We start from the raw sequence: 72089 nt of genomic DNA, 5'->3' as shown, positions 1-72089 counted from the left end.
GATGCTGTCACCATACTTTTACCAAAGGTATCTCCTGGTTGAGCAAGAACTTCATCTTTCTTTCCAAGATGACTATCAGCCTCTCAACATAGTTCAGGTGCTCATCGAGCTGAATATCGTCAAAATAAATCATTGTATCGTCATCCAATATGCACTTTCGTAGATACGAAACATGAAAAGTGTTGTGAATATGATTGAGATCCTCGGGTAGATCTAACATGTAAGCAATCTTGCCAAACTTGGCAACCACTCAAAAAGGTCCAATATATTAGGGATCGAATTTCCACCTCTTCCTGAAGCATACCACATATTTCCAAGGTGATACCTTCAGTAATACCATATCAACGACCTGAAACTCCAACTCGGATTGGCGCCAATCAGCATAACTTTTCTCCTGACTCTAAGCGGTCTATAGTGTCTGCCTGTTCTGTTGAATAAGCTCCATGGTCTGAAGGACTACTTCATTCCTTCCCACAACCATGTGACCAACCTCCCCCCAACAAACCAGGGTATGACATCTCTGACCATACAAGTGTTCAAAAGGGGGAGCACCAATGATGGAGATGATAAATGTTGTTGTAGGAGAACTCTGCAAGAGGTAGGTAGGAATCCCAACTCCCACCAAAATAACACAGGACCGCAACATATCCTCAAGGGTCTGTATCGTCTTCTCACTCTAGTTGTTGGTTTGCGGATGATAAGCAGTCCTGAAATGCAACCTCGTGCCCAGTTTATCATGGAACTTTTTCCAGAAACATAAATTAAATCGAACATCCTGGTCCAAAACAATGGAGACCGAAACTCCATGACAAGCAACAATTTCTCAGACATAAACATTGACCAAATTTTCAACTAATGAACTCTCCCAAATGGCTAAAACGTGAGCATTCTTGGTCAATCGATCCACGATGACCCATACAGCATCATAACCCTTTACCTTCTTTGGCAACTTGGTGATAAAATCCATTGTGATTTTCTCCCATTTTCCACATGGGAACATCCTGAGGCTGCATCTTGCCATGCGGCCTCTGATGCTCATCCTTGACCATCGTGTAGGTCAAGCATCTCTCAATATACCAGGCTATCTCCCTCTTCATACACGACCACCAATATCTCAATATCAAATCCCAATACATCTTGTTGGCTCCTAGGTGTATAGAAAAGTGAGACTTATGAGCCTCCTCAAACACAATCTTCCTGACCCCACCAGAAATTGGAACCCAGACCCGACCACAACGGGTCAATAATCCTCGACTATTCATGACAAATTTGTCAATCTCACCTCTGCTACTCTCTTGTTTCTAATTCTCTTTTCGAACTCCCTCAACATGGGCCTCCCCGATCAAACCCAAAAGTGGATAATCAACTGGTATCCTCATACACATCTTTTCGACCGAAGACCCAACTGACTTGTTGCTCAATGCATCCGCCACCACACTTTCTTTACTCGAATAGTAAAGGATCTCGCAGTCATAATCCTTGACCAAGTCCATCAACCTGCGTTGCCTCATGTTCAAGTTCGGTTGATCCATCAGATATCTCAAATTCTTGTGATCTGTGTAGACCTTATAATAGACCCAATATAGATAGTGCCTTCAAATCTTGAGGGTGAATACTACTGCTCCCAACTCCAAATCATGTGTGGGATATCGCGACTCATGCGGCTTTTGCTGTTGCGAAGCATAAGCAATCACTCGTCCTCTCTGCATGAGGACCACCACTAAACCAGTGATGGATGCATCACGAAATACCATAAAAATCCTCATCTCCCTCCGGGAGGGTCAATACCTAGGCCTCACATAACCTCTTCCGAAGAGTCTCAAATGTCGAATGATGCTCAGGGCCCCACCGAAAATCCACCCTCTTCTTTATCATATGAGTAAGGGGTACCCTAATCATGGAGAAGTCTTGAATGAATCTCCGATAGTACCCTGCTAAATCTAAGAAACTCCTGATCTCTAAGGGAGATTTTGGAACCTCCCACTGCCTCATAGCCTCGACTTTGGCTGGATCGACCAAAACACCATCTTGATTAACGAGATGCCTAAGGAATTGGACCTCTCATAACCAAAACTCGCACTTCAAGAACTTGGTATAAATTTGTTCTCGCCTCAAAACCCCTAAAAGCTATCGAAGATACTCCTCATGATGCTCTCTGGTCTTGGAATACACCAAGATATCATCAATAAGCACAATAATCGATCGGTTGAGCATCAACCTACATACCCGGTTCATCAGATCCATAAACAGAGCAGGCATATTGGTGAGCCCAAATGGCATCACCACGAACTTGTAATGCCCATAACGATTCCGGAACACAGTCCTATCCACGTCCTCCTCTCTCACTCTAACCTGATGGTACCCAGACCTCATATGTATCTTGGAGAACCAAGATGTTCCATGCAACTGATCAAATAGGTCATTAATCTGCAAAAGGGGATAACGGGTCCCGGTAATCAATGCACATCCGTTGTGAACCATCCTTCTTCTTGACGAATAGTATCGGTGCTCCCGATAGAGATATGCTCAGTCTAATGAACTACTTGATGGGTTTTAGTCCTAAGAACATCCTATGTGCTCATACAAACCCTAATGCTTGGATCTAGGTTTCTCTATTGTACATGCAACTTATCCAAGATTATAAACCCTAATTCTAGCATACAAGTAATCATATTAATATGAGAATAGGTTTAAGATCATACCTTGATTGTTATGTAGCAATAACAATCCCAAATCTCCTTGTATTGACTTTAGAAAGCTTAGAGTCACAAATGTCACTCCTCTAATGGTTCACAAACACCATAAGCAAGAGGATGAAGAGGAGAGAGGATGGAGGCTACCTAAAACCATCTACCAACCCTAGAGAAGTCTTAACCAATAACATTTCTCAACCTAAGCCTTTAGATTTGAAATGAAGCATAATATTCTCTCCCTTAATTATAGCAAAACAACTTTACAACCCTTACCACTTTGCAAGGTATAACTCTTGTTTTCTACAATTAATATTGCCAACTTGCAATACGTGCCTTAATAATCATACAATCATAACATTTATGCTCCCACTATCATGATGATTATTATAAAACATAACACATATGCTCCCACTAGCTTCGACATGTATTCATAAACATCTTAACTTTCAGAAAAACAATACCTATTGAATTTCTTAAGTCCATGTTTCTAATACTTAATGCTTTGATAATCTTTTATCAAGGCCTCTTAAACTTATACACCTTTTCCTTAGATATCTCATATGTGTGTCTAAACAATTAAGACTAGTTGCCAAACCTCACAATTCAAATCATGGAAAGGGATACCGTAACCATAATCGAATTCAAGAATGCAATTTTACAATCACTATCTTCTTAAAATCTTTCTCAGTGAAAGCATTTCCTCACAATCATTTTCATGAAGGAGGAAATATTATGACACTTAGATTTAAACGGTGCATGTGTTCCTACCCATGTGAATTTGTTAAAACCAAACTTTACGACAAATTCAAACTCATATGGACCGAACTTTCTTAATCTTGATTTCTTGACTTATGGTAGCACAGCTGCCCACCACGTCTTCCAAGTAGCACAGCAGTTCACCTTTTCCTATCAATGTACCTTTCATTGATCAAGGTGCCTTGCCTTTTATGCATTCAAAATGAGAACTCATAGAACTCACATGCATAATGAACTCAATTGGAATAGCACAGAAACAAAATAACGTCAACACGATAGGTTGTAAACCTTAACTCGTGTGCTAGTGATGATCGATAAGGTTTATTTGATTTGTTTTTGAAACCTTTCAAGAACATTAAGACTCCCACTGACTCCTTGACATGTGAGATTCTCTTGTCAATAACCATTTCTTGACAAAACAAATATTCAAGAGTTAGTGTAGCTTTTATCAAAACACTTCATAAATTGGTCCTAGTTGGCCTTTGTCTTATCCAAGACATCACAACTTTCCACATTTGATGAATGTTATAAACCTTCTTAATACTTTTCACTCATTGTCACAATCTTAACTTTAAGACTTGTTATTGGAACGAAGTATGATTGACCTTTTGATTTAACCATTTCTTCAATTCTTGATTCCTCTTATTAAACATACAATTATGCTAAGACTCACTTAGAGGATCAATTGAGATATGGTTCTTAATCATTAAGACCTATCATAAAGCATAAACGGTACTCTCCCTTCTTCTTAGAATGGAAAACCTTTTATCTTTCTGCCTACTTGATTCTTCTTATTCGTTTTGCTATTGATTTATACCTTTTTAATCAATTCCGAATTACACTTAATCTTATAAGTATAATCATATTTACTAAACCTTTAGTAAATCATGATGAATATCTTTGTTACTCTTATGGTGGACTTGATCAACACGCAACTTTGTGTACTCGATCTCCTAGTCCTTCACTTGACACTTTGTCAATGAATTAGTCTAATTTCCAAATATGAAATTTCTCATTCATCATGCAACCAAGTTGTGTGATTCCAAATTTCTGTCCAATTGAAATTTGGGCGATGAGAAACTCTCCCTATTTGGTAAATGCTCGACATTTCCATAAATAAGAATCATATCCATTCGTTGTAGAAATATGAAAACATCAATTTTCATAACGATTTCATTGCATGGAAGTAAAAAATAAATAAATAAGTCAAACCAAAATTTATTTTATTTATAAAAGCAGCGGAAAACATTTGTCCTTACAATGCAAAATCCATTGAAAACTATGTATTTCAAAAAGGAATTTTCTAACAACTCTATCATAACTTATCTAAGCTCAAAATCTAATCTTCAAGTTCATGCGATCGAGATCCATTTCTTTGTGATTAGAGTCATCTTGCTCTTTCATCAAGCTTCCTTTCTTTTCACTGATCCTGCAAAACATTCAAATGCAATCTTATCACATCATGTATTAAGAATCAATGAATAGGAACTTAACGGAGTTAGATAGTGGATTTTACTTGAAGTGCAGCCATACTCTATGGCTCTCCCATCTTCTGGACTCTTCAGGTTCTTTGGGCAGACTTGTATCCAACGCCCTTTCTTTTGGCAGCAAACGCAGGTCGGTTCTCCTAGAACGTCCTCGGAAGCATGGTCGGTTGACTTTCCCAACAAATACGCTCCATTGCTTCGCCAAATCGTTTCTGATTCAGTAGCAATGAGCGTGTAAGTTAGGTTAATGAGGTTGTCATCATGATCCATCATATAATACTTTCTTTTGAACTCATTATATGATTCATGAAGTGTCACACCCCAAAACCGGAACGGCGGAAACGTTCTGGGGTGGATGACGACATGTCAAGTATCACAACACATGCATTATAGTAATCAAAGTACAACAAAACATTGCATTAATAGTAATAGTTTTACAAGGTTACATTACAACAATTTAAAGTAATACAAGTAATAGAATAAATACAGCGTGGTACTAAGCTATCTTCATCAACAGCTTCGGGGATGTACCTGTCTAATGCTAACCTGAGAATACAAGTTATTTGAAAAGCGAGTATCAGCATTTTTACAATGCTGGTGAGTTCATAAGTATTTAGTGTCATTTAGTCAAATAATTTTATAAAGCAGTAGTTTAAGTGATTTCAGTGTATTAGTGTTCTTTCCAGAAAATCCTATATTTTCTTTAATAAAAGCAGCCTTCTACCAAGACTGGTCAGTGTAATGTGGTAAGAAGAAGTTTTCCTTGATTGCTAATAATATCAAAATACTGAATTTGATTATTAAAGAATGCAGAGGCATCAGGGAATAACATATGCCTCAGCAGTGAGGACTGCTGACTAAGGCAAAAGAGTCATAGACTCCAGGAAAGTATCAAACTAACGACACGCCTGGTTCAGTCTAACAAATGGAGAAACAGACCCCCGAAGGTACCAAATGAAAGGTACAACTGGTAAGGTCTAAAACAGTGAACGCAGACCGAAGACAATACCAAATGGAAGGTACATCTTGCAAGGTCATAACAATGAAGACAGACCGCAGACGATACCAAATGAAAGGTACATCTCGCAAGGTCAAAACAGTGAAGACAGACCACAGATGATACCAAATGAAAGGTACATCTTGAAAGGTCAAACAGAGATAACAGACCCCAGACGGTATCAAACGAAAGATACATCTTGTAAGGTCAAACAGAGATAACAGACCCCAGACGGTATCAAATGAAAGATACATCTGGCAAGGTCAAAACAGTGTGACTCTGAAAAAGGTGACATCAGCATACAGTGTAAATCGCTGACGAAATACTGTTACCTTAAAGCCATGAATTATGAGGCAACCCAGGATACTCATAACCATACTTACTAGAGCACTAGACGCCCTACAAGCATCTATATAATGTGACATTTGTCACCCCTTGGCTTGGTAGGCTGTGGACTGTAGCTAGCAGTCAGGGTGCGGGGTTGTCAATCCCATATAGGCCTATACACACAATGTCCGCTCTCCCTACAGGAGACTCTGGTTACCAACTAGACGACGGAGAAGGCCGCATCCCGAAGATGCATCCCAAATAAAGGATAGTGTGTTACTAAGAGGGAGTGGGTTTCTAATGTAAGTGTAGACTAGAGGTAGAGACTCTTAACAGACTGACTGGAGAATTTCCTGTATGTCTATACTCATATACACAGTAAATAAGTAATGAACCAAACGACTTTCGGATGGCCACCCGATCCCACCAGACCACATCTCAACGAAGAAAAGGAAATAGGGCGGATGAGCCTTCCTAAGTCTTTCAATCGTTACTTATATGTATCTATATAAGCACAGACGTACATCTAACTACGACTAAGTGTGTAATAGTTGAAGACATATCATCATGGTGTGAATTCATACAGTGTGGAATAACAAAATCGTAAAGTATAAGTGTATCAAGTATAAGGGATTCTTGTGAAGTAGGAGTGTCTGACGAGTGAAGTAGGAGCGGTCGCAAGTGATGTAGAAGTGTCGAACAAGTATAAGCGTATCACGAAGTGGAGGCGACAATAAGTGAAGCGAGAGCGTATTAAGTATAAGTGAAGTAGAGTAGATATCCAGTATAAGTGAAGTAGAGTCAATATCAAGTATAAGTGAAGTAGAATCGATATCACTAAGTAAGAGCATGAATAAGTATAAGCGTCATCATGTATAATCGACTATAGGTATAAGTGAAAGTGTTACCGAGTCAGAGTATAAAAATAAGTATAAGCGATACAGCAGTGTTTAACAAGTAAAAGTATACGTCAAAAAGGGAAATCTTTAATGAAAAGCCTTTATGTACAGAGAAAATCACAAATTGTGTTCCTTTGTATAATACTTTCTTTTGAACTCATTATATGATTCATGAAGTGACTGCAAAACCCAATTTACAGCCAACTCATTTGGGAATGACACACCCAACATTATCAACCTATCAATGTGTGATTTCATTCCTAGAACGTGGGAACACACGGGTTTACCATCTTCATGTTTCATTTCCAATAGGGCTTTAGTGATGTTGAACCTTTCAGTTCTTCGATCTTGTGGGTTAGGGAGAACAATTGGAGGAGGTGGAGGAAATGAAGCATGATATCTTGTTCCTCGATCGAATCGTGGAATACCATCTTCATGTGGAATGCTTGTTCCACGGGATTTGGGAAGGCCACAGTTGTCGAACTTTGACATCTACAAAACGGGAGAAACAAATTCAAGTTAGTTGATTGATTGAGTCCTTGGTAAATCCCCAAATGAAATTCCAAGGCTAGGACCCAACACAATACGCTACAACCTAGAAAATGGATGACGTAATCTAGTTGCAGAATACTTGAAGGTAAGTGAATGATGATTTACTAATTTCCACCATGAAAAATGAAAAAGAAATTTAGGTTTTAAATCTATGAAAACTCCTAGATCCTTTGAGATTCATTGAACATTTCAATGGCATGTTTATATCTCGATATGCCCCTCTTGTTTGTGACTGGGATACCGAGGATCACAAAGCGGGTGTGAATAACTATGCAAAGTTACATGGTGCCCTCACTTTTAAAATACTAGGTGATCAAATTTAACAATTATACTTTTAATTCAATAAAATTGTAAACCTAAACTTTTATGGATTTATTAAACTTCTTTTAATTATACACCTTAATTAATTAATAAAACCATAAGGGTGTGATTTGAACATTTTCAAAACATTACTAGGGTTTTAGAATTTAACTTTCCAAATTAAACTTTTAATCAACTTTTAAATTCCAAAACTTGAGGGCAAGTTTTGAAACCTTTTTCAAAACATTAGGGTTTTAACTATTTAAATTTCAAAACTACAAAACTTTTGGGTTCGAATTTAAACTATAAAACCTAAAGGGGAAAATATGAAACTTTTCATAACAACAAGGATCAAATAACAAATATTATAAATTAACAATTAATCACATAATTATCCATCTTTGATTTATTTAATGATTTCTTGCAAAACAATTTATCAATTTAGTCAAAATAATTAATCAATTATCACATAAGGAAACAATTATCTTATTAATTGATAAATATCTTCAATTAGATAAAGAATATAGTCAAATATATCATTAAATCGGATTTATATTGATCTAATATGATAAGGTAACTATCCCAAAGCAAAAACAGCAAGAATTCCCGAGATATGCTCCATCTGACGAGTCGACTCATCGAGTCAAGCTTGGACTTGGCGAGTTCAGCTATGGACTCGGCGAGTCTAGCCTCCAGAACATCAAAAATCGAATTTTTGAACATGTAATGCACCAATACAATTGAAACCAATCTAGGCTCTGATACCACTGATGGGTTTTAGTCCTAAGAACATCCTATGTGGTCATACAAACCCTAATGCTTGGATCTAGGTTTCTCTATTGTACATGCAAGTTATCCAAGACTATAAACCCTAATTCTAGAATACAAGTAATCATATTAATATGAGAATAGGTTTAAGATCATACCTTGATTGTTATGTAGCAATAACAATCCCAAATCTCCTTGTATTGACTTTAGAAAGCTTAGAGTCACAAATGTCACTCCTCTAATGGTTCACAAACACCATAAGCAAGAGGATGAAGAGGAGAGAGGATGGAGGCTGCCCAAAACCGTCTACCAACCCTAGAGAAGTCTTAGCCACGTTTTTGAGCCTTAAGGGATCTATATATAGTTAGGCTATTAGGGTTATCTAACAAGGAAACCCTAATTTGGATGCTTAAGCCCTAAGAAACCCATGGAGCCCTTTTCTCAAGGCCTTGGACGATTTCATATGGGCTTCCCCCATAGAATTCGTCCACCTTATAATATAAGGCAATCCATGGCCTAAATTGCAATTAACTTTTAATTACAATTTCAGTCCATTAAGTTTAATTAATCTCTTTTAGTCACAAAACTAATTACCAATTAATTATTGACTAATATTAATTAAACAATATGATTTCTCCTTTAATATATTATTCTCAGAATACATTAATAAATCATATTTAATCCTTTCTCTCCATAATTCATCCTATCAAGTTGCTTTGGTAAAGGCAACCCAAAAGGACCATGCACCATCAGGTCAAGTACATACAAAAATAGTTATGGACTTAGACACTAATCCAACACTACTTGCCTAGCAGCTCCTGCAGCTGAGAAGACAACTCCTGCATCTCAGGCAGTACCAAGAGGTACGATACCTTGGTAATCAGGGCAGCACCTGACATAAGGTCAATCCTGAACTTGACATACCTCTCTAAAGGCACACCGAGTAACTCCTCCGAGAATACACCAACAAACTCCGTGACCACTAGGAATAGGGATACCCACTATCACCCATACATCATCGATGGGAATAGGGATCAGATCAATCGGATAAGGCACCCTGAGGATGTCTAGCACCTAACCCTGATATACCACAGATGCAGAAACCCCATGTTCGTCGGTGATAGAAACCCGCACGGACACTCTAACTCCCCAATAGGCATATCTAACTTCCTACTAAATGATCTAGATACAAATGACCAACTCGCACCCGAGTCAAACAACACAATAGCAGGAAAAACGTTCACTAGGAATGTACCTATCAGGGGCATACATATAAGCATAACATAAAATATAATCAACATAATTATAAATAGAAACATACCCATCACAACACCTGGAACTACTCTGGCCTCCTCGGAAGTGAGCTGGAAAGCATGCCCCCGAGCCCTCAGGGGCTCCTCCCTCCCCTTGCGCCCATCGGTAATCCTCAATGTAGCTGGTGTCGGGGCATGCACCGACTTGGTGGCAAGCAATGAACAGTTGACCTTCACATGGATAACATGATCATAATGATAGCAAATCTTGGAACTTGAAGATGGGGTCGGCTAGCGGAAATCCCTCATACACTACCCCTCCCTGCCACATTCGTGGCACACACCTCCTAATCGATAGGCCCCCTTATGAACCTTACTGCACTTCCCACAAGTGCGACCCTTATTCCCTCCAAATCTAGTATTAGCGGCCCTAAACCTGTTTAGGCACAGGTTGCCACTACGCCGAGGCCGATCTTTGATCCCTCGACTGGAGCTCCATCTCAATCTCACGCCGCCTGGCGGTCTCCTGCAACTCTAATAATGAATCATAACCATATGTGGTTAAAAATTTCCTTATATCCGTCTTGAACATGCTCAGGTAACGAGTCATCTGAGCTTGCTCAGAAGCAGCAAACTCAGGACAAAACATGGCCTTCATGTGAATATCTTGGTGATCACCGTCACTGACTCAGTCCCTTGTCTTAGATCCAAATACTCCTGGGCCAACCTCTCATGCTCCACCAGCGGCACATACCTAGAACAAAACATCTCCAATAATTGCTCCCAAGATACAACAACTCTCTACTCAGAAGAATACGAGATAGTAACAAGTCCCCACCAATTCTTCACTTTAGACCTTAGAAGGTTCAGAGTTCACCTAGCCTTCTGGTTAGCTAGGCAAGAGAAAGTGAAGAAACACCCCGCAATGTCAGAAAGCCACCTCATGGGTATGATTGGGTCCTGAACTCCATCAAATTTTGGGGGATTAGTATTGTCGAAGTCCCGATACTGGAAAACTCTTCTATCACCAACCTCAACGGCGGCAACGGCTACGGTGGCTGTAGCAGTAGCAGGCTCAGACAACGCATAATAACAATCATCAAAATACTCCACCATGGAAGTCTTAATAGACCCGAACATCTCTAGAAACTATGCTTGAAAGTGAGCAACGACCTCGTCCTGGAGGATGTCCTTAATCCTGTCCTCGGACACAGTTGGCCCATCTGTGGCTACCAACTCCCAATCCCGATCCGGATCCTGCCTCAACTCATCTCGTCATCACCATACTGAAAATAAACCAGGGAGATATCAGATAACACACATATCATATCAGGGGAACCAAATCCTAACAAAGCCCTAGGGGTTGTGACTTCCCTGTTACACGTACGTGTCTTGTGCTTTCAGTAGTACATGCCCATACTACCTTCCACACCTACCCATATCTATCTTAGATGATCATCATAGAAACCCTAACAATACACACTAGCATACGCATACATTCAATCCTCACTTCCTAGAGGAAGGCTAAACATCATGAAACTGGTCGGTTGACCCCACACAACTCATCCATGAAACTTCCACCAACCCTGAAGCACTCGTGTATGCTAATCATACATAACACTGGACCCTATAGACAATCGAATATATGATCCTACCCTAAGCCATTCATCAAAAAAGAACAAGAAATAAGGTCAAACCAGATATTCTCAGGCTATAGAATCTTAGTTATGTATAACCATGATGCATACATTAAGCAACTACAGTAATGATGTCAATTTCATATAAGGAAGAGCCATAGGCTATCAGGCATCATATAATCAGGCAATTCCTAAAGATCCCTAGTCTATCACTAGTATGCTTTTATAACATATTACAAAATCAAATAACAATGGTAATTTAGGGTCTACTTACTGGCTCGAGCTGATCGTACACATCACATCCTCTTTGATTATTTTGAAAATAATTTTTAAAATCTTTTCCTTAGTTTGAGACTAGATTCACATGAGTATTCCTCCCATTCACTCAAACCCAGGCTTTGATACAAACTTGCAACACTCATAAAAATCATGACAAATTCAAACTTTTTAAAACCAACCAATTTTGCCAATTGTTTACACACATAGTTTTCAAAACATATATAACATTAGAGTCTCCTAAAATCATAGGTCAAAACATGAGGATGTGTACAGTCACGCCTTCGCCTTCCTGAGATCATCTGAAGTACCTGAAACATAACTCAAAACAATAAGCCAAAGCTTAGTGAGATCCCCAAAATACCAACACATAACATAAGCATAATATATGCAACATGCATACAAAGCCTTCATCCTGACTGGAATGCTCCACCGACCTTCAATCTATATGGTTTGTTCACAGAACCTTAAGCATGATTGGTATGCCTCACCGGGCCTTCAGCCTATCAGGAACGTTCTCTAGGCCTTCGGCTTGACTGGTACGCCTTACCGGCTTGCAGTCTATTTGAGACGTTGTAGGTCTCTTGGCCTTCAGTCTACACTCGTCCGCCTTAACCCAACCAGACATAAACTAAGTCAATATATACATAAAAAATAAGCATACATATAACCAATCAACATACAATTAAACAGATCTTACAGATCACTAAGCATAGCATCATCCTATCTACCAGGATACAGATCTAACAGATAAGTACAACATACCAACATGCGATAAACTAGGATATCAATCCAGTGGGCCGGCCTTTGTGCCGTTGACCTAAACATATAGTGAGGAAAACTCACATCGCAAACTGAACAAAAGCTGATGAGGTCCCAACTCTGAATATCAGCTCTCTAACCAGAACCTAATCTCACCAATGACCAATTCCATTAAAATCCCAAAATATCGAAAGTTCAAACTTGGTCAAAGTTAAAGTCAAAGTCAACCGGTCAACCCATTAAGTCAACTGAGTCAACCCAACCGAGTCAAATCATCTGGGTTGACCTAGCACACTTACGTGAAGCGTACTTCAAAGTTATGTTGAGCGTACTCCAAACCCTCGGAGTTGACCACCATCGGGGTGGTTGACCTCATACGCAGGGCGTACACTAAGTACACGGGGTGTACTCTCGCATCCTTCAGAACTTAATAAGTGCTAAATGGCTTAAGCACTTACGTCTATATTTCAGATCCAAGGCTCAAATACACTCTCAAGTCATAATGTTTCCGACTTTATGACTTTAGATGCCCATTAAGTGCTTAAATCAAGGTCTTAATCCATTAAGACATTCTACAAGATGCATGGAGCAAAACTAACCATTGGGACTTCATTTTTATGACTCAGGACCCCTTCCATGGTGTGACATCCCCAAAAATCACGGCCAGAAAAGACCGATTTTGTTTATGCTTTATAAAAATCAGAGTACTTCATTTTATAAAAATGTTGCGGAATTTGTTCCCAGAAAAACATGGTAAATACGTTATTAAAACATTTTCGATGAAACGTATTTATTTCATTTTAAAACGTTTGGGATGTCATCGTTAATACAGAAACATAAGCATAAACAGAACTTACAATTATTTACACTAGTGATCTACATCTCTTTAAATCTCTCAGTGTATTGTGACTTCATATCAACACCTGTGATAAAAATAAACTGAGTGGGTCAGGTTGGGAAACCTGGTGAGCACATAGGGTTTTCAACCCACAATAATATAATTATTTTTTTTAAACATCAAACAATCAACCCAATTACCCATTCCCGTTATCCTCACATTACGTCCCTAAAACATCTAACACAAGGGACCTAGTCAAAGGACTATCATTGGGATGGAGTATATCTGGTGAGCACACAGTTCACACAGTTCGAATAAACACACAGTTCGAATAAACACACAGTTCGGTTAAACACAAAGTTCAAATAAACACCTACAGGTTGCGAGCCTATTAGTGTTCCACTGGACTGTCTAGAATAGTCCGTGGTCGTCATCTATACTCCGCTAGATGACTAGATCATCAAGAACATCTATAACGAGGCATCTCATTATTTCATTTTATCACACAACAACTAATACATCTACCCATGTCTTACCCAACACATTCTGTAGATATAAAATACATATACAGTTTAAATCATTGAAAACATGTATAAAACGTTCATCCAACATAGATAGCAAGTATACAGATAATATACACACACAGCACGTAATTTATATAAAATACTTCATATCTATGTGTAAGCTGAAAGTAACTATGCACTCACTTGAAAAGGTGGTGATTCCGAACTCAGACAGCGCTTCGCTTCTTAAATAGAATTTTCTTCGACGAAACCTAGTATTATTACCACTAGAGTTTAGTTTATTATTCGCCGAGACTAATTAATAGTCTAGCTATTATTATTATTATATAAGCGTAAAAAAAAAATACTTATATAACCCATAATAATAGCCCAAGTATTTATTATAAGTTCATAATAACAATACTAATTTTAAATATAAGCTATATTAAAATAAGGTAAGCATAACTTACTTACAAGGGGGTTTTAGCTAGGAGTCGGGCTCTGCAGGGGCAGAACTTCGTCGCTGAATCTTTCTAAGAAAGATTCGTGCAGCGCTTCAGCGCTCACCTTACTATACTAAACTACAGAAAGAGAAGTCGAATCACGAGGGACCGAAATGCTCGGGGGATAAGGAGAGAAAGACTCTTGAATCAAGAGAATGGTGCAAGAAATATGAGAGCCCAAGCCTCTTATTTATAGTAATTGAATTTACAAAAACTACCCTCCATAATTACTTAATGACCTTATAGTTATATAAACAACTAAACACCCCTCTATAATACTATTTTAAATGGATTTAATGATATTTGTACTAAACTAATGTCGAAAGAACTCAACATTAGTCTTATAATGACCGCATTGTCGATACCTTTCTAATGATATATACATATGTATATATATGTGTACGTATACATGTTTTATACTTTATTTTAATACGTAAATATGCTATTATAATTTGTAACTCGTTCATACGAACTCCATTTTTGACGTTCTTTATATCCGCGCGTAGGTGGAGACGTACTCTACAACTTTCGTTTAGACTCCGTCGGCTAATTTTGACTTTATTTTTAAAGTTATATTTTTAACAGGCCGGGACAGGATTGGTCCGTTAAAATCTCATAACTTCTTTATCCGACGTCCATTTTCGTCTGTCTTTTTATCGTTACGCTACTAATAAAGAGATCTTCAATTCTTGTTTAGGTTGTGTCGGCTAAAAATCAATCGATCTAAAATTCGAATTTCGGGCTGTACACCGCTAATCCGAAACTTCGAAAAATCATAACTTCTTCATACGAAGTCAGATTTGGGCGTTCTTTTTATCGATGTTCTTAGTTTAACATATTCTACGACTTTCGTTTAGAGCGCTAAGGCTAAATCTCTCTCTATCATAAATTTACTATTTACGTCTTCCGGTGCCGTGCCGGTTTTGCCGTAAAACTTCGGCGGGCCATAACTTCTTCGTTATAACTCGGATTTCGGCGTTCTTTATATGTATGGAAACCTTGTGACATATTCTAAAACTTGGTTAAGACTATTCATTCTAAATAATCTTTTGTCGAAAAGTCATTTTTGACCCCTATTGCCTTTAAATTGACTAGCCCGGATCTGCGGGCGTTACAATTATCTCCCCCTTAGGATGATTACGTCCCGGAATCATCAACGAAACAAGGATCGTATAATGACTCCATACGTCATCTCTTCATCCTAGGTAATAATTATAACTTCTTTATTCCTTCAAGTCTATCTCTTAGACTTATTGACTGTAAGTAGTACTTGATCGTGCACCTGCTCTCTACCTCACACTAGACTTCAAATTATGACCTATCATTATGTGATGCACGTTTAGACTTAGGTCTCTTAGAGTTAAATTCTAAAATAGACTATGCCTTCCTTCATGTTCTAATGTGATATAATCACACTTTAACATGTAGCGTTTCTGGCTACCAACTTCTTTAACAACAAACGCGATACTTCTATTGATCGCTTTGATTTCAATTGTTTGGTTTAAGTCGGATGCTACATCGAACTTGGTTCCCTGAACCACGCAACATACTCATCGTAGTCGGACTCAATTCGGTACGACCACTAGGGTCGGAAATTAACAATCTTTTTAGTCATTATCGAAACGATGGTAATGATATACTTGAAAAAAAACAGAATCAGTTACTAGCTTCTTGGTAACCTTGTGACTTTCCCTGATCCAAGTGTGAGTCATGTGCTTCCGGTAGTATAGGCCTCTACTACCATTCACACCTACTCATACTCGTCCCAAGTATTGTCCCGCAGTCTCTCCAAGTCACCATACAAGAAAAAAACAACTTAACACATCAGATAACAAAACAAAGGTTTCATATTATTTCTTGAAACGATTACATAGGTGTTCAAGTTCACCCTAGACTATGCCTCTAACAGGCTACATCATATGATTCTATGGCTACATTATAACTCGATCCTTGGATGTCAAGCCGTCATTCCTGAATCCTCGCATTGTCATCTGCTTCGTCTAGGATCATATGAAATGCTCTTGCCTTCGGTTTTGGCGGAATGTTTGGTTTTTCCGCCTCTTTCTTTTTCGGGCAATCCTTAGCAACATGCCCTTCTTCACGGCATTCATAACACACCCTTTTGCACTCGTTGGCGTAATGTCCGGTCTTCCCACACTTGTAGCAAGTCACTTCTTCGCTACATTTCCCAAAGTGATTCTTTTTGCACTTCTCGCACCATTTCACTTTGTTTCCTCCTCCGCTAGACTCCTTTGAACCAGACTTGATCTTCTTATTGGGCCTCGTAGATTCCTCAAACTTCCTCTTTTCGCCAACCTCAATCTTGTTGGCAGCTCTTCCCTTAATCATATCTTCCACAGACTTGGCAGCCCAGATAGCTGCCTCCAGAGTAGGTGCCTGACGCACTGGCACCGCGTACTCCCATGGAAGTCCCTTTGCGTACTTGTCGATTTTCGTCAGCTCATCCGGAACAAGACGCAAGGAAAACTCCATCTTTTCTGTAAAGTTGTTCGTGTATTCATCGATTGACATGCTTCCCTTCTTCAGGGTTAGAAACTGGTTCTCTAGCTCAAGCAGGTTTTGAGCTGAGCAGTACTTTCGTTTGAATTGCACCAGAAATTCTGCCCATGTCAGTTGCAGGGGCTCATTAGGGCTCAGAGTCTTCCCCAAGGTATTCCACCAACGTACAACACTTCCTCGAAACTGACGCACTGCAAATGTGGTCTGTAGCTTCCCTCTGCAACCGCATGTCATGAAGGCTAACTCCATCTCTGAGATCCAATCCATGACCCCGATCGGATCCTCCTTTCCAGTGAAAGTCGATGGCTTGCAAGTCAGAAAATCCTTGTACTTGCATCCATTCCTCTCGACTTCGTCATCTTGGTTGTTTTGTCGAACTATTGGTGGGTTGACTTGACCAACAGTCCCACTGTAGTTTCCTTCCTCAGTCCGCCCTTCGTTCAACTCGGGCTGTTCGATCTGAATAGTGGCTTCCTCACGATTTTGCTGGAGCAAACATCTAGTTTCCTCCATTTGACGATCCAACATCGCTTGGATCATCGCTTGCACTCCGGCCATTGTGACTGGCTCAGCAGCGGCTTCTATCACCGGTATTTGCTCAATCACTGGGGGTTGGTTTCTGTTCCCATTTGCATTCATGTTTCCACTACGGGTTCTTGCCATCTTGATCTATACACCGAATAAGGTGAATCTAGATCTTTACTTAGGATTGATGGTTAAACCATCCTTATCACTCCGAAACGTTTATATGCTAGTTCTAATATCGTAGTCGTACGTTTAGAATCCTAAACACATAAGGTTTCCAGATCCGGTCGGCAACAGACCATAGATCCGAACAACTAACAGCATATCAGGCACAAGTATTTAGCACATAAAAGCATTTTAGGCACAATTCCTAAAATAATCTAGTGCTCACACCTCACAATCATCGCTTAGCATTCTAAGTTTAAGTCTAGAAATAAATCCATATTCCTAGTTCGCTTAAACTAATGCTCTGATACCAACTGTGACATCCCCAAAAATCACGGCCAGAAAAGACCGATTTTGTTTATGCTTTATAAAAATCAGAGTACTTCATTTTATAAAAATGTTGCGGAATTTGTTCCCAGAAAAACATGGTAAATACGTTATTAAAACATTTTCGATGAAACGTATTTATTTCATTTTAAAACGTTTGGGATGTCATCGTTAATACAGAAACATAAGCATAAACAGAACTTACAATTATTTACACTAGTGATCTACATCTCTTTAAATCTCTCAGTGTATTGTGACTTCATATCAACACCTGTGATAAAAATAAACTGAGTGGGTCAGGTTGGGAAACCTGGTGAGCACATAGGGTTTTCAACCCACAATAATATAATTATTTTTTTTAAACATCAAACAATCAACCCAATTACCCATTCCCGTTATCCTCACATTACGTCCCTAAAACATCTAACACAAGGGACCTAGTCAAAGGACTATCATTGGGATGGAGTATATCTGGTGAGCACACAGTTCACACAGTTCGAATAAACACACAGTTCGAATAAACACACAGTTCGGTTAAACACAAAGTTCAAATAAACACCTACAGGTTGCGAGCCTATTAGTGTTCCACTGGACTGTCTAGAATAGTCCGTGGTCGTCATCTATACTCCGCTAGATGACTAGATCATCAAGAACATCTATAACGAGGCATCTCATTATTTCATTTTATCACACAACAACTAATACATCTACCCATGTCTTACCCAACACATTCTGTAGATATAAAATACATATACAGTTTAAATCATTGAAAACATGTATAAAACGTTCATCCAACATAGATAGCAAGTATACAGATAATATACACACACAGCACGTAATTTATATAAAATACTTCATATCTATGTGTAAGCTGAAAGTAACTATGCACTCACTTGAAAAGGTGGTGATTCCGAACTCAGACAGCGCTTCGCTTCTTAAATAGAATTTTCTTCGACGAAACCTAGTATTATTACCACTAGAGTTTAGTTTATTATTCGCCGAGACTAATTAATAGTCTAGCTATTATTATTATTATATAAGCGTAAAAAAAAAATACTTATATAACCCATAATAATAGCCCAAGTATTTATTATAAGTTCATAATAACAATACTAATTTTAAATATAAGCTATATTAAAATAAGGTAAGCATAACTTACTTACAAGGGGGTTTTAGCTAGGAGTCGGGCTCTGCAGGGGCAGAACTTCGTCGCTGAATCTTTCTAAGAAAGATTCGTGCAGCGCTTCAGCGCTCACCTTACTATACTAAACTACAGAAAGAGAAGTTGAATCACGAGGGACCGAAATGCTCGGGGGATAAGGAGAGAAAGACTCTTGAATCAAGAGAATGGTGCAAGAAATATGAGAGCCCAAGCCTCTTATTTATAGTAATTGAATTTACAAAAACTACCCTCCATAATTACTTAATGACCTTATAGTTATATAAACAACTAAACACCCCTCTATAATACTATTTTAAATGGATTTAATGATATTTGTACTAAACTAATGTCGAAAGAACTCAACATTAGTCTTATAATGACCGCATTGTCGATACCTTTCTAATGATATATACATATGTATATATATGTGTACGTATACATGTTTTATACTTTATTTTAATACGTAAATATGCTATTATAATTTGTAACTCGTTCATACGAACTCCATTTTTGACGTTCTTTATATCCGCGCGTAGGTGGAGACGTACTCTACAACTTTCGTTTAGACTCCGTCGGCTAATTTTGACTTTATTTTTAAAGTTATATTTTTAACAGGCCGGGACAGGATTGGTCCGTTAAAATCTCATAACTTCTTTATCCGACGTCCATTTTCGTCTGTCTTTTTATCGTTACGCTACTAATAAAGAGATCTTCAATTCTTGTTTAGGTTGTGTCGGCTAAAAATCAATCGATCTAAAATTCGAATTTCGGGCTGTACACCGCTAATCCGAAACTTCGAAAAATCATAACTTCTTCATACGAAGTCAGATTTGGGCGTTCTTTTTATCGATGTTCTTAGTTTAACATATTCTACGACTTTCGTTTAGAGCGCTAAGGCTAAATCTCTCTCTATCATAAATTTACTATTTACGTCTTCCGGTGCCGTGCCGGTTTTGCCGTAAAACTTCGGCGGGCCATAACTTCTTCGTTATAACTCGGATTTCGGCGTTCTTTATATGTATGGAAACCTTGTGACATATTCTAAAACTTGGTTAAGACTATTCATTCTAAATAATCTTTTGTCGAAAAGTCATTTTTGACCCCTATTGCCTTTAAATTGACTAGCCCGGATCTGCGGGCGTTACAATTATATCCCCCTTAGGATGATTACGTCCCGGAATCATCAACGAAACAAGGATCGTATAATGACTCCATACGTCATCTCTTCATCCTAGGTAATAATTATAACTTCTTTATTCCTTCAAGTCTATCTCTTAGACTTATTGACTGTAAGTAGTACTTGATCGTGCACCTGCTCTCTACCTCACACTAGACTTCAAATTATGACCTATCATTATGTGATGCACGTTTAGACTTAGGTCTCTTAGAGTTAAATTCTAAAATAGACTATGCCTTCCTTCATGTTCTAATGTGATATAATCACACTTTAACATGTAGCGTTTCTGGCTACCAACTTCTTTAACAACAAACGCGATACTTCTATTGATCGCTTTGATTTCAATTGTTTGGTTTAAGTCGGATGCTACATCGAACTTGGTTCCCTGAACCACGCAACATACTCATCGTAGTCGGACTCAATTCGGTACGACCACTAGGGTCGGAAATTAACAATCTTTTTAGTCATTATCGAAACGATGGTAATGATATACTTGAAAAAAAACAGAATCAGTTACTAGCTTCTTGGTAACCTTGTGACTTTCCCTGATCCAAGTGTGAGTCATGTGCTTCCGGTAGTATAGGCCTCTACTACCATTCACACCTACTCATACTCGTCCCAAGTATTGTCCCGCAGTCTCTCCAAGTCACCATACAAGAAAAAAACAACTTAACACATCAGATAACAAAACAAAGGTTTCATATTATTTCTTGAAACGATTACATAGGTGTTCAAGTTCACCCTAGACTATGCCTCTAACAGGCTACATCATATGATTCTATGGCTACATTATAACTCGATCCTTGGATGTCAAGCCGTCATTCCTGAATCCTCGCATTGTCATCTGCTTCGTCTAGGATCATATGAAATGCTCTTGCCTTCGGTTTTGGCGGAATGTTTGGTTTTTCCGCCTCTTTCTTTTTCGGGCAATCCTTAGCAACATGCCCTTCTTCACGGCATTCATAACACACCCTTTTGCACTCGTTGGCGTAATGTCCGGTCTTCCCACACTTGTAGCAAGTCACTTCTTCGCTACATTTCCCAAAGTGATTCTTTTTGCACTTCTCGCACCATTTCACTTTGTTTCCTCCTCCGCTAGACTCCTTTGAACCAGACTTGATCTTCTTATTGGGCCTCGTAGATTCCTCAAACTTCCTCTTTTCGCCAACCTCAATCTTGTTGGCAGCTCTTCCCTTAATCATATCTTCCACAGACTTGGCAGCCCAGATAGCTGCCTCCAGAGTAGGTGCCTGACGCACTGGCACCGCGTACTCCCATGGAAGTCCCTTTGCGTACTTGTCGATTTTCGTCAGCTCATCCGGAACAAGACGCAAGGAAAACTCCATCTTTTCTGTAAAGTTGTTCGTGTATTCATCGATTGACATGCTTCCCTTCTTCAGGGTTAGAAACTGGTTCTCTAGCTCAAGCAGGTTTTGAGCTGAGCAGTACTTTCGTTTGAATTGCACCAGAAATTCTGCCCATGTCAGTTGCAGGGGCTCATTAGGGCTCAGAGTCTTCCCCAAGGTATTCCACCAACGTACAACACTTCCTCGAAACTGACGCACTGCAAATGTGGTCTGTAGCTTCCCTCTGCAACCGCATGTCATGAAGGCTAACTCCATCTCTGAGATCCAATCCATGACCCCGATCGGATCCTCCTTTCCAGTGAAAGTCGATGGCTTGCAAGTCAGAAAATCCTTGTACTTGCATCCATTCCTCTCGACTTCGTCATCTTGGTTGTTTTGTCGAACTATTGGTGGGTTGACTTGACCAACAGTCCCACTGTAGTTTCCTTCCTCAGTCCGCCCTTCGTTCAACTCGGGCTGTTCGATCTGAATAGTGGCTTCCTCACGATTTTGCTGGAGCAAACATCTAGTTTCCTCCATTTGACGATCCAACATCGCTTGGATCATCGCTTGCACTCCGGCCATTGTGACTGGCTCAGCAGCGGCTTCTATCACCGGTATTTGCTCAATCACTGGGGGTTGGTTTCTGTTCCCATTTGCATTCATGTTTCCACTACGGGTTCTTGCCATCTTGATCTATACACCGAATAAGGTGAATCTAGATCTTTACTTAGGATTGATGGTTAAACCATCCTTATCACTCCGAAACGTTTATATGCTAGTTCTAATATCGTAGTCGTACGTTTAGAATCCTAAACACATAAGGTTTCCAGATCCGGTCGGCAACAGACCATAGATCCGAACAACTAACAGCATATCAGGCACAAGTATTTAGCACATAAAAGCATTTTAGGCACAATTCCTAAAATAATCTAGTGCTCACACCTCACAATCATCGCTTAGCATTCTAAGTTTAAGTCTAGAAATAAATCCATATTCCTAGTTCGCTTAAACTAATGCTCTGATACCAACTGTGACATCCCCAAAAATCACGGCCAGAAAAGACCGATTTTGTTTATGCTTTATAAAAATCAGAGTACTTCATTTTATAAAAATGTTGCGGAATTTGTTCCCAGAAAAACATGGTAAATACGTTATTAAAACATTTTCGATGAAACGTATTTATTTCATTTTAAAACGTTTGGGATGTCATCGTTAATACAGAAACATAAGCATAAACAGAACTTACAATTATTTACACTAGTGATCTACATCTCTTTAAATCTCTCAGTGTATTGTGACTTCATATCAACACCTGTGATAAAAATAAACTGAGTGGGTCAGGTTGGGAAACCTGGTGAGCACATAGGGTTTTCAACCCACAATAATATAATTATTTTTTTTAAACATCAAACAATCAACCCAATTACCCATTCCCGTTATCCTCACATTACGTCCCTAAAACATCTAACACAAGGGACCTAGTCAAAGGACTATCATTGGGATGGAGTATATCTGGTGAGCACACAGTTCACACAGTTCGAATAAACACACAGTTCGAATAAACACACAGTTCGGTTAAACACAAAGTTCAAATAAACACCTACAGGTTGCGAGCCTATTAGTGTTCCACTGGACTGTCTAGAATAGTCCGTGGTCGTCATCTATACTCCGCTAGATGACTAGATCATCAAGAACATCTATAACGAGGCATCTCATTATTTCATTTTATCACACAACAACTAATACATCTACCCATGTCTTACCCAACACATTCTGTAGATATAAAATACATATACAGTTTAAATCATTGAAAACATGTATAAAACGTTCATCCAGCATAGATAGCAAGTATACAGATAATATACACACACAGCACGTAATTTATATAAAATACTTCATATCTATGTGTAAGCTGAAAGTAACTATGCACTCACTTGAAAAGGTGGTGATTCCGAACTCAGACAGCGCTTCGCTTCTTAAATAGAATTTTCTTCGACGAAACCTAGTATTATTACCACTAGAGTTTAGTTTATTATTCGCCGAGACTAATTAATAGTCTAGCTATTATTATTATTATATAAGCGTAAAAAAAAATACTTATATAACCCATAATAATAGCCCAAGTATTTATTATAAGTTCATAATAACAATACTAATTTTAAATATAAGCTATATTAAAATAAGGTAAGCATAACTTACTTACAAGGGGGTTTTAGCTAGGAGTCGGGCTCTGCAGGGGCAGAACTTCGTCGCTGAATCTTTCTAAGAAAGATTCGTGCAGCGCTTCAGCGCTCACCTTACTATACTAAACTACAGAAAGAGAAGTCGAATCACGAGGGACCGAAATGCTCGGGGGATAAGGAGAGAAAGACTCTTGAATCAAGAGAATGGTGCAAGAAATATGAGAGCCCAAGCCTCTTATTTATAGTAATTGAATTTACAAAAACTACCCTCCATAATTACTTAATGACCTTATAGTTATATAAACAACTAAACACCCCTCTATAATACTATTTTAAATGGATTTAATGATATTTGTACTAAACTAATGTCGAAAGAACTCAACATTAGTCTTATAATGACCGCATTGTCGATACCTTTCTAATGATATATACATATGTATATATATGTGTACGTATACATGTTTTATACTTTATTTTAATACGTAAATATGCTATTATAATTTGTAACTCGTTCATACGAACTCCATTTTTGACGTTCTTTATATCCGCGCGTAGGTGGAGACGTACTCTACAACTTTCGTTTAGACTCCGTCGGCTAATTTTGACTTTATTTTTAAAGTTATATTTTTAACAGGCCGGGACAGGATTGGTCCGTTAAAATCTCATAACTTCTTTATCCGACGTCCATTTTCGTCTGTCTTTTTATCGTTACGCTACTAATAAAGAGATCTTCAATTCTTGTTTAGGTTGTGTCGGCTAAAAATCAATCGATCTAAAATTCGAATTTCGAGCTGTACACCGCTAATCCGAAACTTCGAAAAATCATAACTTCTTCATACGAAGTCAGATTTGGGCGTTCTTTTTATCGATGTTCTTAGTTTAACATATTCTACGACTTTCGTTTAGAGCGCTAAGGCTAAATCTCTCTCTATCATAAATTTACTATTTACGTCTTCCGGTGCCGTGCCGGTTTTGCCGTAAAACTTCGGCGGGCCATAACTTCTTCGTTATAACTCGGATTTCGGCGTTCTTTATATGTATGGAAACCTTGTGACATATTCTAAAACTTGGTTAAGACTATTCATTCTAAATAATCTTTTGTCGAAAAGTCATTTTTGACCCCTATTGCCTTTAAATTGACTAGCCCGGATCTGCGGGCGTTACACATGGTCTAAAAGAACAACTCAAATCGTCAAGAACATGTCATGCTCAATATAAGACATTTGGGACCAAAAGTATCACTAAAACACCTATTTCTAGATCTACATGATTGAAAGATCAAGTTGTAAGCTTTATACCTTTAAAGGGTTGCAAATAAAGAGTAAATCCCAGATCCAAAAGCGTTTCACTCTCCAAAGATGATCTTAGCTTCCTTCCTTCTTGTTCTAAGCACACAAACACACACTTTTAGGCTAGAAATAGCTTCTCAAAGAGAACTAGGGCTTCAAAAATGAATGAGAGGGTCGAGGCTGACAAGGTGAAGGGAAATGAGGCCATAAGGATGCTTAAATACCAGTAAAACCCTAAAATTTACGTTTCCTCATTTAGTGAGTACGCCCAACGTACACTGATGTTCGCCTAGTGTACTATGGCGCGCCCTAGTATGCTCAACGTACACCACGTACACATGGCGTACTCTGAAGGCTCCTTACAACAATGCCCTTCTACCCCTTTAACATTCATTCTTGAACTTTGGGACCAAATGCATATAAATGAATTAAAGAGGGTTTAATCTAGAAGTACCTCAGATCGGGATGTTACACATAATTACGTAAAAATGCATATAATACGTAATACATAAAATTATGCAAAATACTTAAACATACATATAAATATGTAAAAAAATACGTCTATACATTTAAAATACATAAAAATACTTAAACCTCTATATAAATAACGTAAAAAAATACATTAATACATAAAAATATATATAAATATGTAGAATATTTATATATATATATATATATATATATATATATATATATATATATATATATATATATATGTTTAGGTTATATGGAACATAAAAAACCCTAAAAATCATAAAAAAATACTTAGAGATCACAAAACTTTTTTTGAAATTTTTTATAAAAAAAAATTGATTTTTTATTTTGTTTTCAGCGAAATTAAAAAAAAAGTTGCGATTTTTTGATGTGTATAGTAAAAAAAAAGTTTTATAATGTCTTGGTATTTTTTATGTATTTTTATAATTTTAGGGTTTTTTTTGTTTTCATATAATCCTTCACCATATATATATATATATATATATATATATATATATATATATATATATATATATATATATATATATATATATATATATATATATATATATATATATATATATATATATATATATATATATATATATGCAAAAAATGTGTTTATACATATAAAATACATAAAAATAGATATAAATACATAAAAAATATGTTTATACATTGTATATACATTTTGACGAAATCTGCACAAAAGTCTAATTATTCTGGAAAAATTAACGATTTGGTCCCATGACCTGATAGACAGGTCAAAAAGGACTAAATTGAACAAGTTAGACGGTTTCTTAGGCTTTTCTATTCAAAAGTTAAATAATTATGACGTTTCCGCTAAAAAAAATTACGATTTTATTAAAAAAATTTCCAAAATATGGGGATTCTTTTCGAGATTTCACATCTAAATAACTAAACTATATATATATATATATATATATATATATATATATATATATATATATATATATATATATATATATATATATTGGTTCAGGTTTATTTGAGACCATGCTAATTTTGTGTGACCGTAATACCTAATCTAAAAATAATTTTAAAATGCAAAATAAAAAGAAAAGTTCAAAATTCTTTTTTTAATTATTATTTTCGGAACATTAATAACCTAAAAAAATTACTGTTTTTTTTTTTTTTTAAATATGTGAAATATTCTAATAGAATATTACACTATAAATATTCTAATGTGATTTTTAGAATGTTAGAATATTCTACTAAATTTGTCAGATATGTAAAATATTCTAATATTCTACTAAAATATGTAAAATATATATATATATAATTTTAATTTTTTTTTGTACTTTTTTTTTTTTTTTTGGAAAATATAAATTCCAAAAATAATATTTGAAATTTTTTTTTCGAAAAATTTTCAATTATTTTGCATTTTAGAAATGTTTTTTTATCTAGTAAATGAGTTGCTAAAATTGCGTCTCACGGTCTCACAAAATTAAACCGTCTCACATGAACCTAACCATATATATATTGAGATTATAAAAAAAAAAGATCTTGAGAATCAAAATTAACGACATATTTTTCAATTGCCGTTTTAACCCTCCGGCCTACTAACATGACCGGAGAGTTTATAATCTTGAATATCCAACGCTGGCGTTCCCTTTTCCTCCACCGCCTTCCCCACCACAACAACTACCACCGCCACCACCACCCCGCCACCAACCAACACCACCTCCGTCAAGTATACACCACTATATATATATATATATATATATATATATATATATATATATATATATATATATATATATATATATATATATATATATATATATAATTTTTGGTAATCAGATAAATAGTTTATATTATAAAATTTTAAAAAAGAGAAATATGTTATATTTCAAAAAAAAAACAAAAAACAAAAAAAAAAAAAAACAGATGATAAAAATTATATATTTTGAACTAAGAAATACGATAATAATTTTATTGAGTTCATCATACCATCTATAAAATAATGATATAATATGTTCATCCTTGCTAAGCACGCACAGTATCTATTTAATAATTAGTCCGATAAACTTCAAAAGAATCATGCAATACGTCATCCCTTCCGCCGTTCTATATATATACATAAACTCATTGCCGGATTAATATAGAAATAATTACATTCTTTCTACTCTATCTTCAGTTGAGAGTTGAGATTTAGATACACAAAGCTATGGCTAGCTTCTTCTCTACTGTTTTTTGCTGCATTTCCTCACCACGAGTTTTCGAGGAAGAAGCTCCGAAGAAAGCTACAAAACAAGTAGTTTCAAAAGCTCGTGGAGCTCCGATCCCAGTCTCTTACTTTCCTGTTGGCTCAAATGTCTCCCGCTTATGACGGTAGATTCTTCACATTCACTTGTCTACTCACTTAATATGATTTTTCTCGACCAAGTTTGGCTAAAAACGGTGGTCGCGTTAGATTATGTATTTATATGTTGTGATGCTTGGAATACAAGAGTGACGTGGTTTAGAAGTCAAAGAAAAAGCAGATGTGAGCTTAATGTTTTAGAGCTTGTATAACATTTCATATATTGTATTTCTTATTCATAATCATACAACATCGTCAGCTTGTATAACATTTCATATATTGTATTTCTCATTCATAGTCATACAACTCTCTCTCTCTCTCTCTCTCTCTCTCTCTCTCTCTCTCTCTCTCTCTCTCTCTCTCTCTCTCTCTCTCTCACACACACACACACTCTCACACACACACACAAATTTCTCTTTACTGGGTGCAAAAATTTTACAGCATTAACAACACTAAATTTTTTTTTCACTCTAACATATACTACTATTTGCATATTTTAGTGGTTGCACCTTAATACAAAATTTTTTATTTTTTTTACACTTGTAAATTGAAATTGAGTAGTCGCTCGAGACCTCAGGAACCTCCCGATCCAGCACTAGTTATGCTACTGCCAAAATCAAAGAGTAGATCATTAGTGTAACATTATAGTTGAGCATAATATACTAATAGTTCATTCATGTGTACTTGTAAATCATAGAAGCTAAAGCAAACACACCAAACAATAACATAAAATATTAAGTGATGTGATTTTTATAAGTGGTTTTGCTGTATACCAATTTGAAAATGCATTTATAGTAAATTTGATGTTTATAGTCCAAATATGATTATAGATATCAAATATCATTTAACTTTTGTTCTCATCCATCTTCATATTCATTAAATCACCTCTGTTGTCAAAATCAAACGATAATATTAAGAGTAGAATTAATAGATTTCATGTGTCATTATTTTATTTGCATGTATTTAGCTGACATGTTGATTATTGGTACAGACCAAAACCAAAATCAAGTAAATAAAACTTAAAAGTTGTTGTAATAAACATTTCCACATAAGACATGGTGAGAGAGATGTAATCCTTGGTACACCTATTAAATGGGTAAATAAAGGAACTATTATTACACAATCAAAATGTATTAATAAAATTATCACCAAATTCAATTATAGTGATTACACTCTCATGAGCAATCCAATTATTCATTGTATGAAATAGAAACCCAATACATATAAGGTCAAATCAAAACTAGAATGCTTTCGATTTATTAGTTGATTCATGTGTGTCATGACAAGGTACATGACATCTATTGCTTATGTCAAGGAGAGGTTGAGTAGGTAAATAAGCTATCATAATACTTTATAGTGGTAAGTAATTTAAAAAGTATTTAAGTATATAAAAGGACCATGAAATATAGTTGGAGTTATCTTAGGTTTCATTTTGTGTTTCAGAAGGTTATATTTATATGAAAGTTGCATATCCACTATAGAATATCATTCTTCTATAAATGGTTGGAGTTTCTTTCTAGCATTCAAGAAGCAAACTTGCATCATAAACTAAAAACTAGAATCTGATTTTTTACACAACCTCCATGAAAAATTGGTGAAATGCTTAAGAAAAATAATATATAAGATCTTCTTATAGCCAAACCAATTGTATCGATCTCTATTTCTTGTTGGTGATCTTAGTGTAACCATGTCATTTTAAGTAACTGGAACTAACATATGAGCTAGGGGGCTTCATAATTTGTACTCGAATATATGTATGGGGTTGTGCGGAGTGCACACATGTATAAGATCGAATAAGAAACCGGTTCGATGACTAGTCGAAGGTCGAGGGGCAGCGCCCCTAGCGGGGTCCAAGGGGCAGAGCCCCTGGCTGAGGTCCCCAAAACCTCACCAAATTTTACATATGGTAACATAGTGGAAAATTTAATTTCTTGAGGGTGATTATGGTAAAATTAACAAAACTCGTTAGCTTTGGTAACCCTAAATCATCATTAAATCTGGATTAACATTACTTGCTTCCAAAGCAACTAATGACGGCCCAACCCTAATGAAACCCTAATCTCGTTTAATATATAAACAGTTCTTCCTCTTCAGAAGAGGGTTGCAATCTTAAGCTCTCGTTTTCATCATACTTCCATAGAATCCTCTAGCATATTAGCTTACGATTTATGTGCCTAGAATAGTAAGTGTCCACTTGGATTATGCTAGGCGGAATTTCTTGTAACCCAAGCATAGGGTAGAAATATCAGTTTGGAAAGTGATATCACGATCCAAGTTGGTATCCAGATCTCCACCACAAACCTTAAATTCCCTACATTCAAACTGATATTTTCTATTTCTGGAGATGGGTGACTGAATCCGCAAGATGACCACTAAGTTTGCCAAGCTGGAGAAGTTTGAAGGCGTCGACTTCAGGCGTTGGAAGAAAAAGATGCACATCATGCTAACCACTCTGAAAGCAACATACGTACTGACTATTCTAAAACCAGCAGAGCTTGCGGAAAGTGTTGCTGAAACGGCTGAAGAGACAAGAAAGAGACAGAAGTGGGACAATGATGACTACATCTGCAAAGGTCACATTATGAACGATATGTCTGATGCTTTATTTGATATCCATAGTGAAGCCTTGTGTGCCAAGGAGTTGTGGGACACCCTTGAACTGAAATACATTACTGATAATGCTTCTAACAAGAAGTTTTTGGTCAATGACTTTAATAATTATAAGATGGAAGATTCAATGTCTCTCACTGAACAATACAATGAACTCCTTGGCATATACGATTAGTTTAAATTGCACCGTATGAATATAGATGAATCCATTTCTGTGTCCAACATCATTGACAAACTGCCTCCATCCTGGAAAGACTTCAAACACAACTTGAAACATCAAAAGGAGGAACTCTCATTGGTTCAACTTGCTTGTCACATTCATATTGAAGAATCTCTTCGTGCGAAGGAAAGTGGCAAATCTAAAAACCCCAAAGGAAAAGTTGAACCTGGACATCTCTCGGTTCATATGGTTGAAAACAAACCAAGGAACCAGAACCACAAAGGACATGGCAAACGTAAGCAGGAACATGTCCCAAACAACTCCAACAAAAAGAAAAAGGATCTGGTTTGTTGGAGGTGTAATCAAGTTGAGCATTACAAGTGTGATTGTCGTGTGAATTTGGGCAATAATGGTGTTGGAAATAGTGGAGCCAATGGGAAAGTGATTGGGTCTTCATCCCAAGTTAAAGGAGGTCAGTTTTTGACTAACTTTGATAATTCTAACCGGAATTATGTTTATTATTTCATTTATCCCTGAATCATTCTATGTGCATGATGATGATGTTGCTTGGTGGATCGACTCCGGAGGAACGAACCATGTATGCAAGGATAAAACGGACATTTGAAACATTAACTCTGCTTGAAGATGGGTCGGTGCTAAAAATAGGAGATGATTCTTTTATTCCTATTTGTGGTTTAAGTGGTGTGTGTCTTGAATTTACTTCTGGAAAGACAATTAGGTTATTTGATGTTTTGTTTGTTCCCAAGATTCGCAAGAATCTTGTTAGCTCTAGTTGTTTGAATTCTGATGGGTTTAAACAAGTTATTGAGTTGCATAAGTTTGTTTTGTCTAAGGGTGGAATGTTTGTTGGCTTTGGATATTTAAATAATAGAATGTTTCGTTTGAATATTGTTGACAAATTATTACATGGTCAGAATTCTGCATTTGTATCTTCTACTTCTAATGTTGATAAATCTATGCTTTGGCATGTATGATTAGGTCATGTCAACTTTAGAAGGATGCATGAAATATCAAAACATGGATTAATTCCAGCCTTTGATATGACATCTGATAAATGTAAAACATGCATGCTTATAAAGGTAACAAAACAACCATTTCCTAATGTCACTAGAAATTCAGCTATTTTTGAACTTGTATACAGTGACATGTGTGATTTTCATTCCACTCCTTTGGGAAATAATAAGTATATGGTCACCTTTTTTGATGATTGCACTCGGTTTTGCTGTGTTTATTTGTTATATTCTAAGGATAAAGCCTTAGATAAATTCAAAATATACAAAACTGAGGTGAAATTTCAATTGGGCATTCCGGTTAAATGTCTCAGGATTAATAGGGGAGGTGAATATATGGATCCCATATATTTTCATTTAGTGGGTATCATTCATGAGACCACGACACCTTACGCACCCCAACAGAATGGTATTACTGAACGCAAAAATCGAGTTTTAAAGGAAATGGTAAACTCGATGTTATCATACTCGGGATTGAGTGAAGGATTCTGGGGAGATGCCACGTTAACGGCCTAGTATTTGTTAAATAGGGTTCCAAATAAAAGGAACAAAATAGTCCCATATGAACTTTGGTTCAAGAAAAAGCTGAATTTAAGTTATTTTCGAGTTTAGGGATGTCGAGTAGTTGTAAAACTTACTGAGCCCAAAAAGAAAATTTTGAGAGAATGTGGAATTGATTGCATATTCATTGGATATGATGAACATTCCAAGGCATATAGGTTTTATGTAATAGAACCTAATGATTCGGTTTCAATTAACATTGTTATCGAATTGCGGGATGCAACTTTTGATGAGATGGGATTTTCATCGATTCAAAGGCCTAAGGATCTGACTTTTGGTGCTAATAAAGAGCAAAATTCAGAAATTCAAGATGGTGGTATCGTGCAAGAACCACAAGATCTTCATAGAAGCAAAAGAGGCCAAATTGCGAAAAATTTCGGATCTGACTTCCAACTGTATTTGGTACAAGGTTCAAGAGATGAAATTAATCTTGAATACTCTTATTGCTATAGTATTGAAGATGATCCCAATACATATCAAGAGGCCATAGAGTCTCATGATAGTGCCTTTTGGAAGGAAGCAATTGATGATGAAATGTCATCAATTTTTGAGAACAACACATGGGTGTTGTCTGATTTGTCTCCAGGTTCTAAACCTTTTGGTTGCAAATGGACTTTCAAAAAGAAGATGAATGTTAATGGTGTTGGAATAGTGTCTAAGGCTGTAACTATATTCGGTTGTGCATGGTCCTTTTGGGTTGCCTTCACCATAGCAACTTGAAGGATGATTTGTTAAGAGAGAGTAAATATTATAAGAAATAATATTTAGCTATTTGATTAATATAAGTCATAAATTAATTGGTATTAATTTGGTGACTTAAAGAGATTAATTAAATAAGAGGGTATAAACTGTCAATTGTTTGATAGTTAAGCTTTAGACTGTAAATCCATTAGGGTTGACCTTGGACGGATTCTAGGAGCTTTAGGATAGCTCAAAATCGTCCATAGGGTTATCTATGGAATGGATTTGGATAGCCTTAAGAGAAGATTATCCAATTAGGGTTTAGAGTGAAACCCTTAAGGAGTCTACAAGTATAAATAGGCCCTTGGGATGTGGAATTCGTGTACAACCTTTCAGAACCTAAAGCAAGGAACCTCTGGCCGAATTCCATCCCCTCTCCTCTCTCCTAAATCATCTTGCTTGCTATTGGTGTTTGTAAACCATTAGAGGAGTGACAATTGTGACTCTAGAAGCTCCAAGACAACAAGATCAACAAGGAACTCAAAGGTATGATTCTAGATCTGTATTAATGTTGTTGTTTAACCTAATTAGCCATTAGAAGTCTTGGATTCAAAAGCATGTTTATTAGAAAGCCTAGATCCAAGCATTAGGGTTTTGCATGCGCACATAGGAAAGTTCTTATGGCTAAAACCCAACAGTGGTATCAGAGCCTAGATTGGTTTTCTTTAAATTGTTGCTTGAATAACTGAAACAAACCTGCAAAATTCGAATTTTTGGGTTTTGAGTCACTGACTCGTCGAGTTCCATGGTGGACTCGTCGAGTAGGCCTGACTCGTCGAGTCCCCTTGTGCACTCGGCGAGTCCAAGCGTCAGAAAGGGCCAGATTCGGGATTTCTTTGAGTTTATCTTATCCAAACATTCCATAAACTAATTAGATCAATATGAATCCGATTTCTTGATAAATATAAGTGTTATCTTGATCTAGTTAAAGGTAATTATCAACTAATTAAATATTTAGTTTCCTTATATGATAATTAATTAATTATTTAATTATTTTTGGTAATTATCCTCAAAGAAATCAAAGATAAATCAAATAAAGATAATTAAGATATTAATTGTTAATTGAAATTATTTGTTATTTGATCCTCCATTTTTTTTAAATGTTTAAAACCTACCCTATAGTTTTGAAATTTATATTTGTGATTAAAAGCATTAATTTAGACAACTTAAATTTCAAACCCTAGATTTTGAAAAAGTTTAAAATACAACCCTATACTTATATGATATTATTAGAATAATATATATATGTATAACTAAATGCTAGTCTTACCGCTAGTAGGCCTCATTCACGAAGCCGATCTATAAGGTGGGTATAAGGTTGCGGCCTATAAAATGGCGCTTAATGGGTGTACACTCACACCCACCGCTTGCTTGATTGGTGGAGGGTCGTTAGCCGAACGGGTAGGATAGGGCAACCTCATCCTCTCATTAAAGGTATAATAAGAAATACGAAGTAACTAAAATTTTTTGTTTTAAATTTCCCAATCTTAGTTACTTTAGGAAAAGTGAATTGATGCAATCCCATGAAATTACACTTTGCACCTTGCTAAGATGTTAGTGGAGCGTGTGTGGTTTACCGGAACACTAATTGGTTCTAAGCGAAGGTGGCAAAGGGTGATTCATTGTTTATCATAGTTCGATGGAGCGTGTGTGGTTTACCGGCACATCGAATAGGTGATCGTAACAATGAAGGCACCATGTAAATTTGCATGGTAATTCACACCCGCTTTGTGATCCTCGGCATCCTAGTCACAAACAAGAGGGGCATATCGAGATTTAAACATGCCATTGAATAGTTCAATGAATCTCATCCGAACCTAGGAATTCTCAAAAACACTTAGGACTAAAAGTTTAAGTTTTGTGATGGAGAATTAGTGAATCGTCATTCACTTACCTTCAATTTATTTGCATGTTGGATTACGGCATCCCTTTTCTAGTATGTAAATGTCATTGTTGGATCCTAGCCCTAATTTTCTTATTGGGTGATAATTAGGGATTCTTGTTCTAATCTATCTTTGTCCTTTCAAAGATGTCAAACGCAAACAATGCTGCTGCTAGTTCTTTCACGTTGATGAGCCTTTGCCAAAAGGTCACCTTCGATGGAACGAACTTTGGCGAATGGATAAGATACATTCGCACCATTGCTCGCTATGAGGATAAAGAGTATGTCCTCGACGAGAAGCTCGAGAAAATCAACCCCGAAATTGCTACTCCCGCTGAAATCACCGCCTTTGAAACTCATGAGCGAGATGCGACGAAAGTACATTGCATCATGATCGCCACCATGAACTCCGAGTTCCAAAAGTCCTACGAGGACATGTATCCATACGAGATGCATCAAGACTTGTTGGAGAGGTACCACCAAAACGCGAGACAAGAGCGTTACGAGATCTTCACTAACATGATTTCCGCTAAGATGGGTCATGGAGAATCTCTTACCGTGCACTTGCAAAAGATGCAAAGGTATGTCGACCGCCTTCGCAAGTTAAATGTTGACTTCGGCGAAGACTTGGCGATCGACATGGTGCTTCACTCTTTGCCTCCGATGTATAATCAATTTAGGATGACCTACCACATGAACAAAGAGGAGGTCACTCTAAGTAAGCTCCAAGGTCTCTTGAGGGTTGCTGAGAGCAATTTCAAGGACAAGTCTGTTGCACCAACTCCCAATCCATCCGCTGCTCCTGTCTTGGCTATTGGTCAAGGGAAGGGAAAGAAGAGGAAAGCTTCTTCAAATAACTATCGAAAGGTAAAAGCCCGAGATGGTTCCTCTTCTAGTGGGACCAAAATTGATCCCTCTAAACCCTGCTCTAACCCGAAGGAGGCAGAGTGCCACCACTGCCACAAGATAGGACATTGGAAGAGAAGCTGCCCGGATTACCTGCAAGCCATCAAGGAAGGAAAGATCAAGCCATCTTTCGCAGGTATATATGCAATAAAATCTAACGATTCTAATCATGCTATTTCTTGGGTTCTTGACACCGGTTGTGGTTATCACATTTGTTCTAATGTGCAGGGACTAAAAGGAAGTAGGGATGTGGAGCAAGGAAGAATCAATCTAATCATGGGGAACAGAAGATCGTCGCCTGTGACCAAGATTGGAGTGTATTCTTTGGTGCTTAAGAATAGTTTAGTTTTAGATTTAAACAATTGTTGCTACTCGCCAGAAATGGCTAGAAACATCATTTCATTTCATGGTTTGTATAGACAAGGTTTTAGATTTTCTTTTAATAATGAGAATGGTTCTATTTTGGCTTATCTAAATGGTGTCTTTTATTTTGAAGCTATACCATGTAATGGAATATATGAAACTGTTATGATTGTTGATAACTTAGGAAATGATGTTTTGAATATTGATTCTTCCACTAGTATGGATAAAGCATCCTTGTGGCATTGTCGTCTTGGACATGTCAACAAGAAACGCATAGCCCAACTCCAAAAGGATGGAGTGTTGGAGTCATTCGACCTTAGGGAAGATGACACATGCGAGTCTTGTTTGCTTGGAAAGATGACTAAGTCACCCTTCACGAGCACTTGTGAAAGGGGTGAGGGACTATTAGACCTAATACATACCGATGTATGTGGACCTTTTAGATCAACCACGAAGGATGGGAACCGCTTCTATGTGACCTTTACCGATGATTATAGTAGATATGGGTATATCTATTTAATCAAGCAAAAGTCAGAAACCTTTGAAAAGTTCAAAGAGTTCAAGAATGAAGTGGAGAATCAATTGGGCAGGAAAATCAAGATGCTTCGATCCGATCGAGGAGGAGAGTACCTAAGTCTTGAATTCCACGAGTATCTCAAGGAGTGTGGAATAGTTTCGCAATTGACGCCTCCTAGGACACCGCAACTGAATGGTGTGGCAGAAAGGCGTAATCGAACCTTATTGGATATGGTTCGCTCTATGATGAGTCGTGCTTCACTACCTATCTTCTTTTGGGGGTATGCCTTAGAGACTGCCGCCCATATCCTTAACCGAGTCCCTACCAAGAAGTTTGCCAAAACACCTCACGAGATATGGACGGGGAAAGCTCCCTCGTTGGCACATATCAAGGTTTGGGGTTGCGAGGCTTTCGTAAGACGAGATACTCACGACAAGCTTGAACCTCGAAGTGAGCGATGTATTTTCATCGGCTACCCGCAAACTTCCTTTGGATATCTCTTCTATAGACCGAAAGATAATGTTATCTTTGTTGCGAGGAGAGGAGTTTTCCGAGAGCGAGAACTCATAAGCCAAGGAGACAGTGGGAGGCAAATCGAACTTGAAGAGATTCAAGAATCGATAGATGAAGGAACCTCTACCACTGGCGTTCAACCCGAGGAGGAAACTCCGGTTGAACCGATTGACGAATCCTTACCTCTTAGACGTTCCGATAGATTTAGAGTTCAACCCCAGTTTTATGGTTTTCATATTACTACCGAAGGGGACACGTATATTAGTGATGGTACACTAGTAAATCTTGATGAACCTAATAGCTATAAGGAAGCCATGGCAGGCCCGGAGTCTGCGAAATGGAAAGAGGCGATGGATAGCGAGATCCAATCCATGTACGATAACCAAGTTTGGAATTTGGTTGATTACGTGCCCGAACGTAAGACCGTAGGGTGCAAGTGGATCTTCAAGAAGAAGACCGACGTGGATGGGAACGTACACACATACAAAGCGCGATTGGTTGCGAAGGGCTTTACTCAAACTCCCGGAGTTGACTATGATGAGACCTTCTCACCAGTTGCAAAGATTAAATCTATTAGAGTGATGCTAGCGATTGCCGCATTTCATGATTATGAGATTTGGCAAATGGATGTCAAGACCGCTTTCCTTAACGGAAAGTTGGCTGAGGATGTTTACATGGCTCAGCCAGAGGGGTTTGTGGATCCGAAGCATCCGAATAGAGTGTGTAAGCTTGAGAAGTCAATTTATGGACTTAAGCAAGCGTCTCGCAGATGGAATCTTTGCTTCGATGAGAAAGTCAAAGAGTTTGGATTTGTACGAAGCGAAGACGAATCTTGTGTATATGTCAAAGCCAGTGGGAGTGTAGTAAGCTTCCTCGTTCTATATGTCGATGACATATTACTCATAGGAAACGACATCCCGACTCTGCAGGAGGTTAAGTCCTGGCTCGGGAAGTGCTTCGCTATGAAGGACCTCGGAGAGGCTTCTTACATTTTGGGAATAAGGATAGTAAGAGAAAGAAGTAAGAGACTAATTGGACTTAGTCAGAATACTTACTTGGAGAAGGTACTAAAACGTTTTAGTATGGAAAACTCAAAGAAGGGAGAACTACCGATACAAGGAAATGCCAAGTTGAGTAAGAATCAAAGTCCGAGTACCGAAGCCGAGATAGCAGAAATGAGCCGAGTACCATACGCTTCCGCAGTTGGCTCAATCATGTACGCTATGACTTGTACTCGCCCTGATGTAGCCTTCGCTTTAAGCATGGTTAGTAGATATCAAGGGAATCCTGGCAAAGCACATTGGATTGCGGTGAAGAACATCCTTAAGTACCTTCGGAGGACGAAAGAATGGTTCTTAGTCCTTGGAGGGAGTGATGACTTGAAGGTGCAAGGGTATAGTGACGCCAGCTTTCAAACCGACAGGGACAACTATCGTTCGCAGTCGGGCTGGGTCTTTACCCTAAATGGAGGAGCAGTGACATGGAAAAGTTCCAAGCAGGAAACCGTAGCTGATTCAACGTGCGAATCAGAGTACATCGCAGCAAGCGAAGCGTCGAAGGAGGCAATATGGCTGAAGAACTTCATCGGTGATCTTGGAGTTGTACCGGCCATAAAGGAGCCCATGGAGATTTTCTGTGATAACGAAGGTGCGGTTGCCTTGACCAAGGAACCGAGGGATCATGGTAGATCTCGACATATCGACAGAAAATATCACTTCATTAGACATCGTGTAGAAGAAGGACAACTCGTAGTGAAGAGGATATCATCAGAAGATAACCCAGCAGATCCGCTTACGAAGGGACTGAGTAGGGTTAAGCACTTGCAGCATGCTAGGAGTATTGGGCTGAAGGATGATATTAGCATAGATTAGATTATATTAGAAACGTATAATAGATAAATGTATTTAACATTTGATGATTAAATAAAGAAGTTTTATTTATGAGTAAAGTTACTATCACATGTTAGTTGTTTAACTATTGTTTCACTTTGCATGTTTTGACTTCCATAATAATTGAGTTTATTAGGAATAATCGAATTATTCAAATGGTCCACAATCGTTCATATGTTGGGAGTAGATATGAATGAAGATTGTCGTGAATTGGTGTGTAGAGTGTCTAAATGGTGTTAGACATAGCAAGAGTTGCTGCAACGTTCATGAGTGCTTACGAACTGGTTTTGAGCATTGGAATAAACCCGCGCTTGCTGGAATCACCTTATGGAATACGATATAAAAGGTGATCGCAAGACGATAATATCATATGGTCTTAAAACCTAGATATATGGTTTATTATTTGTTAATTGATTGTGCATTGATAATGCGAAAACGCATCAGTAACTTGATGTTATAAAACGCATTGTTGTGTATAGTTGGTTAATGAATAAGTAAATGCATATAAGTCGAAGTTTATCTGTAAATTTTATCCTAAGAGGGTAGAAGAGATATCTTGGCCACTCGATGATTTGATTTGACTTATGTGCCGGGCCCGGTCAGAACTGAATTGATGTGTTCGATTAAGTTCTATGTCAAATAAATCGAAGATCGAGAAATCTAAATGCTAGACTAACCGTTCCATAGGATTGTCAGCATGATATCTAACAGAGGACTGTACGATCCCTTATCTAAAGGACAAGATTGATTAGATCAGAGTTGACAGCGTCTTTGAGAGCTACGATTGCAAACCGTATTGTACTTGTATAGTGTGACATCCCCAAAATCACGGCCAGAAAAGACCGATTTTGTTTATGCTTTATGAAAATCAGAGTACTTCATTTTATAAAAAGGTTGCGGAATTTGTTCCCAGAAAAACACGATAAATACGTTATTAAAACATTTTCGAAGACATGTATTTTTATTCATCTTAAAACGTTTGGGATGTCATCGTTAATACAGAAACATAAGCATAAACAGAACTTACAATTGTTTACACTAGTGATCTACATCTCTTTAAATCTCTCAGTGTAATGTCACTTCATTTCATCACCTGTGATATACATAAACTGAGTGGGTCAGGTTGGGAAACCTGGTGAGTACATAGGGTTTTCAACCCACAATAATATAATTATTATGTTTAAACAATCAAACAATCAACCCAATTACCCATCCCCATTATCTTCTTTAGTCTGAAGGATCTACCCTAAGAACCCGCTATTCCTCGTTTATTTATTCCTAAGGATCATCCTAAGGAATCGACACGAAGTCCATCATTACCAAGGCTTATAGAATATATCTGGTGAACACGTAGTCCGAAACATCTTGTAAACACTTAGTTAAAAAGTAACTAGTGAACACACTTAGTTCAAAATACCTAGTGAACACACTCAGTTCAAAGATACGTAGTGAACACACTCAGTTCAAAAATACCTAATGAGCACCTAGTTCAAAAATACCTACATGTTACGAAACTGCTATCGTTCCACTGGACCGTCTAGTATCGTCCATAGTCGTCATCTATACTCCACTAGATGACTGGATCACTGACAACACTGATGTCTCCCATCGTGTTATCACAAAACAACTATTTCATCTACCCATGTTTTTCCCAACACGTTTTGTAGATATAAAATACGTATACAGTTTAAATCATTTAAAACATGTATAAAAATCTTTTACTCAGCATAGACAGCAAGTATTCAGACAATATGTACACATAGCACGTAATTTATATTAAAATACTTCATATCTAAGTGTAAGATGAAAGAGACTATGCACTCACAACACGTAAATTATATAATAAATACTTCATATCTATGTGTAAGATGAAAGGGACCATGCACTCACCTGAGAAGGTGGTGACTCGGTACTCGGACAGCGCTTCGTTTACTTTAAAATAATTTCCTTCGACGAAACCTAGTATTATCACCAATAGATTTTAGTCTATTATTCGCCGAGACTAATTAATAGTCTAGCTATTATTACTATTATATAAGCGTTAAAAAAAATTATATAACCCATAATAATAGCCCAAGTATTTATTATATGTTCTTAATAACGTTAATATAATTAAATAAAAACTATATTAAAAATAGCGTAGGCGTAGCTCACTTACAGCGGGTTTTATAGAAAACCAGGCTTTGCTTGGAGCAGCGTTTCCGAGCCGGAAATCTCTTCTTCTCGGAGCCGTCGAGCACTCCGGGGCTTCCGCCTCGTGCTAGGGAGGTTCCCTAGACTTTTCGGGGGATTTCGGGGCTAGAGAGAGGTTTTAGAGAGAGAGTAAAGAGAAGAAAGAATGGGAAAGGTGTGAAGAAAATGAGGGGGGGAGAGGTGGTATTTATAGGGTGAAAATGGCTGAAGTTGGTGCCACATGTCACCATCTAGTGGCAAGACTTGGGGAGAAAGCAATGGCCAAGATTGTGCCACATCAACCATTTTGGCACAGCACACTTCCGACTTCTAAAATTTGTAACTTTCACATACGACCTCCGTTTTTGACGTTCTTTATATCCACGCGTAGGTAAAAATAATATCTACAACTTTCATTTTGACTCCGTCGGCTAATTCTTGACCGATCTTAAATTTAACAGTACGAGGCGTTTAGACTGTTAAATGACCGCGAAGAATCTGTAACTCCTTCATACGGACTCTGTTTTTGTCTGTCTTTTTACCGTTGAGTTCCTATTAATGAGATCTTCAACTCTCATTTAGGTCGCATAAGCCAAAAACCGCTCGAACTAAAATTCAAGTTTCGGGCTGTACACTGCTAAGCCGAATCTTAGAAAAATCATAACTTCTTTATACGAAGTCAGATTTGGGCGTTCTTTTTATGGATTTTCTCGGTTTAACATATTCTATGACTTTCGTTTAGATCACTAAGGCTAAATATCGCTCTGTTGTAAATTCACTTTTTACGCTTCCCGGTGCCATGCCGGTTCCGTCGCGAAACTTCGACGGGTCATAACTTCTTTGTTATAACTCGGATTTCGGCGTTCTTTATATGTACGGAAATCTTGTGACATATACTAAAACTTGGTTCAAATTATTTATTCTAAATAATATTTTGTCAAAAAGTCATTTTCGACCCCTATTATCTCTAAATTGACTAGCCCGGATCTACGGGCGTTACATATAGTTACTAGACTTATCCAAGTGGGAGACTGTTGGAATAGTGTCTAAGGCTGTAACTATATTCGGTTGTGCATGGTCCTTTTGGGTTGCCTTCACCATAGCAACTTGAAGGATGATTTGTTAAGAGAGAGTAAATATTATAAGAAATAATATTTAGCTATTTGATTAATATAAGTCATAAATTAATTGGTATTAATTTGGTGACTTAAAGAGATTAATTAAATAAGAGGGTATAAACTGTCAATTGTTTGATAGTTAAGCTTTAGACTGTAAATCCATTAGGGTTGACCTTGGACGGATTCTAGGAGCTTTAGGATAGCTCAAAATCGTCCATAGGGTTATCTATGGAATGGATTTGGATAGCCTTAAGAGAAGATTATCCAATTAGGGTTTAGAGTGAAACCCTTAAGGAGTCTACAAGTATAAATAGGCCCTTGGGATGTGGAATTCGTGTACAACCTTTCAGAACCTAAAGCAAGGAACCTCTGGCCGAATTCCATCCCCTCTCCTCTCTCCTAAATCATCTTGCTTGCTATTGGTGTTTGTAAACCATTAGAGGAGTGACAATTGTGACTCTAGAAGCTCCAAGACAACAAGATCAACAAGGAACTCAAAGGTATGATTCTAGATCTGTATTAATGTTGTTGTTTAACCTAATTAGCCATTAGAAGTCTTGGATTCAAAAGCATGTTTATTAGAAAGCCTAGATCCAAGCATTAGGGTTTTGCATGCGCACATAGGAAAGTTCTTATGGCTAAAACCCAACAAATGGGACTATTTACAAATTCAAAGCTCGGTTAGTCATTCAAGGTTTTAGACAAAAACTCGGTATTGACTATTTTGATATGTATGCTCCTGTTGCACATATGTCTACTATTAGATTGTTGCTTGCACGTAACATACTCATCGTAGTCGGACTCAATTAGATATGATACTAGGGTCAGAATAACAATCATCTTCTTAGTCATTACCGAAACGATGGTAACAACATACTTGAATAAAACGAAATCAATTACTAGTTTCTTGGTAACCTTGTCACTCTCCCTGATCCAAGCATGAGTCCTGTGATTCCGGTAGTATATGCATCTACTACCTTTCACACCTACTTATACTCGTCCCAAGTATTGTCTCACAAATTTCCAATTAACCATAAAAAAATCACATAACAATTTGACACATCAGATAACAAAACGAAGGTTTTATATTATTCCTTGAAACGATTACAAAGGTGTTCAAGTTCAACCTATACTATGCCTGTAATAGGCTACACCTCCTAATACTATCCGCATGGCTTCTTCATAACTTGATCCTCGGATATCCATCCTCACTTCTAATTCCTTGCATTGTCATCTACTTCGTCAAGGATCATTTGGAATGCTCTTGCTTTTGGCTTTAGCGATGCATTTTGCTTTGCAGCTTCGTTCTTCTTTGGACAGTTCTTTGAAATATGCCCATCATTTCCACATTCGTAGCACTTCTTGTTGTCGAATGTACAATCTCTGGAATAGTGACCAGTCCTACCACACTTATAGCACGTCACTTCTCTATCACATCTTCTCGAAGTGCTTCTTCTTGCACTTCTCACACCATCTTGCTTCACCTCCTCCTCGTCCAGACTTCGGGAATTTTCTCTCCTTGTTGGACCTTGAAGATCCTTCATGCTTCCTTTTCTCGTCAACTTTATCTCTCTCCATACCCTTTTCTCTTATCTGGGTCTCCACATTCTTAGCAGCCCAGATGACGGCTTTAAGAGTGGTTGCTTGCTTGACCATTGGACCAAAGTCCGCTAGTAATCTGTGGGCAAACTTGTTGACCTTAGAGAGATCAGTTGGAACTAGATAAGGAACGAGCTTCATCTACTCCGTAAAACTTGCAGCATACTCGGTGACACTCATCCTCCCCCTCTTCAGATTTTGGAGTTCATTGTTGATCTCCAGAAGATCCTGCTCAGAGCAGTACTGTATCTTTAATTTCACTAGGAAATCTTCCCAAGACATCTTGTTTGCTTCTCCCTTGGGCATCGTGTTCACTAGTAGCTTCCACCAGCTCAGTACTCCAGACTTCAATAGAGGTACCGCAAGGGCGATCTTTTGTTTGTTGCTACACTCGCAACTCTCAAACATTGTCTCCATCTCGGAGATCCAATCCATAACTTCCACCGATGATAGGCTTCCAGAAAGACTTGGGGGTTTGGATGCCAGGAAATCCTTGTACTTGCATCCATGTTCATCATTTTTCCATCCTGATTGTTTCGTCTAACTATCGATGGGTTGTCTTGACCAACCGTCCCACTGTAGTTCCCTCATTCTGACTGCGTATCATTCAGCTCGGGTTGTTCAATAGGCATTGTAAGTTCCTCTCGATTTTGTTGAAGTAAATGACTTGTTTCCTCCATTTGACGATCCAACATCATTTGGATCATTGCTTGTACCCCGACCATGGTGATTGGCTCGAGTGTAGTTACTACAACATGTATTTGTTCAATCACTAGGGGTTTTTGATTCCTGTTTCCATTCGCGTTCTCAACTCCACTTCGGGTTCTTGTCATTTCGATCTATACACCAAATCATACGGTCAGTGTGTAATGACGAGAATTAAGATAGGAAAGATTTTATCTATGATTGATGTATAATCCCCTTATCTCTCCAAAAAGTTATATGCCACTTCTAATACCGTAATTAAACGTTTAGAAACCTGAACACATAAAGTTTACAGATCCGGTCGGCAATAGACCATAGATCCAAACAAACAACAGCATATCAGGCACAAAGCATTTAGCACATAAAAGCATTTTTAGGCATAATTCCTAAAATAAGCTAGTGCTCACATCTCACAGTCATTGCTTAGCATTCTAAGTTTAAGTCTAGAAATCCTACAAATTCCTATTTCAATTAAACTAATGCTCTGATACCAACTATGACATCCCCATTTTCACGGTCAGAAAAGACCGATTTTGTTTATGTTTTATAAAAATCAGAGTATCTCTTTCAATAAAAACGTTGCAGAATTTGTTCCCAGAAAAACATGATAATTTCATTATCAAAGCATTTCCGAAGAAATGTATTTTTATTCATTTTAAAACATTTGGGATGTCATTATCAATACATAAACATAAGCATAAACAGAACTTACATTCATTTACACTAGTGATCTATATCTCCTTAATCTCTCAGTGTAATGTAACTTCACATCGTCACCTGTGATACAAGTAAACTAAATGGGTCAGGTTGAGAAATCTGGTGAGTACATAGGGTTTTCAACCCACAATAATATAATTATTATGTTTTATCATCAAACAATTAACCCAATTACCCATCCCCATTATCTTCTTTATTCCTAAGTACCTTCCCTAAGGATTTATCCTAAGGATCGTCTCCTACATCATATTTACCTCTCATCTCCTTACATCACATTTCCTTATATGTTTGTTCCTAAGGATCATCGCCTACATCGCATAGACAGTATTGATTCAGGGATTACTCCCTCAATACGTGCCCAACAAGGGCTAGGGCATCATCGCATGAATACGTAGTTACAACATCGCCCGAACTCGTAATTCATAGTAAGGGGTTAGAGTATCATCGCATGAATACGTAGTTACAACATCGCCTGAACTCGTAATTCATCACCTACAGGTTATGGGTCTGCTGGTGTTTCCACGGGGTTGTCTAGAATAGTTTGTGGTTGCCAATCTATACTCTGGTAGATGACTACATCTCCAAATTGCAAGACAATGTTATAGTATCTTTCATCCTACATCACCGATTCATCATCACCTATCTATCATCACCTAATTATCATCACCTTCCTATCATCACCTATCTCTCATCATTTTATTTCATTACACATCAACTATTTCATCTACCCATGTTTCATCCGCAACATATTTGTAGATATAAAATAAATATACCGTTTAAATCTTTTAAAACATGTATAAAATCGTTCATCCAACATACACAACAAGTATTCAAATAATATGCACACATAGCACGTAACTTATATAAAATACTTCATGTTTATGTGTAAGATGAAAATAACTATGCACTCACTTGAAAAGGTGATGATTTCGAACTTAGACAACGCTTCGGTTCTTAAAAATAATTTCCTTCGACGAAACCTAGTATTATTACCACTAGAGTTTAGTCTATTATTCGCCGAGACTAATTAATAGTCTAGCTATTATTACTATTATATAAGTGTTAAACTATACTTATATAACCCATAATAATAGCCCAAGTACTTATTATAAGTTCCTAATAACATTACTATAATTAAATAAAAGCTATATTAAAAATAGCGTAGGCGTAGCTCACTTATAGCGGGTTTTATAGAAAATCGGGCTTTGCTTGGAGTAGCGTTCCCGAGCTGAAAAGCTCTGTTTCTTGGAGCCGTCAAGCACTCCGGGGCTTCCACCTCGTGCTAGGGAGATTCCTAAGGCTTTTCGGGGGGTTTCGGGGCTAAAGAAAGGTTCTAGAGAGAGAGAGAGAGAGAGTAAAGAGAAGAAAGAATGGGAAAGGTGTGAATAAAATGAGGGTGGGAGAGGTTCTATTTATAGGATGAAATATGGCTGAACTTGGTGCCACATGTCACCATCTGGTGGCAAGACTTGGGGAGAAAGCAATGACCAAGATTATGCCACGTCACCCATTTTTCGCACAACACACTTTCGACTTCTAAAATCCGTAACTTTGACATACGAGCTTTGTTTTTGACGTTCTTTATATCCACGCGTAGGTAAAAATAAGATCTACAACTTTCATCTTGACTCCATCATCTAATTCTCTACCGATCTTAAATTTAACAGTACGAGAAGATTAGACTGTTAAATGATCGCGAAAAATTTGTAATTCCTTCATACAGACTCCGTTTTCATCTCTCTTTTTACTGTTGAGTTCCTATTAATGAGATCTTGAACTCTCATTTAGGTTGCATAAGCCAAAAACCGCTAGAACTAAAATTCGAGTTTTGAGTCGTGCACTGCTAAGCTAAATCTTAGAAAAATCATGACTTCCTCATACGAAGTCAGATTTGAGCGTTCTTTTTGTGGACGCTCTCAGGTTAACATATTATATGACTTTTATTTATATTAATAAGGCTAAAAGTATCTCTATCATAAATTCACTATTTACGTCTCCCCGATGTCGTACCGGTTCTGTTGCGAAACTTCGACGGGTCATAACTTCTTCGTTATAACTCGGATTTTGGCACTGTTTATATGTACGGAACCCTTAAGACATATTCAACAACTTGGTTAAGATTATTTATTCTAAATAATCTTTTGTCAAAAAGTCGTTTTCAACCCCTATTATCTCTAAATTGACTAGTCCGGATCTACGGGCGTATACCTGACCTTCTGGTCAGTAGGACACGAGCACGTGAAGAAAAAACCCTCCACGTCAGATAACCACATCATAGCCCTGATCGCATCCTGTGTACCATCAAACGTCAGGGCTTCTTGTTATTGAAGTCCCAATACTAGAAAACTCATCTGGCTCCTCCTCCACCCCCTGCCGCTGTCACAGCCGATGTGATTGCAGAGGCATCCGTCTCTGCTAAGGCTGCATAATGCTCATCAAAGTACTCGACCATAGCAGTCTTGATTGACCCAAACATCTCTGGTTGTTGTGCTCGAAACGCAGCAGCAATCTCATCATGCAGGATCTCCCGAATCCTGGCATCCAACTCCTCTGTCCCTATCTTCCACACAGGCTCCGGTGCTATGGGCACAAACGGGCCTCCGCCCCCTAATCCTGATCCTGATCCAGTTATAAAGCATCTCATCATCACCATACTGAAAATATACCCAAGATATCAGATAAACAACATAATATTGGGAGATCACAAACACTAGGGGTTGTGACTTCCTTGTTACACGTATGGGTCCTGTGCTTTCAGTAGTACGGGCCCATACTACCTTCCACACCTACCTATATTTGTCTCAAGTATCACCACAACGCCCTAACAATCAACATGGCAAGCGCTCAACTCTCACTCCTAGAGGAATGCGAAACTATCCCATAACTGGCCTCACGGCTTCTCATGACCATGCATCCATGAAACTTCCACTAACCCTGCAGCATTAGTGCATGCTAGGCACACATAACGTTGGACCCGATAGACTTTCGAATATCCAATCCTACCCTAAGGCCGAATCAAACATTATCAGGCTATAAGATCTTGATTATGCACAATACTGATGCATACACTAAACAACTACAATAATGATGTCAATTTCATATAAAAGGAACCCTAGGATAGTAGGCATCATATAATCAGGCAAGTCTATCATGCAATTCCTGAAGATCACTAGCCTAGCACTAGCATACTATTCTAACATATCATAATATCAAATAATTGTATGGTATTTTGGGGTCTACTTACTTGCTCCGGCTCATCGTACATTCCGCATCCTCCATCCCTTATTTTGAAAACCACTTTAGAATTTATTCTAAAAATTTCCTTGATTTGAGACTGGATTCACACGAGTGTTCCTCCAATTAACTCAAACCAAAGCTCTGGTACCAACTTGTATAATCCAAAAAATTTTAAGCCAAATTTAAACTTTTTCAACCATGAACCAAATAGTGTTTTACAAAATATTTCCAAATTGTTATTCATCAGAGTGTCCCAAAAATATAAGCATATGGATGAGGAGCGGTAGGGTCAAGCCTTCGCCTTACCATGATCTCTGGAAGTACCTAAAACAATAAACTGAAACTATAAGCCCGAGAGCTTAATAAGCCACCCCAAAATACCATAACCACACCGATAATACCATACCAATAACAGATAATCAACAACATGCATACTGGGCCTTCGGCCTGACTGAACCGCCCTATAGAGCCTACAGTTTATCTGGATCTATCTCGAGCCTTCGGTATGACTGGACCGCCATACGAGCCTACAGTCTATTCGGACCACTCGTAGGGTATATTAGCCTTCAACACAAAGCAAGACCGCCTCAACCCAGACATCAAGCAAATAACCATGTACACATAACTAACATATACTGGCATATACAGATATCATATATAATTATCTCATAGATCATCGATTATAGAGATTAGCAATCTCTCATAACCAAAGCACCGACCTAACCAGGTCACAAACATACCAATCCTAATGGATCATAAGAGCGTAACAACATACTATCTATCCTGATACCAATCTAATAGATCATAACCACATGTAGTATACTATAACCAAGTTAACAACTAAAAGGGTCGGCTTTGGTGCCTTAGACCCTATTGATATAGTGAAGATAACTCACCTTGCTAGTTGCTCGAAATGATACTGTCCACACCCCCAGATATAGCTTCAATCAACTCACCTGTACCCATAAGTGGTCCACTAATAATTACTCAAATTACCAAAATGCCCTTGGAAGGTACAAGATATCCCACACTTAAGCCAAGTCACTGGTTAATGGTCAAAAATCCATGTTGACCTATTGGTTGAATATAACTCTCTCTGCCTTGAGTCCCTCCTAATTCCATAATTTCTCGACTCGAATTGCCGAGTCTCTAGCAGACTCGCCGAGTCGATACGCGACTTAGTGCTTGGGATCCAAACTGACTCGTCGGGTCATCTCCCAGACCTCTCTGAGTCCATACGAGACTAATTTGGACAAAACCCTACCCGAATCACCGAGTCATCTCCCATACTCTCCGAGTCCATACACATATTCTCATGATCACGCAATTCTGAACTACCCCTTTCTTCCAGTCAGTAGATCTAGGTCCCTAGAGTGAATTAGTAACGTAAAGTTGCTACCTTTACGTATTTGCATGACTCAAATTCCACATCTAAGCTTGAAATGGGACTTTACTCATAAACAAGGGTTCCTTCATGACCCTATTAAGAGCTTTATGAACTTAGGGCTCAAAAGAGGTTCAAATCTGAAGTTTCAACTTCAGATCTAGCTCCTATACCATAATCCCTTCATGAATAGTTAAAGAAAGCCCTAATCTTCACATATAAAAGATTCTAGAAGAAAAGAGGTCAAGGTAACAGCTTGTTACCTCCAAAACGTGCCCAAGCAGAAGTAGACTCTCCAAGCTCACACTCACAGAAATTAGGGTTTTTGGCTCTCAAGGGGTGATAAAGAACAGTGGGAGGCGCTAATGGTCCAATATATAGGGTGCAAAAACCCTAAAATTTAGGGTTTCCTCTGCCAGCTCCTACTCGTCGAGTCCCCATGCCGACTCGCCGAGTCACTCATTAAATGACGCGTCCTGACCCGTTGCTACTCGACGAGTCACAACGTCAACTTGTTGAGTAGACCTTAAAACATGAAATCTGAATGGAATAATAATGATACCTGACAATCAGGATGTTACATTTAGGTGCATTTCATGCACCCATTTTTTTTAGTTTTATTTCATATAATTGCATTGCATTTAGGCTTAAGCCCATGCATTTTACATGTTTTTCGAGATATTCCATGATATTATTTCACTCGCACAATTTTGTGATATTTCAGGGACTCTTGGAGGTGGGATCTAGCTTAGGGGGTGAACAAAAGATACGGGCAAGATTTCATGACTTTTGGAGCATCGGGAAGGAAGATTTGAGGATTGTAGCCCTTCAGGGACTTCCACGGCCGTGAAAACTATAGCCATGAGTTTATACGGACGGTGTAATTGAGCACATTTCAGCAACGCACTTTGAAGACCCAAACATTTTGAGAAGTCTACCTATTGCATTTACAAACCGCTAACTTGATTTAATTCCAAGACTTTCAAATTTTCAATATTATTTTCTCTTACATCACATCTTTCCGCCTAACACACACACACACACACATATATATATATATATATATATATATATATATATATACATATATATAGCTAGGATCATTTGTTATCTACAGTTATTGTGTTACCATGTTACTATTGCAATTCTTACTAGAGTTTAATATTTGCACTTCTATTTCTCTAGGTTAGTTCAATAATGTTTGTATAATAATTAAACAAATATGTATATTCTATAAAAATGGGTATTTTTTAAATACCTAAAATTTAAATTACATTCATTCAAGAATGCATATTGTTAAAAAAATGTAATTTTGTTCTTTAAAATTTTTTTCTAGAATAAAACTAAAATTAATATGTCATTTTTGAATATACTTGAACTAACCTAGAGGAATAGACGTGCAAATATGAAATTCTAACAAGAATTGTAATAGTAACACGGTATTACAATAACTGTAGATAACATATATATATATATATATATATATATATATATATATATATATATATATATATATATATATATCATACATACTTATAAAGCTATTATTTTTTCTTGAACCTCATGAATTTGAAACCCCCATAAAAATTTGCAAATACCTTATGCATTTGAAACCTCCTATTTTAATGAATACCACTCAAAAGTCTCTTAATAATGATTAAAAATTGAAAAGTTTTATAACTTATATAATATATTTAATAAACAATTAATGGATACTCTACTATAAAAAGATCAATCTTTTTGAGTAAACACACAAATACAAATCACATACAAAATTCACAAAGAAAACAAGTTTAATGTTATTTGTGTTGGTTTGAAAGCTTTGAACAATTTTTCAAGCTATAACATCCCGAAATAGCAAGAGTTGTGTGGAAGGGCTAAAAGTGTAATTTGGAAAGAGTGACTCGTCGAGTCCATGGATGGACTCGGCGAGTAGAGTCGCGACTTGGTCGCGTGTTAAATAGCCGACTCGGCGAGTCATTGAGATGGACTCGGCGAATAGGCGCTGAGTGGAGAAAACCCTAATTCTCGGGGCTGAGCCCTATATAAAGAGCATTATGTTTCCTCCCCAGCCTCTTTATCACCCCTTTGAGTCCCTGAAACCCTAAAATCATGGAGAAGCACCATTGTTGAGTGGATTGGAGCTTGGAGAAGTAATTGTTAGAGAAAGTTTGGAAGTTTGAAGGTGTGGAGCAAGGGGTTTTGCTTGGATTCGAGTTTCCTTGCAGATTAGGGCATTCTTGGAAGGTAAAATCTCGTTCTTGAGCTGCTATTGTCTTGTCTCTTCATTTTGGGGTTTGGGGGGAAACTTATCTTGGGTTATTTTGGAGTCTAAAGGTTGGATCTGAGGTTGCTACCTCAGATCTGGAATGGAGGAGGGTTAGAATGCAGGAAAGTCCCTGTGTTGAGTATTGGATGAAGCTATCTTGTCCCAAACCTTAGCCCTAATGTGCAAAATGCATAGATCTCCTTGGATTCACGTAAAGATTGCCACTTTACGTGATGGATGAGTTGTAGGAGGCTAGATCTATGTTTTGGATCAATTGCATGGTCTGGAACGCTTCTGTTTGGATTTAGACCGGTGGTACTTGGCGAGTCACATGGGTGGACTCGACGAGTTGCTTGAAGACGAGCTGAGACTCGACGAGTTGGAAGAACAACTCGGCGAGTTGGATGAAGATGGTCTGGAACTCGACGAGTTGGATGAACAACTCGGCGAGTAGGTTGAAGATAGCCTTAGACTCGGCGAGTCTGTTCTTGGACTCGGCGAGTCTTGTTGAAGAGTCCCAATATTTTCTGGTTGAGTCGGAGAATCGGCGAGTCAAGGGATGACTCGGTGAGTTATGTGCGAATGGACTCAGAGTTGTTGGACTCAGCGAGTCTCGGGGTGACTCGGTGAGTTAGGTCGTGGATTGAGTGAAGTTTTGAGTTGGGAACTCAGCGAGTCATAGGGTTGACTCGGCGAGTAGGGCCAGTCAGGGGTTGACTTTGACCCAGTCTTTGACCAAGGGTTGACCAGTGGTTTCCAGGGGTATTTTGGTAATTGTTGGTTATGGTTTTGAGTTCAGTGCATTGGTGGCTGTCCAGTGGTGGAGATCGTATCAGGGATCGGAGCAGTTCGGGCTATCTGTTCAGTCGGCAGTTTCAAGGTGAGTTATCCTCACTATATCTATAGGGTTTAAGGCACCAAGGCCGACCCTTTTATCGAATGGAAGTCCGGGTAATTATCTGTTGTATGATACTGCGGGATATGGGCCGGAAGGCATTACATGTTGCGGGCCGGAAGGCAATGCGATGTGGACCGGAAGGTCATGGCCTGGAAAGGCGTATGTGCATAATTATTATGTTGGCTGAGTCGTAGAGTGATGTTATGCTAGTGATCGGCTAGGCTGGTATCTTGGTTAGGGTAATGATATATTATGTGATCTGTTGATCGATTTGCTAACTGTGAACTGCTATATGATTACATGTTATGTGTATGGTCGTCTGGTCTGGGGTGTAACCCGGTAAGCACGGTTGTTCTATGTTCTGTCATGATATATATATATATATATATATATATATATATATATATATATATATATATATATATATATGCTTTTACGTTGCGGGCCGGAAGGCGATATGTTATGGGCCGGAAGGCAATGTGTTATGGGCCGGAAGGCGATATGTTTGGACCGGAAGGTTGTGGCCTGGAAGGGCGTACTAAGCTTTCGGGCTTACAGTTGTGGTTTTATGTTTTCAGGTTCTCAGGAGTCTGTGGCAAGGCAAAGCCGTGATCGTACCGTTCCTCGCATTGATGTTTTATGAAATGGACCTGGGAAATACTCTGTTAAATAATGTATTGAAAACCTTTTTGTAACAACGTTATTAAAATGGGTTGTTTTTGAAAAGTTTTAATTGTTTCGAAAATTTTGGTCGTTACACAAGCCATGTTATTATGTTGAAGTTTTTAATTTGTAAGTTTGTTATATACTAATTCTTTTTTGTATTTTCTTGATTTAAGTATTCTTTTAAAAATATCATTGTATGTTGTGGTTGAAATTTTAATGTAAATTAGATTAGATTCATGTTATCGATCATATGTTATGGAATGTGATATATATATAATATTTAATTAACTATTGTATACATGTTTGTATGTTCATGTTGCTTTAAAACAATAATTAATTAAAAATCAATGATACGTCATATTATCCATATTATCCATGTAAGTTTTTTTTTTTTTTTTTTTTTTTTTTTTTTTTTTTTTTTTTTTTTAAATGCAAATTGTCTATCTTATCACTTCATATTTTAGTAAATGTTTAACATTTTAATTATAATAATAAGAATTTTTTAAAAGTTTTTCTTTCACTTATTAATAATAACAAGTGGTTTTAAAATTAATAAGCAATAATTATAAATAATAAAATCAAATTATATGGATATATCATATTATCCATGCAAGTTTTTTTTGAAATGCAAATTATCTATCTTATCACTTTATTATTTAGTGTATGTTTCACATTTTAATAATAATATTAAGTGTTTCTTAAAAGACTTGTTTAACTTAATTTTAATAATAAGTGGTTTAAAACTAATGAATAACAGTTTTAAATGATAATAACATCAAAGTATAAATTACATTTAGCTATAAATAAATTATATTTAAATGAACATCATTATTGAAATTAGAAAATGATACCATAAGTAAAAATATAATTAATCAATAATAATAATTATTAAAAATAATACTAAATAAATAATTATATTTAATTATATTAACGAGGAATGTAGGTTGATGTCAATAACATAACCATTTTAAACATATATTATTCAATATTTTAACAATATATATTTTAATCTTCGTTGCGCAACGCGCAGAAAGTCGTGTATATATATATATATATATATATATATATATATATATATATATATATATATATATATATATATATATATATGCAAATGAAAATTATGTAAGAATGAGGTGAAATTTCTAAATTTTTTGGAAGTAAACAACTTAAAGTTGAATTTTAAATACACTAAATTACACGAATGATCACTATGGTTTCGGATAGTTTGTACGTTTTGTTTATGATTTATTTTTTTTAACTCGGAAGGTTCATACTGTTTATTTTTGTTGGACGCTTAGTCCTTATCTTATATAAAAATACTATTTATCATTGATTTTTTAATTTATTTAAATAAACACATCCTAACCCCACTTCTACCTTATATTACATTACCTTACATACCCCACATTATTTAAATAAATTAAAAAATCAAGAGAAAAATAATCTTTTGAGATAAGATAGAGACTAAACTCGCAACTTAACCCAAAATTATAGGATCATATAATTTACTCTTTTAAATAAAAAATACAAAACTATGTAGCTTGTGTATTTACCAAAGTGCCCTTGAGGTACGAGGGTTCATCTTGCACGCCGTTAAGTCCACAATTTCAAGGGCTCAACACAGTCATTCCGTAGGTATTGGAGGGAAGACAAGAAGCCTTCCTTCGAATTCCGTAACTGTACAGGTCGATTAACACATATGCAGGGTTTCTCTAGGGTTTAACGATTTCCCCTTCTCTTTCACCCACTGTGACACATCTTTAATCCCATATATCAACTAATCAACAGATCCCAAATGGGTCGTTCTAACGCTACTAAACTCGTCTCATGGCTTGCTCGTCGCTCCCTCTCTCACAATCACGTATGCCTCTCTCTCTCTCTCTCTGTGTGTGTGTCGATATATATATATATATATATATATATATATATATGTATTGTACGTTTACAGATATGTAAATTCATCGATGGGGTATATTCAATTTGTTACTTATTTGTTCATGGTTGCTGTAATTGGACATTTGCAGCTGAATGAATCGTTGGTTAATGAAGGAGGTTATAGAAAGTTTTGTTCATCATCACAGATCAGGATTTCAAACGCTCCCAATAAGAAAAATGGTAGCTTTCATCAAAAAAGAAAAAGCATTCTGATATTCGTTTATCATCATCATTTTCATTATTACTTGATTAAAGAAGGATCATTTTTTTTTTTTCCTGTAAAGCAGCAGTCAATCCAAGATATTGGTCGACTCATTCAACCATTAATGTCAATCCTGGCTCCAAAAGATCCATTCATGGCACTGGTAATTTGTAATGCCTTTAATTTTCGATGAAATCATATCAAAGTTTGAATCTTTTTTTAGCAAATTAGCTCACTTGATTTACACTTTTTAATGTAGAAGATTGAGAAGTTGTGGTTTTATATACAGCCCTTTAACTTTTTCTTACTTTTACCAGCATTTATGGCTGCAAAAGATTACTACGATACCCTTGGAGTGAGTAAGAACGCAACATCTTCAGAAATCAAGAAAGCATATTATGGGGTTTGTATCTTTCTTTAAACTTTTTATTTCTTCTTTTAAGTTGTAAGTGCTATGATTACTAAGTGATTATCCTTTGAAATTCGCATTTCTAGCTAGCAAAGAAGTGGCATCCAGATGCCAACAAGGATGACCCACAAGCTGAAACTCGATTTCAAGAAATATCAAAAGCATACGAGGTTTAAACTCTTAATCTTTATCGACTTTATCTATCTTTGCAATTGAAGATTTTCTATAAATAATTTGATAAGAATGTTTGAAGTCAAGAAACTTTTTAAGACTCTCACTTTTACATTCACAGGTTCTGAAAGATGAGGATAAAAGAGGAGATTATGACCAGGTTCACATATGCACTTTCTCTTATAACATACTTACTATATTATATGTCATCTCTTGTTTTAATTGCTTTTTGTGGTATACTAGGTTCTTTTATGTTAGTTCCATGTTTCATTATTTTGCTGGATTTTTTGTTCTATAGCTTGGCCATGAAACTTATGAAGCCAGTGTTAATGGTGGTGGAGGTGGTCCAGATGCTTCTCAATGGGGTGGTGGCAATCCTTTCCAAGACCTTGGTGATGTAAGCTTTTTTTTTTATACTAAGGCTATGTTTGGCATATTAGCTGAAAAGCTAGCTGTTAAATAAAAAACTAGTTGATAGCTGAAAAGCTAGCTGATAAAAAATAACGTTTGATAAAACTAGCTGAAAAATATAAAATGACATAAAAGGACATATAAAAAATGTGTTTTTATAATTAATTAAAGGGTATATTTGGAAAAATTTTAAAATGCTTCTAAAAAGCAAGTCTAATTAGCTTTTTAAAAAACTAGCTTATAAGCTACTTTTTGGCTTGCCAAACATGACAACTTAAAAAAGCTCGAAAAATAAGCTAGCTTTTCAACTAGCTGTGGTGTGCCAAACACAACCTAACTATAAGTCTGTTTGGCAAAACTAGCTGGAAGCTGATAGTTTATAGCTGGAAGTTGTAGCTTCTATTTGTACAGAAGTGTTTAGCAAAAGTAGTTGTTAGCTTTTAAAAGTGTAAAATTACATAAAACGAAAAGTTAAAAGCTTCGAAAAGCTACTTTTTGGATTTAGAGCTTTTTGTTTAAAATAAAAGCTAAAAGCACTTACTACCAAACAAATCTCTGAATGATTGAATCATTCATATATTGATTGTTCCATGATTTAAAAGTTTTGTTAATAAACAATTTCATTTGTTGGATATATCAGATATTTGGTTTTGGCCCATTTGCTAGGAACTTTAGCGGCAAAGATGTTAAGGTATTTTATCTTTTTCATCATTTTATGGTTTTCTTTATGCAGTTGACTAGTCAACTCACCTGAACTCTTTCCTTTTATTTATTCCCATTTTCCATAGGTTTCTGTTGAGCTTTCTTTCATGGAAGCTGTGCAAGGATGCACCAAAAATATAGTTTTCAATACTGAATTGCCTTGTGATTCTTGTGGTATGAAAATCACATTTTTTTTTTCTCCCATTTTATTACACTTGTAAATGCTTTTTTATTTAATTTTTTATTGTGGTTAAAACTTAAATGTAGGTGGAACTGGTATACCTCCTGGAACAAAGCCTGAAACATGTAGGAGGTGTAAAGGAGCAGGAATGGTTAGTGTTTGTATAGTTTAATTTTACAATTATTTTAATCAGAAAAAAAAAATGTTTTTACTTTTTACTAAATACTAAAATCTGGTTTTGGTTTATTAACAGACAATGAGTCAAACAGGTCCATTTAGAATCCAAATCACTTGCCCTCAATGTGGTGGAAGTGGAAAATATGTCAAGGTATGTAATAAGTTGCATTTCTCTACAAGAAAACTAGCGAGGGGTAAATACGTAAATTATAAAATTTTCAAACTACAATGCTGTAATGAGAAAAAAAAGTAAGATGAAGGTTTGACTTTTGAGGTTGGTTGGAATATAGAATCTATGCAAGTCATGCAATGGTCAAAGAGTTGTGAGTGGACAAAAATCTGTCAAATTAAACATCATGCCAGGTATCTTTTTTGATATTAAATAATTTTATAATCAATAAAAATAACAAAAGGAAAATAATTTATTTGGTGTTTGTAAAATATTTAGGAGTGGATACAAATGAAGAAATAAAAATGTCTAGAAGTGGTGGAGCAGATCCAGATGGCAACCAGCCTGGTGACCTTTATGTTATGATAAAGGTAACTTAAAAAAATTATATATATAATATTATAATTTATAATTTTTTTATTTATTTATTTGTGTGTATTTATATTTTTTTGTTAATGTTATGTTTTTTTTTTCTGTGAAGGTGAGAGAAGATTCTACTTTTAGACGAGAAGGGGCCCACATTCATGTTAATGCTCCCTTGAATATCACTCAGGTAATTTAATTTTAATTCATTCACAAAATGATGCTTTCTTTTCAACTGAATGCAAGAATTATTTTACCGAATTATGAATATTTCAAATTATAATGTTCTAATAATAAAAAAAAACGAAAAGTATAATGGTATAAATTTTGTGATTTTAATTTTTATGCAGGCAGTTTTGGGAGGAACTATTCAGGTTCCAACACTAACAGGCGATGTTGTTCTTAAGGTATTTTAAAAGTGTCTCAACATAAATTTTTTATTTCAATTTTTTTAAATATTGTTTTTTTTTTTATATATATTTTTTTATATGCAGGTTCGTGCAGGAACCCAACCAGGGCAAAAAGTAGTCTTAAAGGGAAAAGGTGAGATTATATATATCATTTGTTACAAAATGTAGTTTTTTAAAATAATGTGGTTATTATTTTTTTTTTAATTGTTGAAACAAAATTGTATTGTTATTTGTTTCTATTTTAGGGATTAAAACTAGAACCTCATATTCATATGGAGATCAATATGTGCACTTCAATGTTAGCATCCCAACGTATGTTTTCTTGCTTCCTCTATATACATTTTTTAATTTTATTAGGTTTTAGTTTTTACTCATTATATATTGTTAACTTACTATTATATTTTTTATTGATATATGTTATTCAGGAGCTTAACAGAGAGACAACGTGAGTTAATGGAGGAATTTGCAAAAGTAGAAAATGGTGAAGAAGTTGAGAAGCAAGTTGCTGCTGTTGGCCAATAGTGGTTGTGATGATTGCCTTTGGAAGATTTGACAATTTAAAAAAAAAAAAAAGAATTATATTTTGTTACTCGTTTTTTCTTTCTCTTATAACATACGTGAGTTTTGATGGGAGTGATCTCTCTTATATAGAAAAGAGTTTTTGATGTATAATCAATTGTGGTTTTGAAACTATTTTATTGTTAGATATTGGATCAATAACCAAGAAAACATGTATTCTTGTAAACTAAAAGCTACTTTGTGGCATTTGATTAATCATAAGTTATTTTCAAATAGAATATGATTTGATGATGTGAATATCTGTAAATATTTTAATGGTATCGAATGCTTGAATGTGTTAACTTATTCTAACGATCTCTTAGACATGCAAAATGTGAGATTTAGGATACATTGGAGTTGAAGATGGTTTCAATAAAATAAATGTTGTACACAAGCAACTCAGTATCAAAGTTGCCGACATATTGAGGTTGGACAAGACTAAAAAGTAAAGAATGTTTCCATATTGATGTTTGAAAATGACTCCAAAGGTTAGAGAAGAAACAAATGGTTGATAAAGTTGTTATGACATTGAGTGTGAAGGGTGTCAAGATTAATTTGACTTTTGAGCATGATTTCAGAAGAAGTGTTTTGATGATCGACATACCGAAGCATTGACAACATGTATATTTTTAATAAAATAAAGTGGAAGTGTACTAGAAACAAATAAAAGAACAACCAAGTGTATGCGTTGGCCACATGCATGTTTTGGAGCAATACATCTTTGTTTTGATTTTGGATGAGAGCTTTTGTGAGATTTAGGCATGGTGGTTAAAGTAAAGGAGCGACTGAAGAATGTGCAACAAGAAGTTTCCATTGAAACGAAGGAAAAATTCTATAATATGGCAACAAGGCCATGACTAAATAAAACAAATAGGAGTGGAAGCTTCAGTAATGTGGATGCTTTGATGGACATGTGATAGAACAATGTTGGACAAGATACTAAATGCGGTGATAAGAGATGAAATGGATGTTGTATCTATCTCCAATGCATTTATAGAAGGAAAATTTAAGGTGTGTGCGTATGTTATAATAGATGATGAAGTAGGAACAAAACAAGAGGTTGATGGAGAAGGAAGTGGAAAGATAGTTTTTAGGTTAGACATGAAAGAGTTGGTACTTTAAGAGTAAGAGTTGGTATTTAAGAGGATATGTGACCTCATATAGAGGGAGCTAAGATATATGCTAGGATAGTGCAATAACATAAACATTAGTTGCCTATATTTTATGGGTATTTAAGCATATTTCTGCTTATTTGTTTATTATATTACCTAAGACAGCGGACAGATTGGATGCTATATGGGTGATTGTCGATAAACTAACTACATCCATCCATTTCCTACCAATAAAAGAAACATACAAAATGGAGAGATTAAGTCGGATATACATAAAGGAGGTGGTGAGATTGCATGGCGTGCCTATATCTGTTATCTCTGACAAAGATAGTCGATTTACATCACGATTCTGGCAGTCACTATAAAGATCATTGGGAAACTCAGCTCGATATGAGCACTGCCTACCATCCCCAAACCGATGGTCAGAGTGAAAGGATCATCCAAACATTGGAAGATATGCTCAGAGCCTATGTGATAGATTTTGACAAGGCATGTGATACTCATTTTCCACTCGTTGAATTCTCGTACAATAATAGCTATCACACAAGCATTAAGGTTGCTCCCTTTGAAGCCCTTTATGGACGAAAATACAGATCACCCTTGTGTTGGGCCGAAGTAGGAGACACTCAACTGGCTAGGGGACTGGTACCCAACATTACTTTAACCGGACTAGAAATCATCAGGGAAACCACTGAGAAGATTGTTCAAATTAGGGAACGTCTCAAGGCATCCAGGGATCGACAGAAGAGCTATGCTGACAAAAGGCGAAAGCCTCTGGGATTTCAGGTCGGTGATCGCGTATTACTCAAGGTCTCTCCCTGGAAAGGGAGGATCCGATTTGGTAAGCGGGGAAAGTTGAATCCATGATACATCAGACCATTTGAGATCCTCTCCAGGATAGGTCCGATGGCCTATAAGCTACAGTTACCACCCGAACTCTGCAATATACACCCTGTCTTTCATGTGTCAAATCTGAAGAAGTGCCTATCGGATGAAACTCTCATTCTTCCCCTTGATGAGATCGATATCAACGAGAACCTTCATTTTGTTGAAGAGCCAGTATAGATAATGGACAGGGAAGTGAAGCAAACTAACCAAAGTCATATTCCTATTGTGAAGGCTTGATTAAACGCCAAATGCGGACCTGAGTTCACATGGGAACGTAACGACCAGATGATGCAAAAGTACCCTCACTTCTTCTCTACTTCTTAGTGACTACTCTCGAATGAATTTCGGGACGAAATTTCCTCCAACAGGGGGATGATGTCACAACTAGCAATTTTGATTTACGATTGTATGCATGCACCAACACTCTTCTTATGTAACATAATTGAAATGGACTATGTTAAGTCAAAGATGAACATATTTTGGATGCCCCTAAGCAAAAACATGTAAGATATTGTAACAACACAAATTTAAATGCCAAGACAGACCAAAAGTGACCAAAAATATAAACTCTTTTGCTTTTCATTTTGGAAATTTGGCCATGGAACACCATGACCGAACACACTTTGTTTTGGTCACTTAAAACCCGAAATCCCCCACTAAATGGGCCTTACAAGACCGAATTCTCCATATGAGCCCAACAAGAAACCGAATTTCATATATATATATATATATATATATATATATATATATATATATATATATATATATATATATATATATATATATATATATATAGACCGAAATCTCTATTATTAAAAGAATATAGACCAATTTACTCATTTCAAAAGTCTCAAAACCGAATTCTATTTGAATTGGGATATTTACTATGTGTTCGGTCAACAATAGGAACTTCCAGTGAGATTACATTTGTTTATTGTATTTCCTGTACGTAAAGTTGTCCTGGGAAAACAAAAATCGGCCATACCTTGATTTAATTATTATGTGTTCGGTCAAAATCATGAACTTCCAGTGAAATATCCATTTGTTTAATAGATTTTAGTACAAAAGGTGCCTTGGAAATCAAATTCGACCTTACCCCTTATTATCCACCGAATTTCAATGCCAATATCCCAAATACCCAACATGCATCCATGCCACTTCTATATTTAAAAACCCACGAATTGGAGACTCATTCAGGTCACTACACTCTACTTCCCTTCTCTCATTTCCTCTCTGATACTCTATCCATTTTCAAACTATATCAAGAACAAGGGTGTAGTTTTTCAATTAACTTCATCATCTAAGTGATTTTTGTCTCTTGGTAAACACTTCGACAAATTCCTTGTGTTCTTACACTTATTTGTGTTCATTTCATTCCATTTACACACAAAATTTCGTGTGTATGATTCTTCATAAGGTGTTAGAAACTTCAAGGGAAAATCTTCGAGTTTTGGCTTACAAACTCTACTCCACACTTCAAATCTTCCACAAAAACACCCAAGGTGAGCTTCATACTCCCTTATTTTCATGTTTTCTACTTTTAGGGGGGGATACAAGCTTAGTTTTGTGTTGGATTTTAGTATTTATGCTTGCATGTGTATATTTTCATGCCATTGTGTGTAAAATGCTATAAACTCTTGATAAACCTCCATGAACTCGAGATTTAATCATGTTTTGAAGTGATTACAAAATAAGTTACATTATGCAGCTTCATAAAATAGTTGGACATAATAAACATGTTTACAAAGTTGTCCTGAAACTAAAAGAAAATACAAGAAAGGACCTTATTTGTCAAATAATTGAAAAATGGGCTAAACTGATCATTTTTGAATAAAATGGGTCTTTTATGGTATTTTTCGGTATTTTTGAACTAAAATGGTCATTTTTTATGAAATGGACCAAGTATAACAAATTTCATTTAAAATAGGCAAAGAATGTCATTTTTACTAAAAACAGGCCTAACATGTCATTTTAGCACAAAGTGGTCTAAAATGTCCATTTTTGTTTACAAATGGGCTTCTTACAACATTTTACCCTAATTGGGCCGATTACACTCATTACATTTTTTGAGCCCTTGTGTCCCATTTACATGCGTTTTGATCTTAATAAACTAAAACATACACGGAAACAATATACATTGTGCAATTCAATATTCATGTAAGTCCAGTTAAGGCTCTTGTGAGACATTTCGTTAGACAACTATTGAGTGTACAACCGTAGCTTGTAGTTATAACCAGAGTTTCCTGGAGGAAGAGCGAGAGTTTGTGTATAGATCTATATGGGGGTGACTCCCCCACACCTGAGTTGTTCGCTACGTTAGACTAGGCCAGTCTAGGGTGACACACCTTACCTTAAACAATTTGGCACCTGAAAAACATCAAGACAACGAACCAATCATTATCAAGTATGATTATAACGACTCACATAGAGAATAACAACGATACAAACATACAAGAATACACATACTATACTCTTGATACATTGTACGAAACAATACATTTACTTCATTACTCGAGTCATATGGGTTTTAAGACTACAACGCTTTTATCAACAGAAAACATCAGGTTTTCTAGAAACTACTTACTACACACTATAATTTTTCAAACAATAGAAAATATAGGATTTTCTGGAACACTCTTTTCATATATTGTCAGAAACAAAACACACATGATATAGTACAAGATTTGAAACAAAAATTACAAACCATTTTTACAGAAGATATCAAATTTTATGGTCTTTACAAAGTGATACAAAGTTTCCATACAAATACGCTTATGAACTCATCAACATTTTACATGTTGACGCTTTTTAAAATTGCTTGTATTCTCATGAGCTCAGTAAGCAGGTATAAGAGCCTCGGATTATTGGATATTTTGCTGCATTTTGGAAATTTCTTGCTAATGTCACTTTTGTTGTAATATTTGAACAAATATACTATGTAAAACAATGTAAGTTTGTATTAAGGGTGTTGATCGGGTAAAAATTTTGGGTTTCGGGTAATTCGGGTTTTTCATATAAAAAAATTACCCGTTACCCTACCCAAATTAAATTCGGGTAAGGGTAATTCGGTTATTACCCGATTTTTAATTTTTTAATGGCACCTAAAAATAAATGTAATGAAATAAGTATGTCGTGCTAAACTTTGAACATTGAGATTTTTACACAATAATATTTGAGATATCAAGGATTCTTTCCAAACTTTCGATCTTGAGTTGAATTCTTTAGTTTTTTTTTTTCTCTTTTTCTTGTGGAACTTGATCATTGGTTGGGTTGTTAACTTCAATCGTCTCATCTTCTACTTCAATATAGTAATCCATTGGTGACGAACACCAACGAAGAGCAGACGAGGTATGAGGGTTTTTTGACGTGGAGAAAATAGAACGGGCCTTAACGAGGGAAATTGGGATTTGGGAATTGGGAGGGACAGATAACCTCATAAAGGAACATTATTTGTTAAATATATTTTAGGTAATCCGGTATACCTGAAACCCAAATAACTTACCCTTTACCTAACCCGAAAAAAAATCAGGTTACCCACTTACCCGAAAAAATTAACCCGATAGCCAAAAAAATTGGGCGGGTAATTCAGGTAACAGGTATTTTTGACAGGGCTAGTTTGTATTTCAATGTATAATGTGTGGATTGTTGTGTTTCATACAATTGTGACGATACTATACAATGACGTCATCCGCCTCAGGACGTTTCCATCATTCTGGTCTGGGGGTGTGACATATTACAACAATATGATTGTTATAACTATTTAAAAAAGGTAATAATGTTTTAATGATGTCCACATTAGGTTCCTAAGGTCTTTTTTTGTATATATTATACTAACATGGTTGTTATACCCGTTCGAAGAAGGGTAATAAGGTTTTAATTTTGTCCACATTATGTCTCTATTTTTTTATATTTTTATCATTTCATTTAACTTGTTTACAATTTATATTAGTATCTAGTTAGATGACTTCGTCATTTCATATTCTTATTTTAGTCGTTCATTCACCATAACCATGAGAAGATGAAATGATAAAACCATCTAACTATAAATTGTAAAATATTTAGATGAAATGATAAAGATATTAAAAATAGGGACATAATACGGACAAAATTTAAACATTATTACCTCTCTTTAAACGATTATAACAATCATGTTGGTGTAATATGTATAGAAAAAGATCTTAGAGCTAATATGGATAAAATTAAAACATTATTACATTTTGTTTAAGCGGATATAACAACCATGTTGGTGTAATATGTATATATAAAAAAAACTTTAAGATACTAATGTGAACAAAGTTAAAACTTTATGAGTTAGAGCTAGGAAGAGCAAGCTACTCCATACATTATATAACTTGGGAATACATAGAAATAGATTTTTTATTTTTATTTATTTATTTTTCAGTTTTAAACTTATAGCTATTTTAAGACAATGAGATTTGTCGATTTTGATTTCGATCCGACGTTATGAGTATGATCATCCAACATAAAAAGTATCATATGTATCTTAACAAACTTACTCTTAGATATACTTATTTTATTTTATATTAAATATAATATAATAATTTCTTAAATATAATTTGGCCAGATGTATGGACGAGTAGATTAGAATGTAAGTAAGATGGTTAAAAAAAGAAAAGAAGACTAATTTTGTTCCATCCTGTGATTCAAATTTCAAAAAGTTAAAATGCTGAAATTTCAATTTGTTTCAAAAATTAAGAAGATTTGAATTTTGTTCTAAAGTTACCAAAATATAGGTGTGAACTAAGGGTATAATCGGTAATTAAGGTTTAAGAGCTATACCTAACTCATCACCGTCACCAATTCGTCCTAGGTTTATTGAAATATAGAAACATTTCAAAAGTAAAGTTTTGATTTTTCGAACAGGAACAGATTACAGACACAGAGAGCGAGAGAGATGAAGCAGCCGATGATGCCGAATCCAATGATGTCTTCTTCGTTTCCTCCTACAAACATCACCACCGATCAGATCCAAAAGGTTCAATTCTTTCCTTTCATTTTCCCTTATCTTCTTGTTTGTATTTCTTTTCGATTTTCAAGTTATGTTGTTTCCACCTGAAACTAGTTTTGAATTCGCGAATTCTAATTTGGGAAGTTAGGGTTTCTTGTTATTTGTAGGTGGAACAGTGTATTCAATCCACTGTTCGTGATTGTATGAACTTAGTGCAAATATGGAGTCATCTATGAGTTCCATATTAAGTAACAAAATGAATGATTTGAATGCTTATTTAATTGTCAAATTGGGTAAAACAATCTACTTGGGAATTTACGAATTGAATAAGTTTCTTCTTTAAGCATCTTTACACAATTTAAATACTTTATGAGCTAGGAAGAGCATGCTACTCCATACCTTGATCTTCAAGAACAAAACAAATAGATACCTTTCTATCATTATCTCGCTTCCCCTTTTTCTCATGCATTTGAGCTCGAATATTTTGATGAACATGGGACAGAATGCTTCTAGCATTCCTTATGGACAATATCTTTTCTTATATGTTATATACTGAAACTCGAATGTTGTTTTGAATGGATATTTGCAGTTCCTTGATGAAAACAAGCAACTAATTATAGCAATAATGAACAACCAAAATCTTGGAAAGCTTGCTGAATGTGCCCAGTGAGTACCCAAACCTAAAACATATGAATCATAAAAATAATGGTTTTATATACAAAACTTTATTAAAAAAGACTGGTTATTTGTTAATATGTTATAGGTATCAAGCTCTACTCCAAAAAAATTTGATGTATCTAGCAGCCATTGCAGATGCTCAACCACCTACACCTACACCAACACCAAATATCTCATCTCAGGTCCTTTCTATTCCCTATGCCTCCATTTATAACAGTCTTGTACTGTGTTTGACATGCATTGGACTATGACTGAGATTGATGTCAATGGAACAAAATTTTCAACTTTTCGTCCCGCCCAAAAATACAGGGCAACAACTCGCTTTCGATCTCCCGTCTGTGCAAAAAGACGTAAATGCCCTCCTCATCCTCCTCATCGAAAATAGCCTAGAAAGCTTGTCCAGTCTGTCCCTAGCCCATCCAGTCATGTCCCGTGTTACACACGGGATGAGATTGGGCTAGACTGGACAAGCTTTCTAGGGCTTTTTTCGATGAAGAGGATGAGGAGGGCATTTATGTCTTTTTGCACAGACGGGAGATTGAGAGCGAAACGTTACCCCGTATTTTTGGGCGGGGCAAAAAGTTGCAATTTTTGTTCCATTGACATCAGTCTCAGTCATAGTCCAATGTATGTCAAACACAGTACAAGGCCACCATGTTTTTTGAGAAATGACTTGTAATTTTTTTGTTTTTATGATAATTTGCAGATGGGCCCGGTTCCACATCCGGGGATGCCACAGCAAGGCGGATTTTACATGGCGCAGCAGCACCCGCAGGCGGCTGTAATGGCGGCTCAGCCCCCTTCTGGTTTTCCACAACCGATGCCTGGTATGCAGTTTAATAGCCCACAGGCTATTCAAGGGCAGATGGGCGGTAGGTCCGGTGGGCCGCCAAGCTCAGCTGCTAGTGATGTCTGGAGAGGAAGCATGCAAGATGGTGGTGGTGGTGGTGCTGCTGATGGTAGTAAGGATGGTCATGCTGGCGGTGGACCTGAGGAAGCAAAGTAAAAAAAAAAAAAAAAGAAAAGTTGAGTTGTGTTAGTGTGTGTTGTTGTGGATAGTAGGTTGGTCTGTTTACAGTAGAACTAGAACCTTAATTTGTGACATGTAGCCAAGTTCATGAGCATATTGAACTTTCTTTTTTATTAAATAGTGTTTGGGTAAAGTGTTGTCTTGAGGATTCAAAGTCTTCAACCACCGACACTTTTACCTTGCAATCATTTACAAAATCGTAATTGATTCATTAATCCATTCAATTTGCTTGGTAAGTATCCCCACTTTGTTGAGGCCAAGTGAGCCCAATCGGAGAACAATCAGCTGGGGTAATAATCGACCCCTATTCAACCAATCTATGCTGCTAAGTGAGGTGTGAGGAAGACATATGTGATAGTGTATATTTGTGTTTGATATACGTGTGTATTCTCCGCCCAAGGGTATAACCTCGCTGTTCTTTATTGTATGTTCTTATATATTTTGAATTAATGAGATGAGGATCTTTACGGGGAAAATAACAAATTACATGGTACTGGAGCATGTATAGTCCTTCCTTTCTCCTAAATTATCTCTTTCATTCTTGGCTCTAACCCTAGCCATCGTGACCAAATTGATGACCTTCATCGTCTTTCTTTATCCTCTTGTCACCAGTCTCATACTGTCTACTCACACTAAACCATAAGGAATAACGAAGAACAAATGAAAAAAATTCCATTATGTACGACAAGCACATTGGAATTATATAAGCTCAGGGTTAGCCAAGTAGAGTTCAAAATGTGTCTAGGAAAAAGGCCCATTGAAATCTAGGGCTCCAATTTTTTCTTAGCATTTGTATTAGCCTAGGTTCATTTTTATCCTAATTGTATTAAGTTAGGTATCAATGAAGGAAAGGAACGACCCAAGAATGATGAGCGGGAATATGAAAGTTTTGGGGAAAAAACGACGCTTAGATTCCTTCAATACCACAATATCATAGACATTGATTACGATTTAAGCATGGGAACAAATTAATGATGCTAGCAAAATATCGAATCACTGCCGAGCTCCTTGGCAATGATGTCCTTTCATTCTTTGCTTAAATCAAAAGAATTATTCATATGAAACCCTTCTGTAACGTCCTAAAAATAAGACTCAAAAATTTCATTTTTAAATTAATAAAATCAATATCCCAAAAACATCATCATAAAAATCCAAATAAAACAAATGTATCAATCATCATATTATAGCAGTGTAAATCACAAAATGCGAAACAAGATGGTGTGTGCTCTGCAATCATCTCGAACTCTTCCCTTTGGAACCAGAGGTATCTGAAACATAAACTGAAAACCGTAAGAACAAAGCTTAGTGAGTTCCCCAACATACCACATACCATACATAAACAAACATATAACAGACCTCGCCCAATGAGTGTATCGGAACCCGCCCACACTCGCATAACGGACCCCACCCACGGAGTATAACGAGCCCCACCCAGATTCACATATAGGGCTCCGCCCACTGAGTATAACGAGCCCCACCCAAACTCGCATAACGGGCCCCGCCCAACATATAAATCATATAAGCATATACACATACAAGAGTCGCACAAACATCTAGTATCCTAACATAACTGATCATGGGCCGACATTGGTGCTTTAGACCTGCTAAACATGATGAGGAAACTCACCTCGCGCTGTTGAATCTCACAAAAAGATCTCTAGCTGCTGGCCCACTAAATTCCCCACGCTATCACAAAATAACATCCAATTAATAATTGGATACTAACTCACACTAAGAGTCCAAACTAGGGTAAAAGACCTTTTTACCCTGTCCCTAACTTGGCCCAAGGCCAAGGCCCAATCCAAATGTCCAAAAAGCCTAAATCCAAAATAATCATCCAAGGCCCAAATATGGCCCAATTTTCCAAATTGGGCCCAAAGCCCCTTTACGGGCCTTCAACCAAGATCCAATAAAACATCCTTCGCCCAAAATAGCATTCTGATGGCCCAACAAGGCCCTAATCATCCATAGTCCAATCATAGCCTAACACCGTGAACCCAAACTTTTCAAAGCCCAACTGTTGAGTACGCGAGGCATACTTAGCTCGTACGCTAAGTGTACTCGCATGGAGGCTTGTACGCACGACGTACCAGCTTGTACGCCTAACGTACTCCTCAACTTAGCCAATCTTCCTTATTAAGCACTTATTCAGTTAAGACTTCGACCCAAAACCTAGATCTGACTTCCCTAAGGTGGTTTATCACGTAAAGTTGCCAACTTTATGTGCATGCATGGCTTAATGGGGTTTAGAGCTAAAAAGAGCTTAATAAATGACTTAACACATGCATGAGACCAAAACTGTGACAACCCGAAATTTCTATTTGTACAAACCATACAGTCAATGAAAGTCAAACTTGTTTCTACTAACTTTTAGCACTGTTTAAAGTCCGTTTGAGTGCCGTAAGCATAGTACATTCAAGGTATGAGTCTCAAGATGAGTGTATATGGGTTCCACACCCTTCAATTGAGCCAAACACCCCTAGTTAAGGAGTGTACGACCACACACCTGAGTGTACGGCCGTACAACCCCCCTTCTGGCCGTACACTCATGTATATATATGGGACTTAGCCTCCTTTCATTCCTTTTCACATTCTTAAGGCCGAAAATGACTTCTCTCTAAAGTATCATCCGGTTTTTCCTTCAAATATTCAAGTTGTAAGTAACTCTTTCATCTATTTGATGATTCCTTACTCTATCTAATAAAGATCTACCATTTCATCTATGAAACTGCTCATTTTGTTTAGATATTCAAGTGTTCATCAAGAACACCAAGAACACCTACTAAGTTTTTGGTCCACAAACACACCTAAAGGCTTCTAGATCGTAAGTATCACTCCCTATACTTGTTGCTTACTGAATCACTCCTAAGAAAACATCCAAAAGATGATCAAAGAGGAGTGTACGTCCGTACACACACCATGTGGTTGTACACCCCTCCATTTGGTGCTTAAAGGCCTTAACACTCATGTTCTAGGCTAGCAATTGATCAAGGATACTTAAGGAATGAAAGATAGAACCTTGGAATACACTTTTGACCATTTTTGCATAATCAACAAGGGTGTACGGTCGTACACTCCTTGTGTGGCCGTATACACCCTTTTTAGGGTCCAAAATGGCAATTAACTTTCAATAAGGTTAAGCAATGGCCAAGACACACCCCCTAGATGCTTAAGAAGACTTTAAAACACAAAATGGCATGTTTCACCATGAGTGTACGGCCGTACACTCACTTGGGCCATAAACTCTGGCCGTACACACCCATGGAACACCATATTCTAGCCTTACACTCCTATGTGTGGCCATACACCCAATATATGCAACCCTCTGTACTTCTAGCACTTGAATCTAAGGGCTTTGTATGACCTAGGGTGTCTTTACTTGTATAATTAGTTGTTTAAACACTAATTATATACACATATGTACCATTATATGTTAAATAGGATCAGTGTGTGTTCAAGTCTTCACTTGACACCTAGCACCTTGTCCATCACTTTCATCCAAACCACTCACTATAGGTGAGTTCATACTGTGACATTCCCATTTTCACGGCCAGAAAAGACCGATTTTGTTTATGCTTTATAAAAATCAGAGTACTTCTTTTAATAAAAATGTTGCGGAATTTGTTCCCAGAAAAACATGATAAATACGTTATTAAAAACATTTTCGAAGAAACGTATTTTATTCATTTCAAAACGTTTGGGATGTCATCGTTAATACAGAAACATAAACATAAA

The 72089-nt window shown here is 36.7% G+C and overlaps 2 protein-coding genes across 4 annotated transcripts; both read left to right on the top strand.

The window, feature by feature from the left end:
* Window positions 1-55574: 55574 nt before the first annotated feature.
* On the top strand, window positions 55575-59929 carry LOC145006309 (chaperone protein dnaJ GFA2, mitochondrial-like). 3 transcript variants are annotated; one of them, XM_078965406.1, is made up of 19 exons: window positions 55575-55674; window positions 55778-55850; window positions 56014-56104; window positions 56209-56289; window positions 56444-56529; window positions 56622-56705; window positions 56828-56866; window positions 57005-57103; window positions 57758-57808; window positions 57906-57993; window positions 58087-58151; window positions 58254-58328; window positions 58468-58540; window positions 58626-58717; window positions 58828-58899; window positions 59060-59116; window positions 59204-59252; window positions 59365-59431; window positions 59545-59929. In XM_078965406.1, the coding sequence occupies exons 2-19, from the start codon at window positions 55785-55787 to the stop codon at window positions 59639-59641; spliced, it is 1332 nt and encodes a 443-aa protein (XP_078821532.1). In that variant the 5' UTR covers window positions 55575-55674; window positions 55778-55784; the 3' UTR covers window positions 59642-59929. The 3 variants fall into 3 exon arrangements, with proteins under 3 accessions (XP_078821532.1, XP_078821533.1, XP_078821531.1); XM_078965407.1 differs by having other exon boundaries at window positions 55590-55850; window positions 56212-56289; XM_078965405.1 differs by having other exon boundaries at window positions 55590-55850.
* Window positions 59930-66496: 6567 nt separating this feature from the next.
* On the top strand, window positions 66497-68551 carry LOC145003800 (GRF1-interacting factor 2-like). The gene is made up of 4 exons (XM_078962713.1): window positions 66497-66673; window positions 67236-67312; window positions 67410-67506; window positions 68031-68551. The coding sequence occupies exons 1-4, from the start codon at window positions 66593-66595 to the stop codon at window positions 68328-68330; spliced, it is 555 nt and encodes a 184-aa protein (XP_078818839.1). The 5' UTR covers window positions 66497-66592; the 3' UTR covers window positions 68331-68551.
* Window positions 68552-72089: the final 3538 nt, after the last annotated feature.

Source organism: Lactuca saligna, chromosome 7, assembly GCF_052625555.1.
Source record: "Lactuca saligna cultivar CGN05327 chromosome 7, ASM5262555v1, whole genome shotgun sequence".
Taxonomy (NCBI): domain Eukaryota; kingdom Viridiplantae; phylum Streptophyta; class Magnoliopsida; order Asterales; family Asteraceae; genus Lactuca; species Lactuca saligna.
Note: the sequence above shows the minus strand (reverse complement) of the source record. Positions and strands in the feature narration are given on the sequence as shown.

Coding starts and splice junctions, on each gene's coding strand:
- LOC145006309 (XM_078965406.1), top strand. CDS start 55,785: ATGGGTCGTTCTAACGCTACTAAACTCGTCTCATGGCTTGCTCGTCGC. Junction 56,290..56,443: donor AAGATCCATTCATGGCACTG/GTAATTTGTAAT, acceptor TACTTTTACCAG/CATTTATGGCTGCAAAAGAT. Junction 57,994..58,086: donor ATTGCCTTGTGATTCTTGTG/GTATGAAAATCA, acceptor ACTTAAATGTAG/GTGGAACTGGTATACCTCCT.
- LOC145003800 (XM_078962713.1), top strand. CDS start 66,593: ATGAAGCAGCCGATGATGCCGAATCCAATGATGTCTTCTTCGTTTCCT. Junction 66,674..67,235: donor CCACCGATCAGATCCAAAAG/GTTCAATTCTTT, acceptor GGATATTTGCAG/TTCCTTGATGAAAACAAGCA. Junction 67,313..67,409: donor AAGCTTGCTGAATGTGCCCA/GTGAGTACCCAA, acceptor AATATGTTATAG/GTATCAAGCTCTACTCCAAA.